At 37.3% G+C, this 72,089-nt stretch overlaps 5 protein-coding genes across 5 annotated transcripts; 4 read left to right on the top strand and 1 right to left on the bottom strand.

Moving 5' to 3' along the window:
* Positions 1–10,209: 10,209 nt before the first annotated feature.
* Positions 10,210–11,181, bottom strand: LOC140874005 (uncharacterized). Its single transcript, XM_073277289.1, has one exon. The coding sequence runs from the start codon at positions 11,179–11,181 to the stop codon at positions 10,210–10,212; it is 972 nt and encodes a 323-aa protein (XP_073133390.1).
* Positions 11,182–16,084: 4,903 nt separating this feature from the next.
* On the top strand, positions 16,085–17,056 carry LOC140874006 (uncharacterized). Its single transcript, XM_073277290.1, has 3 exons — positions 16,085–16,153; positions 16,246–16,471; positions 16,896–17,056. Exons 1-3 carry the CDS (start codon positions 16,085–16,087, stop codon positions 17,054–17,056), a joined length of 456 nt encoding a protein of 151 aa, XP_073133391.1.
* A 679-nt stretch (positions 17,057–17,735) lies between these two features.
* LOC140878625 (rhodanese-like/PpiC domain-containing protein 12, chloroplastic) lies at positions 17,736–20,994 on the top strand. The gene is made up of 8 exons (XM_073282243.1): positions 17,736–18,109; positions 18,492–18,608; positions 18,809–18,900; positions 19,270–19,370; positions 19,455–19,565; positions 19,708–19,816; positions 20,114–20,164; positions 20,693–20,994. Exons 1-8 carry the CDS (start codon positions 17,860–17,862, stop codon positions 20,771–20,773), a joined length of 912 nt encoding a protein of 303 aa, XP_073138344.1. The 5' UTR covers positions 17,736–17,859; the 3' UTR covers positions 20,774–20,994.
* Positions 20,995–21,435: 441 nt separating this feature from the next.
* Positions 21,436–24,890, top strand: LOC140878615 (calcium-dependent protein kinase 2-like). Its single transcript, XM_073282236.1, has 8 exons — positions 21,436–22,322; positions 22,706–22,849; positions 22,964–23,116; positions 23,255–23,370; positions 23,550–23,717; positions 23,787–23,914; positions 24,000–24,099; positions 24,384–24,890. The coding sequence occupies exons 1-8, from the start codon at positions 21,641–21,643 to the stop codon at positions 24,486–24,488; spliced, it is 1,596 nt and encodes a 531-aa protein (XP_073138337.1). The 5' UTR covers positions 21,436–21,640; the 3' UTR covers positions 24,489–24,890.
* A 5,136-nt stretch (positions 24,891–30,026) lies between these two features.
* LOC140874007 (uncharacterized) lies at positions 30,027–31,523 on the top strand. The gene is made up of 3 exons (XM_073277291.1): positions 30,027–30,111; positions 30,548–30,744; positions 31,026–31,523. Exons 1-3 carry the CDS (start codon positions 30,027–30,029, stop codon positions 31,521–31,523), a joined length of 780 nt encoding a protein of 259 aa, XP_073133392.1.
* Positions 31,524–72,089: the final 40,566 nt, after the last annotated feature.

Consider the following 72,089-nt stretch of genomic DNA (forward strand, 5'->3'; position numbering starts at 1 on the left):
GCGCTGCACAGGGCGGCGCACGGCGCTGCCCATGGGCAGCGATGTGATCGCTGCCCAGGACAGCGCACGGCGCTGCCCTAGGGGCAGCCGGGCTGCCCGGCCCGGGAACGTCCCGGGCGGCCCGCGGGAAAAATTATTTTTAATTTTTTAAATTAAATTTTAATATGTTAAAATTCTATTTTTGGTCCGATCGAAAATTGTTTTGATTGGTCCATGAGGCGTCGGATCGAATTGTTCGAGTCCGAAAATTTTAAAATTGATTTTTGGATAAATTTGAATTTTTGGAAAATTTTAATATTTTATCCTTTAATTGAATTTTGAAATTAATTAATTTTTGGTACAATTGATGATAAGATATGATCTTATGAATATATTGAGTAAAATATGATTTTATGTATAAAATTGGATTTTATAGATAAAATATGATTTTATTTGATAAAAAGATAAAATATGATTTTATATGTAAAATAAGATTTTATGTATGAGATATGATTTTATCTTTTTAAATTTAAATTGCCATTGCATGTTATCCAATAAATTAATTTTGAATTAAATGTTATTGGATAAGGATGATCGATTGCCATGACCTATCTTGTAGGTGTATGTTAGGAATTTACATTTGTTTTATTGTTGTTGGTTTTATTAATGGGCCTGGTTTATGGCCCAATATGAATGTCATATGTAATAAAAGTGGGCTTGGTTTATGGCCCGTTCCCACCCCTTAAAAATGTATCCCCTAATTGTCATTGTTATTTATTGTAAATACATTAGATTTAGTGGGAGATCAAGATATGAAGATGGAGGTGGGCCCAGCAGACAATAAAGACAGAAGAAATGTAAATTGGAAGCAAATGTAATAGGATTGCATTGCATACTGCATATTACCTAGGATTGGACTAAGACTCGTGATTGGCAACCACGGGTCGATTAGAAATGGAATCGATCATCCTATATAATATGTGATATTATAGTTGTATGCATGTTTTAGACATAATTGTGTGAATCCGGCAAGCATACAAAATTTTTTAAAAAAAAATGATGAGACAAATTTTTATAATTAAAAATCCCTCATTTTAAATATGATTTAAAATTGATATCAAGATAAATAAAGGAAATTTAAATTTGTTTAAATGTTCCTACCTTCCATCAACGATCAATGTATGAGATGCTACCCGCGGATACGGTCCGGCTCATATTATTGGGGGGCCCGTTCGTCGGAAAGCTGTACATTGGATCGACACATGTTGTAAGTTGGGTGGAACTCCCATGGGATCGGCTCATATTATTGGGGGATCCACATGGCGACCGTCCATCACAACTTAATATTGATGGGTCATCTTGACATGTCACAATAAACGGCGTCATATTATTGGGCCCTTATTGGACATGAGGTAAAAACATGGAGGTTGCTTTGGAAGCAATTGGGCTCTACCTTTTGAAATTATGGTTGGCTGATATTATTCGGGACCATAGATTGTCAATTGGACTCCATGTTCTCACTAAGAAAAACAGTTTTCCGTTTTCACTAGAGGGTAGTGAAATCGTTAAAATAGTGGGAGTGAGATTCATAAAATAAATATCGCCTATTTTATGTCTTAGTAAATTGCTTAAACAATCACTGATATTTGTCTGTTTCTTTTCAGTATTTCATACGATGAATTCGCGTAATCCACTTTTCTCGATCCTCGAACAAAATAAGTTGACTGGCGCAAACTATACGGAATGGTTCCGTAAGTTGAAAATTGTCTTGACTTCGGAAAAGATGCTCTACGTGTTAGAGAAATCTCCTCCGAAGGAAGCACCAGCTGACGTAAGTCCGGAGGAGTTAGCCAAGCTTGATACATGGTGGGACCATGATATCAAGACCAAATGCTATATGCAAGCCTCGATGTCTGATGAACTCCAGAGGCGATTTGAGGACACCGTGAATGCTGCTGACATTCACGTTCAACTCAAGGAACTTTTTGGGGCTCAATCGAGGGCTTAAAGGTTTGCTACTGTAAAGGAGCTAATGACGTGTCGCATGCGTGAAGGGACTTCGGTCCGGGATCATGGGGTACGAGTGATTTGGCTCATACAGAAGTTGGTAACCCTTGATTTGGTGTTGGAGCATGAACTCAACGTGGACTTACTACTTCTGTCTCTTCCTTCTTCGTTTGACGGATTTGTGGTAAATTTCAATATGAACAAGATAGAGGCCTCCCTTGAAGAGATGGTCAATATGCTTGTGACATATGAATCCACATTAAAGAAGGATAAACCGGCTTTCTTGGTGGGCTCCTCTTCTTCTGCTAAGAAGGGGCCAAGTACGAAGGGTAAGAAACGTTCTGCCCCACCCAAGAAAATTGAACCCGAGAAGAAGTACAAGACAAAGGCTTCAAACATGGAAAAATCCAAGGATGTTTGCCATTACTGTAAGAAGCCCGGTCATTGGAAGCGTAACTGCAAGGAATATCTAGAGCAGTTGCGAACTGCAAAGGGTATGTTCTATATTGAAATAAATGTTTCACTTAATACTACTTCTTGGGTATTGGATACCGGATGTGGATCTCACATTTGCAATGATTTGCAGGTGATGACAAGAAGTCGCAGGCTTAGGATAGGTGAGACCCAGCTGAGGCTCGGAAATGGTTCCAGAGTTGAAGCAAAAGCCGTGGGAGATGTTTATTTAATTTTTTAGAACGGTTTTAAGTTACTTTTAAGAGATATTTTATTTGTTCTGGATTTGATTAAAAACATTATTTCTGTTTCTATGCTTGATAGAGATGGTTATTCTTGCAATTTTGTGAATGGGATTTGCAATATTTACAAGAATGAATGTTTGATTGGAAATGGACAACTTGAAAACGATCTATACAACTTAAAACTAAAAGACGTTCCAATAAATTATGTTAATAAACCGGCAACAACAAACAAAAGGAAAATCGATAGCCAAAACCCGGCAAACCTTTGGCATGCTAGGCTAGGTCATATTTCCTCAAGGAGGATGAACAAGCTAGTGGGAGAGGGCATGTTTGATATGTCTGATATTAACTCTCTACCTACTTGTGAATCCTGCCTAAAAGGAAAAATGACTAAATCTCCTTTTAAGGGGAAACCTGAGCGTAGTCAAAATCTGTTGGATTTGATCCATACAGATGTTTGTGGTCCATTTAGAGTTGGGACTCAATATGGCCACACCTACTTCATTACCTTTACTGATGATTATTCAAGGTATGGGTATTTATATTTAATGAAATATAAGTCTGAAGCATTTGAAAAGTTCAAAGAATTCAAGGCTGAAGTAGAAAACAAGCTAGGTAAAAGTATTAAAGCACTTCGATCGGATCGAGGTGGAGAATACTTGAGTACCGAGTTTTTGGACTATCTAAAAGAGAATGGGATTCTCTCTCAGTGGACTCCTCCTATGACACCACAGCTTAATGGTGTATCGGAGCGTCGTAATCGAACTTTGTTGGACATGGTTCGATCCATGATGAGCTTCACTGAGCTTCCACCTTCGTTTTGGGGCTATGCGCTTGAAACGGCGGTATTGTTGTTGAACAACGTCCACACTAAAGCAGTGGACAAAACACCATACGAGTTATGGAATGGCAAAGCTCCTAAGTATTCGTACTTGAGGATTTGGGGATGTCCTGCTTACGTGAAGCGGACAGTGGGAGATAAGTTGGATAGTCGATCCAGCTTATGTTATTTTGTAGGGTATCCGAAGAATTCAATCGGATATTATTTCTATTATCCTGCTGAAACAAAGGTGTTTGTTTCAAGGAATGCCACCTTCTTGGAGAAGGAGTTCTTATTGGATAAGAAAGGCGAGATGATGGAACTCGAAGAAATTCGAGAAGAACCCGAAACACAAAATAACGATCCTACACCTCAGGAACCATTGCTGGACACGCCTGTACCTAGAAGATCCGAGAGGACTTCTAGACCTCCTATTCGATATGATCTTCTTCTTGAAGGGGATCAAGATGAACCCGATGTTGGATGTGATCCAAGAAACTTCAAGGAAGCAATTTCTGATGCGGATTCAAATTTATGGCTTGAAGCTATGCAGTCGGAAATAGATTCGATGCATACAAACCAAGTTTGGTCTTTAGTAGATCCTCCCGATGGAATTGTTCCAATAGGGTGTAAATGGATCTACAAGAGAAAGCTTGGGCCTGATGGTAAGGTATTGACCTACAAGGCGCGATTGGTGGCAAAAGGTTATACTCAAAGACAAGGAGTTGACTATGATGAAACCTTTTCACCAGTCGCAATGTTCAAGTCCATAAGAATCCTTATTGCCATAGCTGCATGGTATGACTATGAGATATGGCAAATGGATGTGAAGACTGCTTTTCTTAATGGAGACATTAAGGAAGAAATCTATATGAAGCAGCCTGAGGGGTTCACATCCATGGGAAGCGAGCATAAGGTATGCAAGCTTCAGAGATCAATTTATGGTCTAAAACAAGCATCAAGAAGTTGGAACCAGAAATTTGATGAAACAATAAAAGATTTTGGTTTCATCAAGAATCCGGAGGAACCATGCGTGTACAAGAAAGTAGTTAAGGATGCTGTGACATTCTTAGTACTTTATGTTGATGACATCCTACTCATTGGGAATGATGTAGGGATGTTGCAGTCAACGAAGATATGGTTATCAGGTAGATTCTCGATGAAGGATTTGGGTGAGGCATCCTATATTCTTGGGATACAGATCTATAGAGATAGATCTAAGAGAATGATAGGACTCACTCAATCAACCTACATCGACACCATATTGAAACGGTTTTCAATGGATGGGTCCAAGAGAGGACATCTACCCATGTGTCATGGAGTTTCTCTATCCAAGTCTATGTTTTCCAAGACGGATGAAGAGATAGAGAAAATGACACATGTACCATATGCGTCAGCCATAGGTAGTATCATGTATGGGATGATATCTACCAGACCGGATGTAGCATTTGCTCTGAGTGTCACGAGCAGATATCAAGCTAATCCCGGTCAAATGCATTGGAAAGCCGTGAAGGACATTCTTAAGTACTTACGAAGGACTAAGAATATGTTCATGGTATATGGAGGAAGAGAACTAAAATTGGAAGGCTATACCGACTCTAGCTTCCAAAGTGACGTGGATGACTCGAAATCAACCTCTGGATTTGTGTTCATGCTCAATGGCGGTGCTGTCTCTTGGAAGAGTTCCAAGCAGGACACCACAGCGGATTCCACCACTGAAGCTGAATACATTGCAGCATCAGCTGCTGCTAAAGAGGCTGTTTGGATGAGGAATTTCGTCCAAGAGTTGGGCGTCATTCCTGAAGTTGTTGGTCCAGTCCCGGTGTACTGTGACAACACGGGTGCCGCTGCTCAGGCAAAGGAACCAATGTCTCATCAAAGATCCAAACACGTACTGAGGAAATACCACATCATCCGGGAAATTGTGGAAAGAGGAGACATCACTGTCGAAAGAGTGGCCTCTGCAGACAATATCGCTGATCCACTTACTAAGCCCTTGCCAGGACCATTATTTGACAAACATCGCGAAGCAATGGGTCTACATAGTATGACTAGTTGGCTATAGGGCAAGTGGGAGATTGAAAGAGTGGGTGCCCAGTGAGCCAACTTGTGGCTAAGGGCTTTGATGACTCTTTGTATAAACAATCTTTTGTTTAATATAATTTACACTTTTATTAATGGCAATGACTTTGTCTTTCTTCATATTGTGATATTGTGATATACTATTGTTGCTTTGATAAAGACCTTGAATATACTATAGTGTATGTAAGATGTGGTAGAACATGGAGATGTCTATCATGAAACACATCTTATAGTCACTGTATATTCTAAACTGTTCCTAGTCGATTGAACCGTCCGATAATAAGGATAAGGATCGCTCGAGCTTGAGACTAGCATTTGCGATGCAGAGTACCACGTTTCATTGGTAGGGAACATAGAGATGTTCAAAGCATGCAAATGGATATTCATATGATGAATGATCGAACTACCCTATCCGGACTTTCCAAGTGGTTATCACTTATCGAGTGGATATAGTCCGCGGTTTTGGTTGTACACCATTAGTCCTTACTACTTGAGACATCATTGAGACTCTATATGCTAGTACTGTGCTTTGACTCGTTTACCGACTCTATTGGGGTCATCAGGTGTCGGGATTGGGTACAGTTACAACACATATAGGAGTCGATGCTTTGTTGTCAAGGATTCACCACATACTTGCGAGTGTGGATATCCTATGCGATCTGAGGAGATATTAGTGTGACGAATCTCTGGCCAGAGTACATGATGTGATTTAAGAAATGGTTTCTTAGTAGCACATGCGATGTCACTATTTGATCTTCAAGATGCATTGCATAGTTATCGAATCTCGAGCGACTCTCGATATACCAATGGTTGTTGATTCGATCGGGATATATGGATGAAGGGACCGTACTGTACGCTAACCAAAATCTACTGGTTCTTGTAGGCACTATCAGTGATACCTAGGGAATCATGGGGCGATGTTGCTAGGCGCTCATACCATGATTCGATGGGCAAGTCGGAAATTGTTGTTCCGAGTCACAAGGAATTGTGAGCCCACGGCTAGCTGTATCCCTGAACCATTGAGGGTCACACAGTGTAATGGATTTTTAATCCCCGTTGAGATAGTTAAATTTAAAGAGTTAAATTTAATGAACGAAGAAGTTGGACTTCTTATTTAAGAGTAGAGGAGTAAGATTTCCTAAAATGACATAGGGATGGCCATTTTTGGAAATCACTGAATTCGGATTCAGAAAAATTTATCTTGACTTTAAAAGGTGCAGAAATGGTTTCTGTGCACATTGGTGAAATTGGTTTATCAATCGGAGTCACGATGAATTTTATATTAATTTCTGAACATGCGGGCTTTGCTTGTCAGGCTTGAACTTATGACTAATGGACCCTAAGCTGTTAGTGGCCTACATTATAAATAAGTTATTGCAGTACAGAAATTATACACAACAGGTCACAAGGATTTTTCGAAAACCCTAGTCTATTTTTTAAAGGTGGCCGTCCCCCCTCTCTCCCTCTACTCGAGAAAAATTCAGCCTGTGATTTTGAATTACAGTCTGGTTTAACGGATCAAATTCGTTAATCTCTTCGTAGAAAACTTCTGATAGATTTTCTAGTGCAATCTATCAGAGGGATTAAATCTCTGTTCGTGGACCTGATTGAAGAACAGTTCGTCCATCAGTTCCAGGGATATACAACAAGAGCAGAGAAATCTGTTGGTGTCCAAAATCTCGATTCGAGATTAAAGATAAAAATTTTATAATTGTTATTTGATTTTTACACACACAATTTAATCGTAAGGTTGATACCCATTATGGAATCGTTCCATACAAAAATTTTTAAACTTCCGCTGCACCGGGTATCAATCATAATTGATCTGAACGCCGCATTTTCCAACAATAAATGGCGTAGTCTTTGCCTTCTTCCGGTAATACTAGCATCGGAGTAGATGCAAGTTCCTTTTTATGAGTCTCGAAGCTTTTCTCATACTCATCATTCCAGTTGAACTTAGCATTCTTTTGTGTGAGCTTGGTGAGAGGTATAGCTATCGATGAGAATCCCTCAACGAACTTTCGATAGTAGCCTGCTAACCCCAAAAAGCTTCGAATTTCGGTCACTGTCTTAGGTCTGGGCCAGTCAAAGACTGCTTCTACTTTCTTGGGATCCACAGACACTTCGGCTTCCGAGATGATATGACCCAAGAATGTTACACTTTTGAGCCAGAACTCACATTTCTTGAATTTTGCGTACAACTCTCTTTCTCTTAGAGTTTGCAGGGTGAGACGGAGATGTTCCTTGTGATCTTCCTCACTTGAAGAATACACGAGAATGTCATCGATAAAAACCACCACAAATTTATCGAGAAAGGGTTTGAACACTCTATTCATGAGATCCATAAATGCCGCTGGAGCATTGGTTAATCCGAAGGGCATTACTGTGAACTCGTAGTGTCCATACCTTGTCCTGAAGGCTGTCTTTGGAATGTCTTCAGTTTTGACCTTCAGTTGATGGTATCCTGATCGAAGGTCAAGCTTGGAGAAAACTGTGGCTCCTTTGAGTTGATCGAAGAGATCATCAATCCTTGGAAGGGGGTACTTGTTCTTGATTGTGATTTTGTTTAATTCTCTGTAGTCAATACACAATCTCAAACTCCCGTCTTTCTTCTTTACAAACAAGACTGGAGCTCCCCACGGAGAAGCACTTGGCCGGATTTGCTTCTTATTCAATAATTCCTGGAGTTGATCCTTTAACTCCTTAAGTTCAGCTGGTGCCATTCGATACGGTTCTTTAGAGATCAGTGCAGCAACCGGTACCAAATTAATTTCAAACTCTACTTCACGGTCTGGAATCATTCCTGGTAGTTCCTCAGGAAAGACGTCCGAAAAATCCTGCGCCACCGGAATATCTTCTAGTCTAGGTTCGGTTCCTTCTTTTACCTCGCTGATCATAGCTAGGTAAACTTTTTCACCACCCTTTATGTCTTTCCATGCTTGGGAAGCAGATACAAGGGTTTACGTCCCTTGTCTTTGCCTTGAAAGACAACTTCTGATAAGTGCAATTTATTGCACTTATATTTCATAGTTTTAACTTGGATTTTTGTGTTTCTTGAGCGGTATTATGTGTTTTGTGTTGTTTTTGTCGGTTGTAGGAGGCAAGGTAATTATGATATGTTTATGGAGCATAAAAAGACCAAATATGGTGTGAAAAGTGCAACAAAGGAGAAAATAGAAGCTGGAGATGTTTTTGGGCAGCCCAACAGGTGCACTTGCGCGGAAAAGAAGTGCCCCTGCACTGTTGGATATTGAATGAACGCAGAACCAGAAATCCTAGTGCACCAGCGCAAGAAATTAGTGCCCCTGCACCTGTCCAAGAAAATTAGGCGTTGAACAAAGAAAGAAAACAGAAGAATAAGTGCACCTGCACTCTTAATAGGCGCCCCTGCACTCTTATATATTCTTTCACGCTGCTCAACGAGAGAAAAATCAGAATATGAAGTGCAGCTGCGCACATTTTTGGCGTCACAACGCTACTTGTACGGGGTAATTTTGGAAAGCTAGGACTCTTAACATTGAAAAGGATAATTGATATTATCTGGAAGGAGGGGATGAATAAAGGTGGGCGGCTAGTTTGAAGGAAGAACACGAGAGGGAACAAGGGAGAAAAAGATTGAAGGTTGGAGAACAAATTACAAGACGGAGATTTCTTTCGTCCGGGAACGGAGACACATCCTCTATATAGATTTTTGTTCCTCTTCTTCTTAAATATTTTTGTTGTGATGGAATATTTTTTGATTATATCTTATTTTATTTTACATTCTGTCATGAACTAATTTTCTCATCTAGAGGAACGATGTAGTGATACCGGAAACCATGTTTAGAATATTTTATATTATTATTTGAATTCTTCGTTGAATTTATTTGTGTTCTTCTGATTCGATTGCCTTTCAACACTACTGGCCATAGGTTGATAGCTTTATGTGTTTAAATTCATCACTCGGGAGAGAAAATTATAAACAAGACATAGAAAAACACATCTTTAGTGTTTATATTGATGGGAAGCGTATAACTCTATCGAAGCCTTGAAGAATTTTATGCAAATCACATTATTTAATATTAGATTGTTAATAGGAATATTGCGATCTATATTAGATCATTAATATATGTCATCACTTGGGAAAGGGGATAGATAATAGTTGAATTCTAGGCTAATAAATTGAAAAATTTATAATATATAAATCTTAGAGATTAAACATGGTGGAAGGTTGAACGAAGTCGCACCTCTAGAATTCTATCCTTAATTTTTCACTGCTAGCTATTTATTTCTTTATTTTATTGAATTAATTTTAGTTTTATAAATCTTGAAAATCCGTAGCTTTAAATAGGATTAATTCAGGCTAGTTTCAAATATTCAGTGTAATATTAAATATTCAGTCTCTGTGGAATGATACTCTACTCTCCTTTATTAAAACTTGACCCGTGCACTTGCGAGCAAAAAAAACAACGCAACAACTTCATTTTTGCTTGACGCTTGAAGCTTCACGTTCTTCCCTCTACAATCAACCAATGCATGGTTCTTGGATAACCAATCCATACCCAAAATTGCATCGAATTCAACCATATTGAGTTGAATCAAGCTAGCTTCGAACGTATTCCTATTGATACATATATTGCAGTTTCAGTGAACCTTATGAGTCTCAATATTTTTGCTAGTAGGAGTTGCTACTCTATAAGGTTCGACGAGCATTTCAGGTTCAAGCCTTAACTTCTTAGAGAATCTCTTAGATATAAAAGAATGTGTGGCACCACAATCAAACAATACATAAGCAGGAAATTGATTGATCAGAATGGTACCTGCCACGACATCGCTTGCATCATCACCTTCTTCTTGAGTGATGGCAAACACTCGAGCATTGGGTTTGTCTTCTTTTGTCTTGCCTGAGGTATTGGCCACGTTTGGTCCGGTCCCTACTTTCTTAGTTTTGGGGCAATCAGCAATGCGGTGTCCCATCTTCCCGCAGTTAAAACATGCACCAGATGTTCTACGACATTCACCCGGGTGACGAAAATTGCAAATGGGGCATGGCTTAGTTGTTGTACCAGTCGGAGTGGAACCTTTGGATGGACAATAAGATTGATTTGGCCTCTTGAATCCTTGTCCACTTGGATTAGATGGACCTGAGAGGGGTCGCTTATTCTTATTTTCATCTTCACGCCTCTTGATATCAGTCTCGGATTTAATGGCTGCCCCCATTAGATCAACAAAACTTGTGGCCTGAAAAACTACCAAGGCTGACTGAATCCGACTGTTAAGTTCTTTCTTAAAACGGTGCATTTTCAGAGTGTCATCATCCATGACTGTCGGTACATAGGTTCCAAGGGAGTTGAACTTAGATGTGTACTCCATCACAGACATCTCTGGGGTTTGCACAAAGTTCTCAAACTCGCTCAACTTTTGCAATTTGATTTTTGCCGAAAAATACTGTTTCAAAAAAGCATCCCGGAATTGCTGCCACGTAACTGGCCCCATTGCTACCATTGCTGGAGAAATTGCCTCCCACCACTTTCTTGCTTTGTCTTCCAAGAACGGTGTCACTACATCGACCTTAACTCCTTCCGGAATTTCAAGTAATCGGAGCTGACTTTCCATGTTCTTGAGCCAGTTTTGACCTACTTCCGGATTAGAGCTCCCATCAAAGGTCGGTGCCTTATTCTTTCCAAGGGACCCATAATGATACTTAGTCCCATGTTGAGCAGGAGGTAGAGGTGGCGGCAGTTAATTCACGCCCACAATACCCTGGAGGGTGGTTGCCACTATTGTGGCTATGGCCATCAGATCAGCTGGGTCGAGGTTGACCCTTGGTGGCGGAGGTGTATTCCCATTGTTTTCATTGTAGTTGTTGTTGTTGCGATTGTAACGGGGGTTGCCTCCTCTTCTAGCTCCCCTTTCCATTTCCTACAAGAATATGAGATTCTAAGATTCTAATAGAGCTACTGATAACAAACATAAATAACAATTTGATCACATGGATAATCAAAGATGTTATTTATTGAATTTCAAAAGAAGACAACTATTTTCGATAGGAACTCAAAACAATAACAGAATTGAAAAATAATGCTAAAAGCCAAAAGTTTGCTCCAAAACTAAGACATTCTCGCTAATCCAAAACTATAACTTTTCCATTCTCCACAGTTTCCACAGGGCTCTCAATCTTTACTTCCTCCGGATCCTTCTCTGAATATTCCTCCGGACCTTCTTCCGGATCTTCCTCCAGATCTTCCTCACTTGAGTCATCTGGTTGTAGCTGGTTAACAGCATTGAGCAATATGGTATTTTGGGTGTTCAAATCTGCCACCGTATTCTGCAGTTGCTGGACTTGGACCTCTTGTTGCTGGATGCAAACTCGCATTTGTTGATGAATCAGCACCTGTTCGGCATCGAACTGTTGCTTCTGGTGCTTCTCCTGATCCGCCAGTTTAGCCATGTGGCTCACAACACCGGAGAGTTCGGATACGGTGTCACGAGATGCCTCCAGCTTCTCTTTCACTTGCTTGTGCTCCACTACAAATTCCTCAATCTTTCCTTTCGTCTTTTCATGCTCCATTTCAGATTTAATAACCTGATTGCGCGGAGCTTCTTCTCGGAAATGGATAAGGTCAATATCATCCCGAAGGTAGATGTTATCACCTCTCACTTGTTCCAGCTCGTGGAAGAATTTGTTGGCCCTTGTTTCCCCTTCCTTCTGCTCACGCCTAGTGTCTGCCACTTTAGCACAAAGCCATGTGATCTTTTGCTTCTGACTATCGATGACAAGTTGCCTCATGCGAAAGATGGCATGGGCACGAGTACGAGGAAAACTTGGCGCCATTTCCTGAAAATACAAATGGAAAGGCTTAGGATACAGAATAAATATCAAAGAACAGGAAAATTATCATTTAGTGGACAGTTTCTCATGATAAGGAATTTTTTTTTCGGAAAATTTTTTCAAAAATGGAAAATTTTAAGAATGTATTTAATCAGAAAGTATTTGACGAGGGGATCATGACGAAATCGACGGAATCAGATTCCGAGATCAATTTGCCCCATAGGTCGAATAGCATGGTCTGTGAATCCATACAATGGTTTAGAGATCGACTCCTATTCACATCCTTCTATATTTATTTGGTCCAACGTCCCTTTGAACAATATGTTCACTGAACTCCAACTGTCAACAAATATCCTTGCTACATCATAATTTGCAATTGTAACTGTCACCACCAAGGCGTCATTATGCGGAGCCACAATTCGTAGGTCCTTGGGTCCAAAACTAATAACAGGATCTTGTGGTAAATTCAGATCCTTAGATATCTCAAAGTTCTCCATCCTCCTCCCATGTGCTTTACGTGCTCGCCCAGAATCACTGTCGGTGGCACCTCTTGAAATCATATGAATCATTATTCTCGTAGGATTGTTAGCATTGCCTGTCATCCTCCTTTGTTGGTCAAATCCTTGAGGAGGACCCTGACCCTCTATCTTCATTCTCGGCTCCTTCATTCCTTGTTTTATCCAAGGAGGACCTCGCCCTTGCCTAGGGGGTGAATGAAACTCTTGATTACCTCTTGACGGAGTTCTTGCTCTCCTCATAGGTGGAGGCAACTTAGGGCCTTCATCAATCCTTTGCAAACTTCCTTGATTCCTTCTTTTCTCCTCCACCTCCATCACCTTGTCCCGGTTTTGAGCCAAGGGGACATAAGGTGAGAATTTCCCTTTACCTCAAGCTCGGTCATCTTCTCTTTCTCCCATCATTCGCTTTCTACCTCCGTTATCCGCCCCTTCCACATTACTACCTCCTTGTCTTTGCTCAGTCCTTCCTATGTGTTTGAGCATCTTCTAGATTCACGTACTTCTCTGCTTGTGCCAAAAGATCGTCGTAGCTTGATGGAGGCTTCTTAACCAGAGACTTGAAGAATTAACCTCCTTTCAACCCTTGGGTAAATGCACTTATCAGTATATAAGGAGTAGCAGTCGGCACTTCCAAAGCCGCACCATTAAATCGTTGGATAAAATCCCTCAAAGTTTCATGGTTTTGTTTCTTATCACAAACAAACTCAAGTAGGTCTTTTTGTACTTCTTGCTACTAGCAAACTGATGCATAAAAACCACACTGAAATCCTTGAAAGACCTTATGGAACCGGGCTTCAACATATTAAACCATTGCTGGGCGGACTTCACTAACGTGCTCAAGAATACTCGACATTTTATACCATCAGAGTATTGATGCAACAAGGCAGCATTCTCAAATATTCCCATATGCTCCTGCGGGTCTGTACTTCTATCATATTCTCCCATGCTTGGCTTCTTGAAACTAGTTGGAAGTTCTTCCTCCAAAATCGCAAGGAAAAATGGACTTTCTTTCTTAAGAGTTGAACCCTTTCCTCCAAGTTGTTGTCTCAACATCCTTATCTCCTTCCACATTTCCTCCCTCTCTTGATCATCCATGCCCGGAGGGGGTAAGGTTCCCCCTACCTGACTCCGCTGACCCACTTCATCCTTACCTGACACTTGCTCTTGCTCTTGCTTATGACCCAAGCCTCGCGAGGCTTCTTGATTTTTCTTCACGGCCTCTTCCACCACCTTAGTGATAAACTGACCCAACTCTTCCAAGATCATGTTCCCCACCGTATTCCTAAGGGGATGCTCCTCCATCCTCAGCCCTAGGTGAGATGAGGTAGTGTGAGCCCTTCTACTTCCTCTTCTTCCAACCATCTCTACGTCTTAACTCAATTTTCTCACAGACGGCGCCAAGTGATACTCACTAAAATTTGATGGTCCGAATCTCACTCAGGCCCGAAGCTTCAAGTCTAGAGATGAACTTGAAATCAAGCAAATAATGTTAGAAGGGGTCGGGAGGGTATCCCGGCGTAGCCCCTCCGACGCTCAAGTCAGAGACGTGAACGAATAAAAGAAAGAGAAGCTTAGGCGCCCCTAAAAAATGAAAGTAACGAGTTGCAAATGAAATGAGAAAACTTGGTATTTATATAGTAGAAGGTAGAGGACCACGTACATTCCATAGGGGACCACGTGAGTGAGACTCACACGCTTGTTCATCCGGAACTCGCCTTGAGGCGAGGCTGAAGCTAAGAGGTCTTGTTCTTGAGACGAATCTTAAGCTAAGAGCTCACCCACCTCAGGTATGCTCTACCCTATCTACTATCCTCCGCCATCGTCATCCTCAACTCCTAGGCTCATCCACACCCCACCTCATCACCTCCCTCTACTCCTCCACTCTTGGGGGTTGTATTCAAACTATACTTTTAAAGACTTTTATGGACTTTAAAAGTCTAGAGGTATTCAATCTCTACTTTTGTATACTCCATAAAAGTAGATAGGTATTCAACATAGATTTTCATAGAGTTTTAAAAAGTCAAGTGGTATTCAATTTTGATTTTTTAAAACTCTATAAAAGTCAAGTAATATTGAAAAAGTATATAGATTTTCAATAACTTCTACCAAAATCTTTATGTACAAATATTCAAGCACTAGGCACCATAAAAAAAATTCTAAAATTTTCTTCTCATCACTCCAAAGATTTTGATAGATTTTAAAAAAAAACATTTAGTGATCTATACTACTTTTCTGTTCTTACCGTCTCTATTTTTTGTTCACCCTATTCAATGAAAAGCCTTCTAACTAAAATGTGAGGATTCGATCATAAAATTTATCCCTTGTCATTTGATATGTGAAATTGTTTGTGCTTTGCTAAAGAGAAGGTTGGCTATGGTTCTATTATGTTCATCATGATATTTATTTTGGCTTATTTTAGTGTTATCCATCAACGGGTCGGTTATGAGAGAACTAATTAATTTTGAGGATTAGATTTTGTATTTAATTCGAAACAATTTGTTGATTTTGAAATTCCCATGTGATTTATATATATTTCGATTCGGGTGCTTGTAGCCGCATAGACTAGATAACAGAGACGCATGTTTGATGAAAAAATTTTATTTGATATGCATGTGAATTTTTTTCCATGAATTCATGGAGTTTTTTTTATTTAATCAATTGTTTTATGCCAGGAAGGTTATTTAAATGTCAAATCTCAATACACATGACGCAAATGAAGAGATGGAAAAAGACAAATCAGAAGAAGAACTACATGAATCCATTAAGTGTTTGTTGATGCACATTTTCGAAATATTTTCTGTGTTAAATGATTATAGGACTAGTATGTGTCACGAACGTATCCAACAACCATTAACTAGAATACCAATAACTGCAAGTGGATACGATTATATTCATAGAATATTAAAAGAAGATCCAACAAACTTTAGAGAAATATATAGGATGTACCCCAATGTTTTTTTAAAATTTGTGCAACATTCTTAGGGAGAAAACACACTTACAAGATACACGATATATCTGTGTTGAAGAAATGCTTGCAATGTTTTTACTTATTGTTGGTCAAAATACTCGATATTACATGATTCGTAAAATATTTGGTCGATCACAATACAATACTAGCGAAAATTTCCACAAGGTGTTGAAAGCATTAAAGATCATTGACGTTGATATGATGGCAAAACCTAGATCTACAGTGCCAGAACGAATAAGAGAGAGCACTAGATTTTACCCTTACTTCAAAGTAACAATATTTTCAATTATTGTTGTTTTATTATTATTTTTGTTGTTGATGTTACAAGTATTAATATATTTGATATTATTATTTTATTGCAGGATTGCATTAGAGCTATTGATGATACTCATATCCCCACGACAGTGTCTTGGCGTGATGCTAACAGTTACCGCAATCGTCATGGAATAATTTATCAAAATGTTTTAGCAGCGTGTAACTTCGATTTAGAATTCATATATGTACTCAGTGGGTGCGAGGGATCTGCACATGATTCACACGTGTTGACAGATGCTTTATCAAGAAATAATGGACTCAAAGTGCCACAAGGTATTTTTTTTTGCAATATATATTACTAAATTATTTATGTTTTTTTACTTTTCAAAAGTTTATATATGTTATTCATTGATATACAAATATGATTTGATAGGTAAATTTTTTTTAGTGGATGGCGGATATCCAAATAGACGTCAATTTTTAGCTCCTTTTCGAGGTGTACGTTATCATCTTCAAGAATTCACAGGACAAGGTCGTCACTCTGAAGATACAAAAGAGTTGTTCAATCTTCGCCACGCTTCATTGAGAAACGTTATTGAGAGAATATTTGGCATATTCAAATCGCGTTTCAAAATATTCAAGATAGCTCCTCCATTTATTAAATACAAGACTCAGACAGATCTTGTTTTGGCTTGTGTCGGGTTACATAATTTTCTTCGCAAGGAGTGTCGTTCCGAAGAGTTTCCAATTGAAGCAGATAATGAAGCTCCATCATCTTCATCAGAACAAATTCATGAAGACAACTTTGATCAATTACTTGATACTCAAGAACAACAACGAGCAAATGCTAATGCATGGAGGGATGCTATAGCCAACCAAATGTGGATCGACGTTGATCAAGTAGTCACTAATGATTAAAGTTTTTTCCATAAAAGATTACTACAATTTAAATATCATAATTTTTCCGTATTTTGATTGATCATTTATCTACAATTTTATACAATTATTTATCTAGTATATTTTGAGTCATTATTTATCTAGTATTGATTATTGATAAAAGTGTTATTATATATGCGTGAAAAAATATTACTCATTGACTATATATTTGAAATTGACATGACAAAAAAATCATGAATTTAAATAAGTGGTTGATTAATTGTTTTTGAAAAACAATAAAAAGAATTTATAAACATAAAAATTTATGATAAAAAATTTAGATGACAATGTTAGGATAAAAAAATCAAGAAGAATTAACGAATAAAGTTAAAAAATTGTACAGAAAAAATCAACAATAGTCTATAAAAGTCATTAAAAATCCATGAACTCCACAAAAGTCTATGACAAAATTCTTTAAAAAAGTCAATAAGAGTCTATAAAAGTCATTAAAAATACATAAACTCCACAAAAGTCCATAAAAGTCTTTAAAAGTTTAATTTGAATACACTTAATCGTCCTCTGCTCCAACTCCAACTCCAACTCCAACTCCAACTCCAACTACTTCTAATATAATTTATGATTTACTAATTCTATTCTGAAAGTTGTTATGAATTATGATTTACTAATTTTATTCGAAGGCATAGTTGATTTATCTTAAAATGTTGGACATCGATTTTTGAGAAAAGTCGCGTTGCCTCGAATCGCAGGTAAAAGGTTAGAACTGCAGAAAAACTCCCATCTTCAGATCTTCTCCATTTTCTGATTCAAATTTCGAAGAGCGAGCGATGTTAAGAGCTTCTTCTTGCCATCTCTCGCCAAGTGTTTTCACAACCCCGTCACCTCTCTTTGCTCTTCTGCCCACTCTCACCTATCACAAAATCTTCCCCATCTCCCGAGTGCATACATCGCAGTCTATTTTACATCGAAGAATCACTCACGTTCTACCCGTTTATAGCCGTAATTATAGTGTTTTTAGCTCCAAATTGAGTTGGGTATCTGAAATGATCGGTCAATGTAGCATTCCTAAGGCTGCAGGTTTGTTACTGATGTAGCCCAATACCATTATCTTCGTTTCAATGTTTGTGTTCAAGATCCGATTTTTCTTGTTAATTAGTGTTTGTTGGTTCCTTTTATTAGTCTGTATTGGTTAATTTGTTGGTTTTTATTGGAGATAATATTCATTTGTTTCCTTTTTCTGGTGTAATTACTTTATGTTTCTTAATGCAATCCTTATTTCTAGATATCCTCATCCTTTCAAAAAAACATATACATATGCATGTATGCAATCATAATGGGAGCAAGAGCATTCATATATGTATGCGTGCTTGTGTATATTGCTATCATAATGGTGTCTAAGATATCATCAGTTTTCTAGTTCCTCGAAGTTCATTCATCTCAGCTTATGTTTCTTTTTCAGCTTCATTCGGCACTGAAAGTAGCTCTAAAGAAGCCAGAGAATTATTGGTGCAGCACTTGCTTGTCAAAGAAGATGATCAGCACCTCTTGCTTCAACTACAGAAAAGAATTGCAGAAGGTTTGTTTCTATTTGGGGTCTCAGATAAATTAGAGTCCAAATTAGTAGATTAAGTGGCGAAATGGAGGAGCAGTGCTCAGCTGGGGTCTTTCTTTCTTAGATTCAGTTCCGGATAGAAGCGTCAAATATAGACAATGTCAAAGCTTTTTGCTCTCCCTCCATTTTGTTGTCTTGGTGACAGCGTCACTTGTTGCGTTCAGGGGAGGATTTAAGTGACTTGGCTGTGGAATATTCTATATGCCCATCTAAAGAAGAAGGTGGGATGCTTGGTTGGGTGAGAAGAGGGCAGATGGTATGCTGTTTGTGTGCATCTCAATTGCTATTTATTTCATCTAAATAAGAATATCTATTCATATTATAGTTTTTTCTGTAAAAAAAATGTTGATTTTATTTACTTCTTTCCCATGGGATTGTTTGCAAATCTATGCAATCCAAATCAAGCAATGGGTATTGGAAGGCGAGTCATCAGCCAGACTCTCTTTAATTTAGTTGACCTGTAGTTTTATTTTTCATATTGGCTAATGAAAGTATCTGGGGCAAGAAATCTCAATCGAACAGAATCATATTTATTTGATTTGTGATTTTTTTATTTGGGTGCTGTCGTGCGGAGCTTTCCTTTAATTTCATTTAAAAATTGCACCCTAACAGTTAAGTTCATCAGGTGACAGAATTTGACGAAGCCGCTTTTGCTGCTCCATTAAATAAAGTTATAAGGTGCAAGACTAAATTTGGATGGCACTTGTTGCAAGTTCTCTCAGAGAGGTAAATTCAATATATATTTTAAAACCAAGTCTAGAGAGACAATGGATATGCTTTTTGTCGTCATTTTTGTACTTTCTGTTACAGGGAGGAATCAGTACTTGAAGACATTCAACCCGTCGAGTTTTATCAGAAAATGAAAAATCCAACGTTTCTTGAAGATGCCCAATTGATTGATGTTCGAGAACCTGAAGAAGTGTAAGAAAATCTTTTCGCATCCTAACAATAAAAAGGAAGAAAACACAAGATTCAGGAAAATAACTTGTTAGACTCTGATTTATCATTTCATTTGGTGGAAATAATATGTCATCACAATTTAGATTTTATTTTCTTGATACAGGGCCCAAGCTTCATTGACAGGTTTCCAGGTTCTTCCACTTCGGCAGTTTGGAAGCTGGGGGCCTGAAATTTTGACAAAGTTTGATCCTCAGATTGATACATACGTCCTGGTATGTTCTGAACATTTGTTCCAAGTTGTGCACTGATTATTATGCTGTGAAATTTAATTTTGATATGAACCGACTGATATTTATTATTGTGTTGCTATTGAATATTAGTGACAGCAATCAGTTGCGTGTACTTTTTTATCCGAATGTATCATTTTTGACCTTTTATTTGTGCTAAAGTAACTCATCATTGGCTTTTTAATTAAATTCTATCCTGCCAATTTATTTATTTTGGCCATCAGATTCCATGTATCATTATGTGTTTTTGCTGCTTATTGTTCTATTAAAACTTTAATGCAGTGCCATCATGGTGTGCGGTCATTGCAAGTCGCCAAATGGTTGCAGACGCAGGTGATCTTTTGAATTTCTACAGGAAAAAGCATGTTGGGAAGCAAAAGTAGAATAACACTCTTAAAAAACATTACTGTTTTGGGGGCAGTGGCAAAGGCCAGAACCCTGGCTGTGGTTTAGTTCTCTTCTTACATGTCGATGTTGTATGTCACTCAATCCACCCTAGATAACTGTCGATTCGGATGGGGGTGGGGGAAGCTATGTGTTGCAGTTGGAAATTTCCCTCATCTATAGTTTGGCTCTCCCAAAGTTTGTCCCCGACCCAAGCCAGGCATGACCCTATGGCAATGTGCTTGTTACCTGGGACAGTCCACCTAAGGCCAATAAAGTTCTGCTTTGATACCAATCTGCCACTCCAGTCGCCGTTTAAAAAATTGGTTTGAATCATGGAAAAAATCCACTATACAATATATAACTCGAAGGATTAAGTTTTGTTGTTGTTTCTTGATATACTAGTACTGCATGACCATAATAGTATCCATAATTCATAATGGCTAAGTTCATCTGCACCATGACTTTCGATTTCAGGGATTCAGAAGAGTATTCAATGTGGCCGGAGGAATTCATGAATATGCTGTGAAAGCAGATCCATCGGTTCCGACCTACTAGTTTTGCATTGATTTTGGTTATATTTTTCTTTTTCTTGTTTCCCTTGTGTTGTATCATTTCCCGTGGAAGAATTTTCCAAATATTTTGTACAACATAGAGGTTTTTGGTTTAGTAAAGTGCGAAACATCTTGCTCGATGGTTTTGACTTGGGTAATGCGTGTCTCGATTCTAGTACTATCAAGGTATATGATGAACATGTTTTTTGACTTTCGTACTTGAAAAGTTCTTCTGAATGGGTTATATGACAGACCAGGGGTGAGCATTCGGTCAAAACTGAACCGAATGGACGGTTTCTAGAAATCAAATTTCTGAATTATAGTCGGGTTTAACCAGATATTTGGTCACCACTGGTAATGACTCAGTTAATTCAAAGACAGAGTTGTTGATGGAGAATATATGTCGTCGGTTCAAGTTGCATGATATGGATATATATTGCCTCAAAACATATAAACAAAAGTCCATTCTTAGTAAAAGGCAACCTATGGTGTGTCAACCAGCCAACCAAAACAGATGTCTGAAATGGCTCCCAACCATTCGTGCCTGAAATGATGTGTTTCTTCTTTCAATCGAAACTCATATTATCTTGGAAAAGAAAATTACCAAAATATCCTTCTTCATTCATTCACATCTCCCTTCAATCTCTCACAACCTGTAATCTTTGGCTCTTCCGACCCTGCATGCATGCATGCACATGCTAAGTCTCTTTCTAAAACAATCTCATTTCTCTCACGCACCCAAAAAGAGGTTCTCTTTTGCTCTTCCTTCAGGCTCCGGCCACCCGTCAGCGGCCGTAGCCACGTTTCCCTCCTCTTCTATCCTCTCTTCCTTACAAATCATTAAAAACCAAATAGTTGATTCATCAACAAAATGGGCAGCTGTTGCTCCCGGAGCGCCATCGAGGATGTGCCAACGGACGAAGCGGGGAAGGTTGAGTCCTCAGTCGCAGGGCCATCCACCGATAACCCTTCCACCACTCCTCCGAAAACGCCTCCACCAGCGTCCCCAAACCGCTCCCCCAAAAGAACCAAGCCAACCCCGATTGGCCCTGTTCTTGGTCGGCCCATGGAAGACGTACGTGCCACCTACACCATGGGGAAAGAGCTCGGCCGTGGGCAATTTGGGGTGACCCATCTCTGTACAAATAAGCATACCGGTGAACAGTTGGCTTGCAAGACAATAGCAAAGAGGAAGCTGGCGAATAAGGAAGACATTGAGGATGTGAGAAGGGAGGTACAAATCATGCACCATTTGACAGGACAACCCAACATTGTGGAGCTTAAGGGTGCATATGAGGATAAACATTCGGTGCATTTGGTTATGGAACTGTGTGCCGGAGGAGAGCTTTTCGACCGGATCATTGCTAAGGGGCACTACACGGAACGTGCTGCTGCGTCGTTGCTCAGGACCATCGTGCAGATTGTGCACACCTGCCATTCCATGGGGGTTATTCACAGGGATCTCAAGCCTGAGAATTTCTTGCTCTTGAATAAGGATGAGAATGCCCCGCTCAAGGCCACAGATTTTGGGCTTTCTGTATTCTACAAAGAGGGTAGGTAATAAATTAAATGGTTTCTGCTTCTGCATGCATGGTATTCATAACTATAGAATAGTTCAAATTTTGCACAAGAATGTTTAGACAAACAAAGGGCTATACAAGAACATAACATGTTAATGAAGCACGATTAGGGCCACACGTTTGTGATTATTCAGGCATATTCATCATTGATCTTTAAAAATAACTCTTAGAAATTGGCGAGGCACGATAATTAAGTCGACCAGAGTTCTAAAGCATAATTTATGTAATCTAGGGGATCAAGAGTTTAACTGCAGGAAGTACAATGAAGTAGAAGTATGCAAGTGTAAACGAGAGCTAAGGCTTGGATGGTGATTATGGTTATGCATTAGTTTACATATTATGTTGATAAATTCCAGGAGAACAATTCAAAGACATCGTGGGCAGCGCATATTACATTGCTCCAGAAGTTTTGAAGAGAAAATATGGGCCAGAGGCTGATATTTGGAGTGTTGGAGTCATGTTATACATACTTCTGTGTGGAGTTCCTCCTTTTTGGGCTGGTAATTTACAATATTCGTAACTTCGATTTACTTAAATAAAGCAACTTTCTACTTTCCGATTCAGCAGTCGCCAGAATAGTATTTGAAGTTCTAACGGGAGTGTGGTTGGTACAGAATCTGAAAATGGAATTTTCAATGCAATTCTTCGAGGACACGTTGATTTTACAAGCGATCCTTGGCCTTCCATTTCAAATGGTGCAAAGGATCTTGTGAGGAAGATGTTGAATTCGGACCCCAAGCAAAGGCTGACAGCATTCCAAGTGCTAAGTACGTGTGGTTAAATTGTCGAAGATACTAGTATACCATTAAGTCTTGCCCAAAATGATTAACAACTTGTAATTATAAAGTACATAATTACTACCTTATGTGGTAGAAAATCATCCTAAAATGTTCTACTCTTTTCAGATCATCCATGGATCAAAGAGGATGGAGAGGCACCTGATACGCCACTTGATAATGCTGTTTTGAATAGGTTGAAACAATTCAGAGCCATGAATCAGTTCAAGAAAGTCGCACTTCGGGTAAACTATACTTATTTCTTTACAAAACTTGTGACACAACAGCACCCTCAGGAAACTAGTTGACGAGATCAACTTCAAGATTTTCCGGTTTTGGGGGGCGGGCAACTGGTCGATCCTGTATTGGAATAATTCCATTACTTTTGGTCCGTTTCAAACTAGTTAGATTCTTGCATGAACAGGTTATTGCTGGCTGTTTATCAGAGGAAGAAATCATGGGTTTGAAACAAATGTTCAAGAGCATGGATACAGATAACAGCGGCACAATAACACTTGAAGAGCTAAAGCAAGGATTGTCGAAGCAAGGCACTAAACTATCTGAATATGAAGTCAAACAGTTGATGGAGGCTGTAAGTATTTCAGAAATTTTGTAAAGCTGACTGTAAGTTCTATGTTGTCATTACCCTTATGTTCATTAGGCCGATGCGGATGGCAATGGGACGATTGACTACGAAGAATTCATCACAGCGACAATGCATATGAATAGAATGGACAGAGAAGAACATCTTTACACAGCATTTCAGTATTTCGATAAAGATAATAGCGGGTATTTCTTGTTTATGAAACTTTGCATTTGCATGTAAAATGATTGTACAGATTTCTTAACATTAGTATAATATTCTTGTGACCAGGTACATTACTATAGAAGAACTAGAGCAAGCTCTAAGAGAATATGGAATGAACGATGAGAATGATATAAAAGAAATCATTTCTGAAGTTGATGCTGATAATGTAAGCACTTGTTTCTGATATAACTTGGTGAATCATCATCTTCATTATGATTCTTATATGAAAGCTAACGCGATTCAAGATAACTATTACACATATCGTTTAGTCTTACACATTAGCAAGAGGCGTGCTCAGCGGTAAGACAAACTGGCTGTTGCCCCTCCACCCAAAAAGGGGACAAAACATCAAATTTTTGCGTGATGACAACTTAAATAGCCATGTCTCAAATTCTTGGTTCCTCCCCTCGATGCGCCGTATTTAAGCTTATTTTAAACATTTAAATGCAGGATGGGAATATTGACTATGGAGAGTTTGTGGCAATGATGAAGAAAGGTAATCCAGAAGCAGCAGCAAACCCCAAAAAGAGAAGAGACGGTGTCTTCGTATCATAGTACTACATCATTCCAACTCTATGGAGATGATGGAGAATCTCATTATATATTATCCAGTTTTTCTTACTTGCTCATTAAAGAGAATATGATTTGCTTACAACTCTCAGTACAAATCACCGGTACCGAAGCAATTATGTTTAAAACAAACAGAGGGAAAAAGTTTGATGATCTCCGAATGAAGTCGTAATTGATCAGGTGACCAGAGAATTGTATCAGTAGTCCCCATCAGTAAGTATCACATTCAAGTTATGGCTGTTTTTATATGTACTAGGGGCCTTGAAAGATGCATTGCAAATTGTGGTGTTATGAAATGTGACAGGAAATCATTTTCTTTCCTTTCAAGAATATTATTTGTTTGTCCTAGCTATGATATTTATTCTGCCAGATTGATGAATAAACATAAACAAGATACCTCGTGATAAATGAATTTCATATATGTCAATCTTCGGATGTATGTAGAATTATATATGCAGGCATACAAGGTATACAATTGGGTTGTAAACGAGCCGAACCGAGCCAAACTATAGTAAAATTTTAGTGTTCGAGTTCGAGCTCGAGTTCGAATTGAGATATTTGAATTTCGGCTTGAAGCTCGAAAGTTTTTTATTTTCGGCTCGAGTTCGATTCGATTGAGAGTTAGAGTTCGAGTTCGAGTTCGATTCAAATATATTATATAATATTTATATAATATTATCAATACATAATATAATATTATTTATAATATATATAAAATATTATATATGTATATTATATAAAAGTTCGCGAGCTTTCGAACAAAAGATTTTAGGCTCGAGTTCGGCTCGTATAATAGTTCGAGTTTGGCTCGAGTTTGGCTAGAGTTCGAAAAATTTGAATCCGAATCGAATATTTTTTCGAGCCGGATCAAAAAGTTCGCGAGCCGCATCGGCTCGTTTACAACATAGTATACAATCTCTGTCCATTTCTAGAAGGAAGGAGAAAAATCTCCATTGGAGATCCTTTTCATGAAACAATTAACATAGCCATGAGATAAATTCCAGAGAAAATTGCATTTTTCGTCCTGTATATATATTTTGTGATTTTAGTTTTCTATATTTTCAAGTTAAATTTTCGTCTCATGTTTTTTATTTTTTATTTTGCAATTCTAATCTTTTTTATTTGGAGTGTTGATATGATACTGCATATGTTAGCTTCATTTCTTTCCACACTCTCATTTCTTGTATTTTATTCCACCAAGTCGAAGCATACCCTCGAAGTCGTGTTACAATTAACTTGACTTTCTATTTATCAATAATTTATCAATCAAAACTTCATATATATAGTATGTTTTTCAACCCCTAGCACAAAACTATTTAAATATACTAAAATTAAGGGGAAAATACAATAATAATGTCTTTTGTTTTTTCCCAACGTAAGGCGCAACCTTTTTTTAAAAAAAACAAAATAATAATAATAATCTTTCAATTCCCAAGCCTTTGATTCCAAGTCCCGAGTCTTTGGTAATTTATTAGCATACTACCATTTCAACTCCTCAGCTTATGACTCCAACTCCCTAGCCTATGGTGATCTATCCTGCATTACTATTTTGCCTAACATAGAGGGTTATAAAAAAATTTTGTAACACCATAACAATTTTGGAGGATCTAGCTAAAATTTAGTTCATAGATTTAATTTAAAAAAGTACATAAAACTAATATAGAAATACATATATATGATAGAATAATATCAATATGAAATAAAGACATGCATCTTTAATTTATAAATTTAATATGATTTTTGGCTATTTTACATCAATTTTCGTAGGCACTTGCTCAATTTTAAGGAGAACAAGTGCACACTACAGGTGACTCACCTCCATCTTTATCATAATTAGTATCTCACTCATGCAGTGTTATTTTATATAATTAATTATTAGAATTATTAAGTATAAACGTCTGAATAAATATTTAAAATTGCTGATATACTGTAATGTATATATTTAAATTCTATATAAATTATTTTTAAAGTATTTATGTCATTTGAGATAACATTTAAATGCGGATAATAATCTTTTATCGTTAAATTGACTTTTTACGATTGCATTCGACATCTTGGTTAAATGAAACTGTTAGAAATTAAAAAAGCAAAAAAATATATTTAGAAATTCTTATAAAATTTTAAATAATGAATAAATATTCTTCAGAAGCTAAAAATTTTGATCCTTCATCTAAATGAATAAATAAAAAATTTATTATTTTTAGAACATGTTTAAAAATACTTATATTAAAGCTTTAATTAAGGATATAGAATTGTTGGATCGATTGGTGTGTGTAGAGAGAGGGGTAAATACACTATTTCAAAATTTTCTTCTTCAAATTATTATTTCAGTTGAGATATCAACTGAACCACTTGCTCTTTCTTGACTGTCAATGTCAATCAACCAAAAAAATATATGTGCAAAATGAGGTTGACTGACAGATATAACACAATAATGAAGGCTCGACTGAAATAAAGATAACACCAAAAATGTTTCTGGATGTTCGGAGATTAATGACTCATACGTCACCCCTTCTTCATTTTGGGAAGGATTCACTAGAAGATTTGAGTATTATAAGTGATTTGCAATACCTCGATTCAGTAAGGAATTAACATTGTCTCGACTGAAATTCCTAGCACTCAACTTAAATACAATACATATTTCTCGACTATTTTTACAAATATGAATTTTACACTTTAAAACTTAGCACAAATTGATCCTAATTTGATCAGATAAGAAATTGAATGAGTGTGCCATATCAGTTGTTATAAACTTGTGATCTTGAAAGTGCGACTAAAAGCTTGAATGCAACGACAGTATAGAATGCATAGAAAGTTAGAGAGTTTCTTCAACTGATCTTCAAACTTATTTATAAGCATTAATTGTGACGGCCATAAATGCATTCAAAAATATCTGTTCCTCACAACAAATATTTTTGCCTTGTGTTGTGATTCTTGTAGACAACTTCTGATAGAAAGTATATTTTGTGCACTGTAACTGTCGCGACATCTACAGTGTACGGATGTTTATATCCCCAAAATATCTTACAGACAAATATGAAGTCTTCTAAGTGTGTTGGAAATGTTTAAGGATCGAGGCTGACATTCTTGAATATCCCTGATATGTGTCACTCGTTCTTAACTTCAGTTCTGATTAGATCATTTGAGCATCATCAACTAGTCGAGAATGTCTTCCAGTTAAGATTCAGTCAAGGTGCCTAGTTCAGTCGTAGACTTCAGTCGTCAATAACTCTTCTTTATTTCAATAAGATAAAATTATCTAGCTGTTTTATTTCACTTAATTTCAACGATTTCTACTTCTATCGAATTTATGTTCATAAATTCTACTTGTTTGATGACTAATAACACTTACTTATTTATATTTTCCTTTCTCAAGTAACAAATAGAGTATAGCAATTAAGTTTTGAGCCCAATATCCCTATTAAAAATCTAGGCTTAATGATATTTTGAAAGCGATGTTCTTACTTAAGCTCTGTTGACGTTATACGCCTCCCGAACCATATAAACATTAAACAATGTTGTCTATGATCCTATTAAAAATTTCCTCTCCGGAACGATAAATAAATTTAACATTCAATCTATGATCAGTAAATTAAAAGACAATCAAACCTAGAAAACACAAGTAAACATGAGGAATTCAATCATATAAATAAAAAAAATCATAGAAATCGTCTCAACTAAGCTACGTCATTCCTCCAGAAATAAAAACTTAGTTCATAATGCAAAACAAACAAAAACAAGACATGTTTATGAATCTAGACATCAAACTTCAACACTAGAAGAGAATCGGGTCGGGATCCGTCCCGTAAACCCCCTACCCAACTCCAATCCGAAAAAGAATTGGGAAAATTTTTTTCTCCCGATCTCGTACTCGAAACATTTCGGGACCCGACTATTCGGGATCCTGAAGGTAGGGAGAGAAAATCACAAAAAAAAATTTCATATTCAAGATTTCGTTCAAAAAATAAAAAAATCTGATAATTTTTTATTAAATATACTATTTAAAAACTTATATTTATAAATAAAAATAAATATTCAACTTAAAACATATAATATTAAAATATTTCGGATAATGTTTCAAAGTTTTGTTAAGAGAAAAAAATGTATCGGATAATTATTAATAAAATGTTCGGATACAATTGCTAAATAAATTTTGTTAAATATATTGTCATATTAATCTCTTGAGTTTTGTTCTACATATTTGTTCTAATTAGATAATTATAAATATGAATTAATTACATTATTAATTTAATTTTTTTAAAAATACATAAAAATAAAATGACATTTCGTGATTTTACAATTTGATCGTCCCAACAATAAAAATTATGCGAATTAAGTCCATAATTAAGTGTTATATGAGTTGAAACCTAATAATATTTAGATTATTATATTAATAAGTTTAATAATAAAATATATTATTATATTATTTCGGGACGGGTAAAAAATCCCGTTAGGAATCCCATCGGGATAAGATTTTATTCCCGATCCCACTCCCGATATTAATCGGGATGAGAAAATCCCGAAATTTCGGGTCGTAAAAATTTCGGGTTGGGAGTTTTTCGGCACGGGAATGAGATGGGATTCGGGAAGGGTTGGGATTTCAGGAATTTTTGCCACCCCTATCTGTCCCTAGATTCTGCTTTCTTCGTCTTCGCAATCGTTCTTTCTTCTGTGCCGTTTTCTCTCTCTCTCTCTCTCTCTCTCTCTCTCAAAGAATCTTGTGCCTTTCTTCTCTTCTGTGCGTGTGTTGTGTAACATTTTGTTGTAGGTTAGATCCTTTCTTTTATAAGTCTAGAAGCCCGATGAATAAATCCCAACAAGTCCGGTCTTTTGAATTGCAAAACTCTTCTTTTCTTCATATTTCCGCCCAGAATCAGTGCCTAGGCTCTTAAATTAGACCCTAGGCTCTTCTTTTTTGAAGGGTTTCAGCTCCTAGGCACCAAAAAACGGGGCCTAGGCACCCTTCAAGTCCAGGTATCGGCACCTAGGTGCCAATGCTTCATGACTCCTTTTTCTGGCGCTTAAGCGCCTCTTTTAGTGCTTAGGCTCTTCATTAATGCTCCCAAAATCATGTCTTAATTCTTCTTCAATCTCCTTTGTATCCTTAACACCTCTATTTTCATGCAATTCATATATCTTGTCCACTTCCTGCATTCCACATAAACAACAGCGAAATATGCATAATACCACTCAATTCATAACAAAAGTCGAGCCAAATAATATAAAAATTAAGTTCATCTATGGAACTTATCATATTTTCCTTAGACATAAAGTATCATCTAGGAGATTAAAGGTAGACAGATCCAAAGTGGTGGCAATTGAAAAACTTTCACCACCAAGGAACATCAAGGGCATAAGGAGCTTCTTAGGCATGCGGGGTTTTATCATATATTTATCAAGTATTTCTCTATGATTACTAAACCCCTGTGTAGTTTACTTGAAAAAGAATCCACACTCATTTTTTATGATTATTGTTTGCAGGCTTTTGAAAAGATCAAGAAGGAATTGGTGACAACACCTATCATGGTAGCTCTGGACTGGAAGGAGCAATTCGAGGTGATGTGTGATGCCAGCGACTATGCATTTGGAGCTATTTTGGCGAACGAAGGCAAAGTATTTAGGGAAATATACTATGCGAGTCATACTATGGATGCAGCACAACAAAACTACATCACCACTGAAAAGTAAATGCATCCAGTAGTTTTTGCGTTCAACAAATTTAGGCCCTATTTGATTAGCACAAAGGTAGTTGTCTATACATACCATGCAACTATTCGATAAATGTTTTCCAAAAAGCTTGCAAAGCCGCGTTAGATACGATGGATCTTGTTATTACAAGAGTGTGATTTTAAGGTCAAGGACAAGAAGAAGAGTGAAAATCAAGTGGCTAATAACTTGTCTAGACTCGAATTGGAGAATAAAAAAGAAGAAAAAAGCAATCAAATAAGTTTTTTTTCCAAATGAACAACTCTTCAAGGTAAATTCTAATCTCCCATGATATGCTAACATTGCTAATTTTATGTCTTGTGGTGTTTTGTCTCCAGAATTGAACCATCATCATCAGAAGAAGTTCTTTCATGACATAAAGTTTTTTCTGTGGGATGACCCATACGTATTCAAAAGATGCGCTGACCAAGTAATCATAAGATATGTGGAGGGTCAAGAAACACATGAAATTATGGAGAAATGTCATTCTACACCATATGGAGGGCATTTTGGAGCCATCGGAACAGCTGCTATGGTATTACAGTCTGGTTTTTATGGGTCAAATTTGTTAAAAGATAGTTTTGCCTTGGTAAAATCATGTGATAAATGTCAAAGGGTTGACAATATTTCTTGATGTCATGTGCTGCCATTGAAAAATATTTTGGGGGTAGAGCTATTTGATGTATGGGGGATTGATTTTATGCGATCATTCCTACCATCTTTTGGTCAATCATATATCTTGTTAGCGGTCGATGTGTCAAAGTGGGTGGAAGCAATTTCCACCAGTACTAACTACTAATGATGCTCATGTTGTAGCAAAATTTCTGCAAAAAAAATATCTTCACGAGGTTTGGGACGCCAAGAGCCATTTTAAGTGATGAAGGTACGCATTTCTACAATAAAATCTTAGATTCACTTTTGTCTAAATACAATGTGAATCATAAGGTGGAATTGGTCTATCACCCACAATTCAATGGACAAGCTGAAGTATCTAACCGAGAGATCAAACAAATCTTAGAGAAGACAGTGAACACTAATCGAAAAGATTGGGCGATCAAGCTTGACGATGCATTGTGGGCGTACCGGACTGCATCAAAAAAACCTATTGGAATGTCTCCTTTTAGGTTGGTTTATGAGAAACCATGTCATCTGGCACTTGAATTTAAGCATCGCGCCTTATGGGCTATCAAGAAGCTAAATTTTGATATGAAGGTAGCTGGGAAACAAATATTTCTCCAATTAAATGAGTTGGAAGAGTTTTGCAACAATGCTTATGAGAATGTCAAGATCTACAAAGAACAGATGAAGAAGTGACATGACAAACTGATCTTGCAAAGGGATTTTGAACCAGGACATCAAGTTTTTCTATTCAATTCTCATTTAAAATTGTAAGCTTAAGTCACGTTGGTCAGGGTCATTTACAGCGGAGACAATGTACCCACATGGAGCAATCGAGATAAAATAAAATGATGTGCGGACATTCAAGTTGAATGGACAACGAGTAAAGCACTACTATGGAAATGAAGTGAGGAATGTAGATAACATTCCGCTAAGCGAAACTGAGAAGTAGTGCCAGTCAAGCTGACGAATTTTAACTTAAGCACTTCTTGGGAGGAAACCTAACGCAGTATCCTTTAATTTATTTATTTTCTTTTGTTTCATTTTATTTATATTGTTTTTTTTGTCATTTATTTCTATTTAGTTGAGCATGTCGAGATCAGACAGTGAGTATAATTATTGTAAGGCCCTGAAAATATTAAGTTATTAATTACGGAATTTGAGATTTAAATTTCGAATTTGGGAAAAATATTATTTGAGAATTTATGAAAAATAGAGATTTAATTTCTGAGCCAAAAATATTTAATTTGAGAATTTACGGATATTGAGATTTAAATTCCGAAATTCTTAAATTAAACGAGTAGAATATTTGAATTGATTATTTATGGGATTTAAGATTTAAATGTGTAGTTGGGAATGAAAAAGGATTTAAGTAGAAGTTGAATAGTGATTGAGGACCAAATTACAAATAATCAAGAACTTGGGGACTAAATTGCAATATTGCCAATTGAGTGGGAGACACATGTCGTGTCTTGGATTAAATGTATTGTATTGTCATCCCTTTCATTTCCACGATCAGAATCATCAGCTCAAAGAATCCCATGGCCGATTTCTTCACTTCCAAAATTGTTAGAAATTGATCTGTCCGGTAGAATTTCCGATTGATCGTATATTTGCGATCATGGCTTCGAGTGCTATACTTTGACGTAAGTTTGGCTAAATTCTACCATGTTTTAATTTTGATATGTTATTAGAATTAAGATTTGATTGTATAAACGTGTTCTAGTATATACGACGATAACATATCTAGATTGGATCGCGAAAAGATCGTCGTTCGGGCATGTTTATTAATTTTTGAATATTTTCTGAATTTTTGAAATTTGGGGGACTGGTATTTCGAGATTTGTCTGCTGAAATGAGATTGAATTGAGTTGAATTAGCTAAGAACGATGATGAATATGCTTTTGGAATTATCGAATTCAAGCCGTTACGCCGTTTGTTTACGTTGATGAATTTCTAAAAAATGTGAGCTGCTATTTTTGAGTTTCTGATGATGTATTGAGATGGAAATTGGGTTTAGATCATTGTTATAATGATTGTTTATTATTTTAGAATTATCGATTTTGAATCGCTACACCGTCGGTTGAATTCTGGTGCTTTTATCAAGTCTTGAAGTTGTTAAGCATTTGTGAGATTTATATGAGATTGAATGCTAATACTTGAGTTGTAAACAATTCATTTCATACTTGAGTTGGAAAATATCGAAGTCGAGTTGATGAGTCCGAATTACTTGAAGTTGGATCCAAGTTGGGAGCAAATAGACCTTGGATTAGCAAGAGAAATATGAGCAGATTTTGATTGAAGTGCAGAATTTGGACAGCTTGTGTTTGATCAAGAGTTTCTAGATTTTCAGAGATTTGAATCAAGACGAAGGTATGATTCGACATTAGCCTCGATAGGTAGAATAACTCGAGAACGTGGTGGTTTTCGAGTTTATTAAATCACATACATGCATGTTTATTTATTCTTGTTTGATCTTATATGACTTACTTGATCTACTTGATTTAGTTGAACTTGTTTCTTATTAAATGAGTTTGTTTGATTAAACATTCTTTTTTATTTAAGATTGAGAAGTGTAGATTATTATGAACGATTTGATTGTGGTGAAATTGCTCATAGAGTCGAGATGTTATCCTTTTGAGCCACAATTCTTTCGAAACCCCGAAAGCAGAATCGAAAAGAAAATATTGGACGTGGTGAACTTATATATGCGAGGCTAGGAATCATATTTGAGTTCCAATTGCCAGAATTCCTAATATAGTGTTCACAGTTCAGAGAATAAGAGCTTGTTACTACCTCGAACGGGAGCGTAGGTGGGAGGCTTGATTTGGACATATTCTTTTCCCGGGATCCCAAAGAGATTATTTATGAAACATCGATTCTGCGAGATTGAAATACTTTACCCTTTAACCTATACCTATTTCGTTATGATATTGATTTAGTTTCTTTGAATGAAATTCGACAGGTAAGGGTATATGGATTTGTGATTGGTGTTAGTTGAATACTGATTTGATATGTTTATATGTTTATACATATGTCTTTCATACTGAGATGTATTTCTCACCGGAATTATCCGGCTATTGCTTTGCCTTTGTATGTGTACATTGCAATATGTTGGGCATGAACGAGTCAGACGAGACTTGAATAGCTAAAGATTGAAGAAGTTAGAAGTGGACACTCGGGTTAAGAATTAGAGATGTCTATTTGTTGTCTTATCTTTGTATTGTTAATGTTAGAATGATTTAAGAATATCAAATCATATTTGGAACATGTTGTTTTACATTTCTAGAAATTATGTATGAAGTTGTGATGTTTAGCAATGCATGTTCTAGCTTTATCTCTTGTATTTGGATCATCCTAGATTTGATTGGGATGGTTTGATGTTGTAAAGAAGCTTAAAATGGGAAAGGACAACAAATTTATCAGATTCAGCACTTTGGGCAGCACAAGGCTCGCTCGAGCGAGGCCCATTGGAGCCCGGCCAGAACAACGCTCGCTCAAGCGCGCCTGGAGCCCGCTCGAGCGAGGCACATATTCTAAAAAAATAAAAAATTATTCTTTTCGCAACGTGATTTTGCGTCGCCAAATGTCTTAGTTTATTTTTTGTTTTTATTACTCAGATTAATGTTCAGATTGAATATTTCTTATTAATTAGACTTAAATTGTTAGATTGAATTATTGTGAATATGAGATTAGCACCCGAGGTCCCCACAACAGGTGGTATCAGAGCGGAAATTTCTTGGACTAAGATAGAAGTTGAGTAGGATAGATTGAGTTGCATACATTTATAGTATTGCATGATTAATGCTTTACTTACGTTGATATAATGTATGTGAGCATGATTTACTGATTGAAGGAAGTACATGCTTTTATGCTTACGTGCTTACCTGATTATGTGAATTCACATGAATATTTGAATTCCTTGTAAGTATGTTTTTTTTTTAATAGCATGAGAACTTGTAAGCATGTGGTATATGAAAAAGCATGAGATTATAAATATGTTTTATTGATTGGAATAGTATAATCTCTGCGTTGCTTATAGATTTGTTTTAAAGTACGTCAGGTTCTTCGGGTGAAGTAAGCACCCCCAGACTGAATAGACCAGTACTCCTGATGTGAATCTTATGTATAAAAGGCAACACGATTACAACGAATCGCACCTCAATTCGATAACAAAAGAATTCAAAGATTTTGTCCCGACTTTGAAACAAGTAACAGATTTGGATCTCCACCTATAGTTGAACCTGTAACTAGCAACAGAGAATCACGATAGAAAACAATCAATAATTCAATTAGACCTTCAAAGAAACCTGTCTTTGACAACCCAATTTAAAATCGACTGACAAAAGCCACAAAGCTACGAACTTTGATAAGTTTGATTTTGGGTAAAGCAAAAGCTTTGATAAAATTCTAGAGAGAATTTTAGACTAATAAAAATCAATAATACGAACTATGTTATTCAATAATGAATGTATATATTGTATTTATAATACAACTACAAAATAATAAAAGATAACGCAAAATAATGCAAAAAATATCATCTAAAAGTTTCGTAGTAGGCTTAGAATACTAAAAAATAGCACAAAATATAAAAAAATAATCAAAAAAACAAAAACACACAGTACATGCCATACTGTGTGTAAATCCCATACTGGCGCCTAGGCGCTTGAAACTGGAGCCTAGGCTCTGAAGCTGTCTGAATTGTGCATTATTCTTGAAAAATTCATAACTCGAAATCTAGCCGTCAGATCAAGATAAATTTTAACCGTGGCTTCATAACATCCTAAAAGACATTTTGGACGGTGGAGATTGAATTTTAATGTCGCTAAAGTCTCCAATAAATTTCAGTCCTCCAACTCGAGCTCCATGCATTTTAACTTGGCTCTCATGCTCTCCAACTTGATTACCATGGATTCCAAATCCTTTAATTCTCGATGGAAAATTAAGAGACACTTCTTGAAAGAATATGAATCTTCGAGCGCTTTCTAGATTCATATCAGACTCCCCTTCTTCAAAAAGATTTGTCCTCAAATCTTGCCTCTTACCTTGTGTGTGCTTAACCTCACATGGATCAAACATGTTGACTCTTTCAACATCGAATATCCTTTGCCTTCTCATCAATACATCTTCTACAACCTGCAAAGAAGAATTAACAAAGCTCGGGATTGAACCGGCTATATCATCACAATGAGATAAAATCTCTTTGTACAAAATTACTTTAGGGATTTTATTCAATTGTAAAAAAATTTCAACCTCACAATTTTGGACCATAATATTTTCTTTTTTTATTGGTCTATTTCCTCTCTTTTCTTTCCTCACTTTTTTTTAACTCAAAAACCATCTCACTCTTTTGAGCACTCTTTCTTTCGGCCTCTAAATTTTCTTTTTCTTTTTCTTTTTCTTTTTCTTTTTTTATGGCTATCTCACTTTTTTCATCACTCTTTTTTTCAGCCATATCACTCAAATTTTTAATTTTCAATTGATCCTCAAAAATTATTTTGGACTCAATTGAATAGCAACATTACAAGACTCATCCAACAAATTACTATTCCCACTATGAACATCCATAGGACTCTCATCTGCTACAAAGATATTAGATGACTCTTCAACACCTACAAACTTAGCTACCACTTCACATTCTCCAACAATAACACCACTATCAACCACATCATTCACAATAGAAGATTTCTCATCAAGCCATTCACCTTCCACCGCACAAATTTCAACAATCACTTCATCAATTAATGAAGTTTCATCCTCAACTTTCTCAACTACTTTTACTTCACATTTAGATTCAACCTCTACACGAGAATTCGACACTTTCATCATAGCCTCCTTAAAACATTGGCTCATATCATGCTTATCTTTTCTACGACACCATAAACATGCAATATCAAAGGTACTAGAATTTGAAAGTTTAGATGTACCTTGATGTTCACGTTTGGGAGATTCACAGTGATTAGAAGCAAAACGTTTCCGCATAGCTCTCTTCATCTAATCCCATGTAGAAATAGGATTCATTCCATGTCTTTTCCTGTTCACCACAACTTTATCCCACCAAGTGCAAGCATAGTCGGTAAACTCTTGTAAAACAAGTTTAAACTTCCTAACTTTAGAAAAATCACAGACCTTCAAATATATTATCTACTCTTTTCTCCCAATTCAAGTACGATTTCGAATCCGAATATCCATCAAATAACGGAATTTTATTTTTCTTAAACATATCCAAATAATAATTAAAATCTTTTTCTCCACGACAACCATCATCATCTCTATACACATCAATTTTTCTCTCTTTCCTACTCCCATAATCAAACCTCCTTTCACTCTCCCTATACCCATTGAATTTTCTTTCAAACATTGTACCTGCAAGAAAAAGGTTAGTAATAAAATATCCTCACCCAAATTCTCACTAGTCACTCCAAAGAAAATCACTCAATCACTCTTTTTTTTCACTCAAATATATGGAATAGCTTATGCTTTGTGATTTTAAATATCAAACTCAAAAGTTCAAAACTTGTAAACACTTGCCAATCAACTCACGTAGATTGCACAAAAACAAGAAATTGACTTTATGAAGATTGAAATAGACTTGGCACCCAAGACTCACAAGACACAAGAAATTTTGACCACAAGTTATTTTGCTTCCTTTTTTATTTTATTTGACAATTTTGGTCTATAATTTTTTTTTTGACCGATTTCAAATCACTTTTTTTTTAAATTTCAAATTTTCTATTTTTTTTTTGAATTTATAACTTGTAGCACAAGACACGAGACTTGGATAACAAGTTTGAAAGAATGATACAGAAATTTGAGATGAGATAGATGAAGAACGAACAACAAGGAAAGATGAACGAAGAACGAAGAAAGAATATAGATTAAAGAAGGATACGACTTACTTGAATCAAAACCTTAAGCTTTGATACCAAATGATGTGAATCTTATGTATGAAAGGCAACACGATTACAACGAATCGCACCTCAATTCGATAACAAAAGAATTCAAAGATTTTTGTCCCGACTTTGAAACAAGTAACAGATTTGGATCTTCACCTCTAGTTGAACCTGTAACTGGCAACAGAGAATCACGATAGAAAACAATCAATAATTCAATTAGACCTTCAAAGGAACCTGTCTTTGACAACCCAATTGAAAATCGACTGACAAACGCCACAAAGCTATGAGCTTTGATAAGTTTGATTTTGGGTAAAGCAAAAGCTTTGATAAAATTCTAGAGAGAATTTTAGACTGATAAAAATCAATAATAGGAACTATGTTATTCAATAATGAATGTATATGTTGTATTTATAATACAACTACAAAATAATAAAAGATAACGCAAAATAATGCAAGATATCATCTAAAAGTTTCGTAGTAGGCTTAGAATACTAAAAAATAGCACAAAATATAAAAAAATAATCAAAAATCCGAAAACACACAGTACATGCCATATTGTGTGTAAATCCCGTACTGGCGCCTAGGCGCTTGAAACTGGAGCCTAGGCTCTGAAGTTGTCTGAATTGTGCATTATTCTTGAAAAATTCATAACTCAAAATCTAGCCGTCAGATCAAGCTGAAATTTTAACCGTGGCTTCATAACATCCTAAAAGACATTTTGGACGGTGCAGATTGAATTTTAATGTCGCTAAAGTCTCCAATAAATTTCAGTCCTCCATTTCGAGCTCCATGCATTCTAACTTGGCTCTCATGCTCTCCAACTTGATTACCATGGATTCCAAATCCTTCAATTCTCGATGAAAAATTAAGAGACACTTCTTGAAAGAATATGAATCTTCGAGCGCCTTCTAGATTCATATCAACTCCTCAGGTGAAGTAAGTACTCAGACTGAACAAGACAGTATTGTAAGCCTTTAGAATCGATGGATGCTACCCTCACACTGATGGAAGTACTATTCGAGCAATTTTAGACGTATGATCCGCCAATTTTGAAAGGTACAGAAGATGTTATTGCTTGCGAAAGTTGGTTAGAAGAGCTTGATCACTTGTTCGAGTCTTTGGACTACTCTGATGAACGTAGAATCAGGCTGATCATGTACCAACTGCAAGATTTAGCAAGAAGCTGGTGGGTTGTGACAAAACGAAGTCTGGAGAACTGAGGTTCAGTAATTACTTGGCAGGTATTCAAGATTTAATTTTGTCAGCGTTATCTTCCGATATCCTTTAAAGAAGATATAGCAACATAATTTGTTAATCTGCAGCAGGTGAATTTGACTGTTGAGAGCTATGTTGCTAAATTCTTCAACTTGCTTCGATTTGTTCCTCACGTGGTTGATGATTAGGAGATGCAAACTAATCTATTTATCAATGGCCTTAATATGGAAATTTATGCTTGGATAAATGCGGAGCGATCGAATAATATGGCAGAAGCAACTGACAAGGCTAAAAGAGCTGAAGCTGGTTTTATGAGACAGAAGGAAAATTTAATCATGCCTCAGTATTTGGGACAAAAGCAACCTCAGCCGCAATTGTCATCACAGAGCAGATATGAGGCAAGAGGTAGTGACAACAGTAGTAAAGAGCGGTTAAAGCTTTGGAGACAACAGATCAAGAGGTATGGTAGCAGTTCCTCTAGCTCTAGCGGACCGAGAAAATTTGGTTTGGATCATAAGGCACAGTATGTCGGTGAATACTGCACTCATTGTGGAGGAAAACATGCTAGCGTTGAATGCCAAGGAACTTTAGGAAAGTGTCATCGTTGCTATCAAGTGGGACATTTTTCTTGAGTGTGTCCTAATCAAGGGGGATCGAGAGGAAATCAGAATGAAGATCCATCTCCTAGGCAACAATCATCTAAATTAACTGGGCTCAAACTGCACCAGAGGACGAGACTGCATGTAATTATAAGATTTGATTAATCTGCCTGTATAATTATGAATCTGGGTGCATTGCATACAGATATAGCTGAGTAATTGATTATGTTACATTAGTTGTATGTTGAGCCTTTATTTGCTGTAATTGGTATGTTCTAACCTTGGTAAAAGGCTATGAAAGAAGATGTCAGCAAATTGAATCAGAAAAGCTAAATTACAATTTGGAAGAAATAAGATTGAATTGAAGTTGATTTGTGGTACTTGAATTACAGTATGAATTCCAAAAATTCAGATTCTGTTTTATTTTGTGTATTGAATAAGATTATGGATCAATCAATATTATTCGGGAAGAGCTTAGAGATCTGATAAGATAAGTAAGAAAATCAGTTACAGTCTAGCCTTCTCTTCGATTTTACTGAAGCTATTATATCATAGAATCATGACTCTTGAATATTTTGATATCGACTATGAGGTTTGTTATCCGACCTCAATCGATCTTGATTGACTCTTATTTTTTTGTTAGAGTCTGATTTGATTCACTCACTTAAAGTTGAGATGCAAGTGAGTAGTTTTCACTTAGCAGATTTTGTCATTCAGAATATTTGCTCTTTGGATGACCTTGACTTGAGTGAGTTTATTTGATTATGAATTTCAAGATTCGTTGATCATTTGGTGTATACCTTCAGTATATTTTGATGTTTTGGGTCGTAACTGCTAGAAATTTTGATTCAGAGTACCAGCAAGAGTTTTGATTGATTGTATTATTTTGCCAGAACTTGAGAAACCAAAAGAAGAAACTAGATGAATGTTTGATCGACTGATTAAATATTTTGTTTTGTACTTGAGTTTCTAGACAGATACTCAAATAATCAGGATTGTTGCAATCCAAACTACGTTAGATTAGTTTGGAAAGATGAAAGCAACATTGAGATTAGATCAAGCGATTAGAATTCGGTTAAGAATGCTAGATTGAGATATGAGACATGATAGCATAACAGAGTTAATGGATTTAGAGATGAATAATCGTTTGATTGTGCCAGATAATCTAGACATGAGATATAAAATTCTGAAAAAGGCAAACTACAACAGATTATATATCCATTCAGTTGTTTGGAAATTTTGTATGAATTACTTGCAAATCAGTATTGGTGAAAGAAAATGGAAGATGATATGACAGAATTGAATTTCCGATACCTATATTTCCAGTAATAGAAGCAGAAAATAAGAGACCGAGTGATCTATGAAACAATTTAGCAACTCTAGAGTCGAAACAAGAATAGTTTTTTGACAGATTTTAGTTCGAAATTATTCAAATCGTCACGAGTTTGTGATTTGTATAGAAGTAGATTTCGTCAGATTCAAGAATATGTTGTATTAGATATAATATAGATATGAGTTGATAGCTGTTACGAAGTTGGTGATATGATGAAATTAAATGAATTGTTGAAATCTATTGTCAAAATAGAGACTTTAGATTGATTTCATAGTTTGTGGCATCGATTTTCAGAGGTTCTGAGTGTTTGGTTACATGTGATTGCATTATACTGTCCTTCGCTCTATGGATTGTCAGATATGACTATCCAGATTTTCGAGGATATGCTCAGAACTATAGTACTAGATTCGGTACTAGCTGACAAATTTTTGCCGATTGCTTATTATGATTCTTGTAACAGTTATTTGATAGATATAGAGATTGAGTTTTTGATTATGAGATGAGAAAAAAAGCAGAATTTCTTTGTGTTGAGACATTATTTCAGAAGTATCAGCAATCAGATCAGATGTGGTTTGAGAAAAGACAGAGAATATGAAAATTGATCTGTACAAAATAAGAATAGAGCAGATTAGATAGAGTTAGAAATTGAATCACAGATACAGAGTTTGACGCTTGAATAGAGTGTTCAGTGTGAAATGTTCTTTCCAGAGCAATATCTGATTCAGAAAGATATTTTAGAAGTGATTTGATGATTGAACCTTGTGAGTATTCTAGATGGAGTTAGCACTCTAACTTATCGACGTATACTCTATATAGATTTATCGGATAGATGAGATTTGATATTTGTGTATAAGCGGAAGAACATCAGCTAGACTCTTGCCTGTGAACTTCAATTAGATGAAGCAGAAAGTGATAAGGCTTTGAGTTAATAAGAATAACCGATATATATTTTAATCAAAAAGAAGAAGAAGATAAGATATTAGAAAAGATATCTAAAGCTCTCAGAATTGAAGTAAGAATTACTTCAGTCAGCTTTACAGTCTACAAGATTCAGTAGTAGGATTGAATTCGATTTCGAGGACGAAATCATTCCTTAGAGGGGAGGAATTGTAAGGCCCTGAAAATATTAAGTTATTAATTACGAAATTTGAGATTTAAATTCCAAATTTGCGAAAAATATTATTTGGGAATTTATGGAAAATAAAGATTTAATTTCTGAGCCAAAAATATTTAATTTAAGAATTTACGGATATTGAGATTTAAATTCCAAAATTTTTAAATTAAAAAATAGAATATTTGAATTGATTATTTATGGGATTTAATATTTAAATGGGTAGTTGGGAATGAAAAAGGATTTAAGAAGAAGTTGAATATTGATTGAGGACCAAATTGCAAATAGTCAAGAACTTGGGGACTAAAGTGAAATTTTGCCAATTGAGTGGGAGACACATGGCGTGTCTTGGAATACATGTATTGTAGTGTCATCCCTTTCATTTCCATGATCAGAATCATCAGCTCAAAGAATCCCATGGCCGATTTCTTCACTTCCAAAATTGTTAGAAATTGATCCGACCGGTAGAATTTCCGATTGATTGTATATTTACGATCACGGCTTCGAGTGCTACACTTTGACGTAAGTTTGGCTAAATTCTACCATGTTCTAATTTTGAGATGTTGTTAGAATTAAGATTTGATTGTATAAACATGTTTTAGTATATACGACGATAACATAACTAGGTTGGATCGCGAAAAGATCGTTGTTCGGGCATTTTATTAATTTTTTAATATTTTCTGAATTTATGAAATTTGGTGGACTGGTATTTCGAGATTTGGCTGCTGAAATGAGATTGAATTGAGTTGAATTAGCTAAGAATGATGATGAATATGCTTTTGGAATTACCGAATTCAAGCCGTTACGCCGTTTGTTTACGTTGATGAATTTTTGAAAAATGTGAGCTGCTATTTTTGAGTTTCTGATGATGTATTGAGATGGAAATTGGGTTTAGATCATTGTTATAATGATTGTTTATACTTTTAAAATTATCGATTTTGAATCGCTACGTCGTCGGTTGAATTCCGGTGCTTTTATCAAGTCTTGAAGTTGTTAAGAATTTTTGAGATTTAGATGAGATTGAATGCTAATACTTGAGTTGTAAACACTTTATTTCATACTTGAGTTGGAAAATATCGAAGTAGAGTTGACGAGTCCGATTTACTTGAAGTTGGATCCAATTTGGGAGCAACTAGACCTTGGATTAGCAAGAGAAATATGAGCAGATTTTGATTGAAGTGCATAATTTGGACAGCTTGTGTTTGATCAAGAGTTGCTAGAGTTTCAGAGATTTAAATCAAGACAAAGGTATGATTCGACATTAGCCTCGACAGGTAGAATAACTCGAGAACGTGGTGGTTTTTGAGTTTACTAAATCACATACATGCATGTTTAGTTATTCTTGTTTGATCTTATATGACTTACTTGATCTACTTGATTTAGTTGAACTTGTTGCTTATTAAATGAGTTTGTTTGATTAAACATTCTTTCTTATTTAAGATTTGAGAAGTGTAGATTATTATGAACGATTTGATTGTGGTGAAATTGCTGATAGAGTCGAGATGCAATCTTTTTGAGCCACAATTCTTTCGAAACCCCGAGAGCAGAATCAAAAAGAAAATATTTGATGTGGTGAACTTATATATGAAAGGCTAGGAATCAGATTTGAGTTCCAATTGCCAGAACTCCTAATATAGTGTTCACAGTCCAAGAAAAAAGAGCTTGTTACCACCTCAAACGGGAGCGTAGGTGGGAGGCTTGATTTGGCCATATTCTTTTCCCAGGATCCCAAAGATATTATTTATGAAACATCAATTCTGCGAGATTGAAATCCTTTACCCTTTAACCTATACCTGTGTCGTTATGATATTGATTTAGTTGCTTTGAATGAAATCCGACAGGTAAGGGTATATGGATTTGTGATTGGTGTTAGTTTAATACTGATTTGATATGTTTATATGTTTATACGTATGTCTTTCATACTGAGATGTATTTCTCACCGAAATTATCCAGCTATTGCTTTGTCTTTGTATGTGTACATTGCAATAGGTTGGGTAGGAACGAGTCAGACGAGACTTGAATAGCTAAAGATTGAAGAAGTTAGAAGTTGAAACTCGGGTTAAGAATTAGAGATGTCTATTTGCTGTCTTATCTTTGTATTGTTAATGCTAGAATGATTTAAGAATAGCAAATCAGATTTGGAACATGTTGTTTTACACTTCTAGAAATCATGTATGAAGTTGTTGTTGGAACACTTTTTCAGATCAGTCAGATCTGATACCCGAAGCAGCGGAAGTTTAAAATTTTTTCTTTTCTGATATGAAACGATTCCATATCATGGGTATCAAATCCTTACGATTAAAATATTCAAGTAAAATAATAATAACAATTAATATTTTACCTCTTCAAGCTAAGGCTTGATTAATGGACTCCAACAGATTAAATCTGCTCTTCTTGTAAATCCCAGGAACTGATAACTTGCTCGATCAACTCCTGAATTAGGTCCACGAATAGAAAACAGAAACACTCTGATTGATTGCACTAGAAATCAATCAGATGTTTATCGAAGAGATTTACAGATTCGATCTGTCAATAAAAAATGTAATTTTTCAGAAAAATCACAGACCGAATTTTCTCAAAAGGGAGAAGAAATTCGAAAATTCCAACTTAGAATAATATGAGATTTTTGAAAATTGCAAGATAAGCAATGCTGTGTTTTTCAAAAATCCCTATGTGTTATATATATTATTTTTGTACTGGATTAAATTATATGTCTAATGTAAAATTCATCATGACTCCGATTGATAAACTGATTTCACCAATGTGCTCAGAAACCATTTCTGCACCTTTTAAAGTCAAGATAAATTTTCTGAATCCGAATTCAGTGATTTCAAAAAATGCCCATCCCTATGTCATTTTAGGAAATTCCACTCCTTTTACTTAAGAAGTCCAACAACTCTTTCGCTAAATTAAACTCTTTAAATTTAACTATCTTAACGGGAATTAGTAATCCATTACTTGTGTAACCCTCAATGGTTCAGGGATACAGCTAGCCATGGGCTCACAACTCCTTGTGACTCGGAACAAAAATTTCCGACTTACCCATCGAATCATGGTAAGAGCGCCTAGCAACATCGCCCCATAATTCCCTAGGTATCACTGATAGTGCCTGCAAGAACCAGTAGGTTTTGGTTAGCGTACAGTACGGTCCCTTCATCCATATATCCCGATCGAATCAACAACCATCGAGAGTCGTTCGAGATTAGATAACTACGCAATACATCTTGATGATCAAATAGTGGCATCGCATGTGCTACTAGGAAACCAAGTAACCTAAAGCACATCATGTACTCTGGCCAAAGATTTGTCACACTAATATCTCCTCAGATCGCATAGGATATCCACACTCGCAAGCGTGTGGTGAATCCTTGACAACAAAGCATTGACTCCTATATGTGTCGTAACTGTACCCAATCTTGACATCTAATGACCCTCATAGAGTCGGTAAACGAGTCAAAGTACAGTACTAACATATAGAGTCTTCATGATGTTTCAAGTAGTAAGGACTAATGGTGTACAACCAAAACCGCGAACTTATCAACTCAATTAATGATAACCACTTGGAAAGTCCGAATAGGGTAGTTCGATCATCCATCATATGAATATCCATTTGCATGCTTCGAACATCTCTATGTTCTATACCAATGAAACGTGTTACTAGGCATCGCAAATGCTAGTCTCAATCTCGAGCGATCCGTATCCTTATTTGCGGATGACTCAATTGACTAGGAACTGTTTAGAATGTACAGTGATTATAAGATGTGTTTCATGATAGTCATTCAATTCTACTATCACATCTTACATGCACTCTAGTATATTCAAGGTTTTTATCTAAACATCGTATAGTACGTCACAACATAATAATATGATAAAAGATAAAGTAAATGCCAATATAAAAGTGTAAATTATATTAAACAAATATTGTTTACACATAGAGTCACAAAAACCCTTAGCCACAAGTTGGCTAACCGAACACCCACTCTTTCAATCTCCCACTTGCCCTAAAGCCAACTAGTCATACTACGTAGTCCCATTGCTTCGCGATGTTTGTCAAATAATGGTCCTGGCAAGGGCTTAGTAAGTAGATCAATGATATTGTCTGCAGAGGCCACTCTCTCGACAGTGATGTCTCCTCTTTCCACGATCTCCCGGATGATGTGGTATTTTCTCAGTATGTGTTTGGATCTTTGATGAGACCTTGGTTCCTTTACCTGAGCAATGGAACCAGTGTTGTCACAGTACACCGGGACTGGACCAATAGCTTCAGGAATGACTCCAAACTCTTGGACGAAATTCCTCATCCAAACGGCCTCTTTAGCAGCAGCTGATGCTGCAATGTATTCTGCCTCAGTGGTGGAATCCGTTGTGGTTTCCTGCTTGGAACTCTTCCAAGAGACATCACCGCCATTGAGCATGAATACAAATCCAGAGGTTGAATTCGAGTCATTCACGTCGCTTTGGAAGTTAGAGTGGGTATAACCTTCCAATTTCAATTCTCTTCCCCCATAAACCATGAATACATTCTTAGTCCTTCTTAAGTACTTAAGAATATCCTTCACAGCTTTCCAATGCATTTGACCGGGATTGGCTTGGTATCTGCTCGTGACACTCAGAGCATAGGCCACATCCGGTCTGGTAGATATCATCCCATACATGATCTCCCTATGGCTGACGCATATAGTATGTGTGTCATTTTCTCTATCTCTTCGTCAGTCTTGAGAGACATAGACTTGGATAGAGAAACTCCATGGCACATAGGTAGATGTCCTCTCTTGGACTCATCCATAGAAAACCTTTTCAATATGGTGTCGATGTAGGTTGCTTGAGTGAGTCCTATCATTCTCTTAGATCTATCTCTATAGATCTGTATTCCTAGAATATAGGACGCCTCACCCAAGTCCTTCATCAAGAATCTACCTGATAACCATTTCTTTGTTGACTGCAACATCCCTACATCATTGCCAATGAGTAGGATGTCATCAACGTAAAGTACTAAGAATGTCACAGCATCCTTAACTACTTTATTGTATACGCACGGTTTCTCCGGGTTCTTGATGAAACCAAAGTCCTTTATTGTTTCATCAAATTTTTGGTTTCAACTTATTGATGCCTGTTTGAGACCATAAATTGATCTCTGAAGCTTGCATACCTTATGCTCGCTTCCCATGGATGTGAATCCCTCGGGCTGCATCATATAGATTTTTTCCTTAATGTTTCCATTAAGGAATGCAATCATCACATCCATTTGCCATATCTCATAGTCATACCAAGCTGCTATGGCAATAAGGATTCTTATGGACTTGAACATTGCGACTGGTGAAAAAGTTTCATCAAAGTCAACACCTTGTCTTTGAGTATAATATTTTGCTACCAATCGTGCCTTGTAGGTCAGTACCTTACCATCAGGCCCAAGTTTTCTCTTGTAGATCCATTTACACCCTATTGGAACAATTTCATTGGGAGGATCTACTAAAGACCAAACTTGGTTTGTATGCATCGAGTCTATTTCCGACAGCATATCTTCAAGTCATAAGTTCGAATCAGCATCAGAAATTGCTTCCTTGAAGTTTCTTGGATCACATCCAATGTTGGGTTCACTTTGATCCCCTTCAAGAAGCAGACCATGTCGAATAGGAGGTCAAGAAGTCCTCTCGGATCTTCTAGGAAGAGGCGTGTCAAGTATTGGTTCCAGAGGTGCGGGATCGTTATTTTGTATCTTAGTTTCTTCTCGTATTTCTTCGAGTTCCATCATCTTGCCTTTCTTATCAAGTAAGAACTCCTTCTCCATGAAGGTGGCATTCCTCGAAACAAACACTTTTGTTTCAGTAGGATGATAGAAATAATATCCGATTGAATTTTTCGGATAACCTACAAAATAACATAAGGTGGATCGACTATCCAACTTATCTCCCACTGCCTGCTTCACGTAAGCAGGACATCCCCAAATTCTTAAGTACGAATACTTAGGAGCTTTGTCATTACATAATTCATATGGTGTTTTGTTCACTGCTTTAGTGTGGACATTGTTTAACAATAATACTGCCGTTTCAAGTGCATAGCCCCAAAACGAAGGTGGGAGCTCAGTGAAGCTCATCATAGATCGAACCATGTCCAACAAAGTTCGATTGCGACGCTCCGAAACGCCATTTAGCTGAGGTGTCATAGGAGGAGTCCACTGAGAGAGAATCTCATTCTCTTTTAGATAGCCCAAAAACTCGGTACTTAAGTATTCTCCACCTCGATCTGATCGAAGTTTTTTAATACTCCTACCTAGTTTTTTTTCTATTTCAGCCTTGAATTCTTTGAACTTTTCAAATGATTCAGACTTATATTTCATCAAATATAAATACCCGTACCTAGAATAATCATCAGTAAAGGTAATGAAGTAGGTGTGATCATATTTAGTACCAATAATAAATGGGCCGCAAACATCTGTATGGATAAAATCCAACAGATTTTGACTACGCTCAGGTTTTCTTTTGAAAGGAGTTTTAGTCATTTTTTCTTTTAGGCAGGACTCACAAGTTGGTAGAGAGTTAATATCAGACATATCAAACATGTCCTCTCCCACTAGCTTGTTCATCCTCCTTGAGGAAATATGACCTAGCCTAGCATGCCAAAGGTTTGCCGGGTTTTGACTATCATTTTTCCTTTTATTTGTTGTTGCCGGTTTATCAACATAATTAATTGGTACGTCTTTTAATTTTAAGTTATATAGTTCGTTTTCAAGTTGTCCATTTCCAATCAAACATTCATTCTTGTAAATATTGCAAATCCCATTCACAAAATTGCAAGAAAAACCATCTCTATCAAGCATAGAAACAGAAATAATGTTTTTAATCAAATCTGGCACAAATAAAACATCTCTCAAAAATAACTTAAAATTGTTCTGCAAAACTAAATAAACGTCTCCCACAGCTTTGGCTTCAACTCTAGAACCATTTCCGAGCCTCAACTAGGTCTCACCTATCCTAAGCTTACGACTTCTTGTCATCACCTGCAAATCATTGCGAATGTGAGATCCACATTCGGTATCCAATACCCAAGAAGTAGTATTAAGTGAAACATTTATTTCAATATAGAACATACCCTTTGCAGTTCGCAACTGCTTGAGATATTCTTTGCAGTTACGTTTCCAATGAACGGGCTTGCAGTGATGGAAACATCTTCATATTTGATCACGATTGAAGCCTTTGTCTTGTTCTTCTTCTTCGGTCCAGTTTTCTTGGGTGGGGCAGAACGTTTCTTATCCTTTGCACTTGGTCCCTTCTTAGAGTAAGAAGAGGAGCCTACCAAGAGTTCCAGTTTATCCTTATTTAATGTGGCCTCATATGTGACAAGCATATTGACCATCTCTTCAAGGGTGGCCTCTATCTTGTTCATATTGAAGTTTATCACAAAACCGTCAAACGACGAAGGAAGAGATAGAAGTAATAAGTCCGCATTCAATTCGTGCTCCAATGTCAGATCGAGTGTTACCAACTTTTCAATGATCCCAATCATGTGTACCCCATGCTCACGGACCGAAGTCCCATCTCGCATGCGGCATGTCATGAGCTCTTTGACAGTTGCATACCTCTCGGATCTGGGCTGAGCTCCAAAAAGTTCCTTGAGGGCCTTGTGAATGTCAGCAGCATTAACTGCATCCTAAAATCGCCTCTGAAGTTCATCAGACATCGAAGCCTGCATGTAGCTTTTCGCCTTGATATCATGGTCCCACCATTTATCAAGTTTAGCCAACTCTTCCGGACTCACATCAGCCGGGGCTTCCTTTGGATGAGACTTTTCTAACACGTAGAAAGCCTTTTCCGAACTTAGAACAATCTTTAACTTACGGAACCATTCCGTATAGTTTGCGTCAGTCAATTTGTTTTGTTCGAGAATAGAGTATAGTGGATTTCGCGAATTCATCATAATGAAATACTGAAAAGAAACAGACAATAATCAGTGATTGCTTAATTAATTTAATAAGACATAAAATAAGGCGATATTAATTTTATGAATCACACTCCCACTATTTTAACGATTTCACTACCCTTTAGTGAAAACGAGAAACTGGTTTCTTTAGTGGGAACATGGAGTCCAATTGACAAATCATAGTCCCGAATAATATCAGCCAACCATAATTTTCAAAAGGTAAAGCCCAATTGCTTCCAAAGCAACCCGCATGTTTTTACCTCATGTCCAATAAGAGCCCAATAATATGACGTCGTTTATTGTGACATGTCAAGATGACCCATTAATATTAAGTTGTGATGGACAGTCGCCATGTGGATCTCCAATTATATGAGCCAATCCCATGGGAGTTCCACCCAACTTACAATGTGTGTCGATCCAATGTACAGCTTTCTGACGAACGGGTCCCCCCCAATAATATGAGCCGGACCATGCCCGCGGGTAGCATCTCATACATTGATCGTTGATGGAAGGTAGGAACATTTAAACAATATTTAAATTCCCTTTTGTTAATCTTGAAATCAATTTAAAATCATATTTAAAATGAGGGATTTTAATTTTGAAAAATTGTCTCATCATTTCATAATTTGTATGCTTGCGGGATTCATGCAATTTAGTCTAAACATGTATACAACAATAATATCAAATATTATATAAAGGATGATCGATGCCTAGATCTTATCGACCCGTGGTTGCCAATCACGAGTCTAAGTCCAATCCTAGGTGATATGCAAGTATGCAATGCAATCCTATTACATTGAGCTTCCAATTTACATTTCTTCGGTCTTATTGTCTGCTGGGCCCACCATTGTCTTCAAATCTTTATCTCCCACTAAGTCTAATAAATTTATAATAAATTTCGATGACAAGTAGGGGATACATATTTAAGGGTGAGAACGGGCCATAAACCAGGCCCACTTTTATTACAAATGATAAATCAATTTGGGCTATAAACCAAGCCCATTAATAAAACCCAATAACAATAATAAAAACCAAATGTAAACAACCTAACATACACCTACAAAATTGGTCATGGAAATCGATCATCCTCTTATCCAATAATTAATTCAATAATTAAATCATTGGATAACATGCAATGGCAACATAATTAAAAAGATAAAAGCAAATTTTATCTAACATAATCATAAGATCATATCTTATCATCAATTGTAACAAAATAATTAATTTTGTAAAATCTAATTTAACGGATAAAACTTATAAATTTTTCAAAAATTCAAATTTATCCAAAAATGAATTTTAAAAATTTCGGACTCAAACAATTTGACCCGATACCTCGTGGTCTAATCAAAACAATATTCGATCGGACCAAAAACTTTAATTTCAAAAATTTAAAATTCGATCATCGCTGCCCGTGCCCGTGTTTTCCTTAAAATTTAATTTAAATTTTTTTTTTGTTTTCCAAAAACCGAGGCAAAAATTTTGTACAATCGATAAATTTTAATCATTTGATCTGAGAACAACCTGGCTCTGATACCACTGTTGCAACACATTTTCAGATCAGTCAGATCTGATACCTGGAGCAGCGGAAGTTTAAAAATTTTTCTTTTCTGATATGGAACGATTCCATATCATGGGTATCAAATCCTTACGATTAAAATATACAAGTAAAATAATAATAACAATTAATATTTTACCTCTTCAAGCTAAGGCTTGATTAATGGACTCCAACAGATTAAATCTGCTCTTCTTGTAAATCTCAGAAACTGATGACTTGCTCGATCAACTCCTGAATTAGGTCCACGAATAGAAAACAGAAACCCTTTGATTGATTGTACTAGAAATTAATCAGATGTTTATCGAAGATATTTACAGATTTGATCTGTCAATTCGTAATGTAATTTTTCAGAAAAATCATAGACCGAATTCTCTCAAAAGGGAGAAGGAATTCGAAAATTCCAACCTAGAATAATATGAGATTTTCGAAAATTGCAAGATAAGCAATGTTGTGTTTTTCAAAAATCCCTATGTGTTATATATATAATTTCTGTACAGGATTAAATTATATGTCTAATAGAACACTAACTCCTTAGGGCCCATTAGTAATAAATTAAGCCCAACAAGCAAAGCCTGTTATTACAGAAATTGATATAAAATTCATCATGACTCCGATTGATAAACTGATTTCACCAATGTGCTCAAAAACCATTTCTGCACCTTTTAAAGTCAAGATAATTTTTCTGAATCCGAATTCAGTGATTTCCAAAAATGCCCATCCCTATGTCATTTTAGGAAATTCCACTCCCTTTACTTAAGAAGTCCAACTTCTCTTTCGCTAAATTTAACTCTTTAAATTTAACTATCTCAACGGGGATTAGTAATCCATTACTTGTGTAACCCTCAATGGTTCAGGGATACAGCTAGCCGTGGGCCCACAACTCCTTGTGACTCGGAACAACAATTTTCGACTTACCCATCGAATCATGGTAAGAGCGCCTAGCAACATCGCCCCATGATTCCCTAGGTATCACTGATAGTGCCTGCAAGAACCAGTAGGTTTTGTTTAGCGTACAGTACGGTCCCTTCATCCATATATCTCGATCGAATCAACAACCATTGGTACATCGAGAGTCGTTCGAGATTCGATAACTATGCAATACATCTTGAAGATCAAATAGTGACATCGCATGTGCTACTATGAAACCATGTAACCTAAAGCACATCATTTAATCTGGCCAGAGATTTGTCAAACTAATATGTCCTCAGATCGCATAGGATATCCACACTCGCAAGCGTGTGGTGAATCTTTGACAACAAAGCATTGACTCCTATATGTGTCATAACTGTACCCAATCTCGACACCTAATGATCCTCATAGAGTCGGTAAATGAGTCAAAGTACAGTACTAACATATAGAGTCTCCATGATGTTTCAAGTAGTAAGGACTAATGGTGTACAACCAAAACCGCGGATTTATCCACTCAATTAATGATAACCACTTGGAAAGTCCGAATAGGGTAGTTCGATCATCCATCATATGAATATCCATTTGCATGCTTCGAACATCTCTATGTTCTATACCAATGAAACGTGGTACTAGGAATCTCAAAGGCTAGTCTCAATCTCGAGCGATCCTTATCCTTATTTGCGGACGGCTCAATTGACTAGAAACTGTTTAGAATATACAGTGATTATAAGATGTGTTTAATGATAGTCATTCAATTTTACTATCACATCTTACATGCACTCTAGTATATTCAAGGTCTTTATCTAAACATCGTATAGTACGTCACAACATAATAATATGATAAAAGATAAAGTAAATGCCAATATAAAAGTGTAAATTATATTAAACAAAGATTGTTTACACATAGAGTCACAAAAATCCTTAGCCACAAGTTGGCTAACCGGGCACCCACTCTTTCAATCTCCCACTTGCCCTAAAGCCAACTAGTCAAACTACGTAGTCCCATTGCTTCGCGATGTTTGTCAAATAATGGTCCTGGAAAGGGCTTAGTAAGTGGATCAGCGATATTGTCTGCAAAGGCCACTCTCTCGACAGTGATGTCTCCTCTTTCCACGATCTCCCGGATGATGTGGTATTTTCTCAGTATGTGTTTGGATCTTTGATGAGACCTTGGTTCCTTTGCCTGAGCAACGGCACCAGTGTTGTCACAGTACACCGGGACTGGACCAATAGCTTCAGGAATGACCCCCAACTCTTGGACGAAATTCCTCATCCAAACGGCCTCTTTAGCAGCAGCTGATGCTGCAATGTATTCTGCCTCAGTGGTGGAATCCACTGTGGTGTCCTGCTTGGAACTCTTCTAAGAGACAGCACCGCCATTGAGCATGAATACAAATCCAGAGGTTGATTTCGAGTCATCCATGTCGCTTTGGAAGCTAGAGTCGGTATAACCTTCCAATTTCAATTCTCTTCCCCTATAAACCATGAATACATTCTTAGTCCTTCTTAAGTACTTAAGAATATCCTTCACAGCTTTCCAATGCATTTGACCGAGATTGGCTTGGTATCTGCTCGTGACACTCAGAGCATAGGCCACATCCGGTCTGGTAGATATCATCCCATACATGATACTCACTATGGCTGACGCATATGGTATGTGTGTCATTTTCTCTATCTTTTCGTCAGTCTTGGGAGACATAGACTTGGATAGAGAAACTCCATGGCACATAGGTAGATGTCCTCTCTTGGACTCATCCATAGAAAACCTTTTCAATACGGTGTCGATGTAGATTGTTTGAGCGAGTCCTATCATTCTCTTAGATCTATCTCTATAGATCTGTATTCCTAGAATATAGGACGCCTCACCCAAGTCCTTCATCGAGAATCTACCTGATAACAATATATTTGTTGACTACAACATTCCTACATCATTCCCAATGAGTAGGATGTCATCAACGTAAAGTACTAAGAATGTCACAGCATCCTTAACTACTTTCTTGTATACGCACGGTTCCTCCGGGTTCTTGATGAAACCAAAGTCCTTTATTGTTTCATCAAATTTTTGGTTTCAACTTATTAATGCCTGTTTGAGACCATAAATTGATCTCTGAAGCTTGCATACCTTATGCTCGCTTCCCATGGATGTGAATCCCTCGGGCTGCATCATATAGATTTTTTCCTTAATGTTTCCATTAAGGAATGCAGTCTTCACATTCATTTTCCATATCTCATTGTCATACCAAGCAGCTATGGCAATAAGGATTCTTATGGACTTGAACATTGCGACTGGTGAAAAAGTTTCATCAAAGTCAACACCTTGTCTTTGAGTATAACATTTTGCTACCAATCGTGCCTTGTAGGACAGTACCTTACCATTAGGCCCAAGTTTTCTCTTGTAGATCCATTTACACCCTATTGGAACAATTCAATCGGGAGAATTTACTAAAGACCAAACTTGGTTTGTATGCATCGAGTCTATTTCCGACTGCATAGCTTCAAGTCATAAGTTCAAATCAGCATCAGAAATTGCTTCCTTGAAGTTTTTTGGATCACATCCAATGTTGGGTTCACTTTGATCCCCTTCAAGAAGCAGACCATGTCGAATAGGAGGTCTAGAAGTCCTCTCGGATCTTCTAGGAAGAGGCGTGTCAAGTATTGGTTCCAGAGGTGCGGGATCGTTATTTTGTATCTCGGGTTCTTCTCGTATTTCTTCGAGTTCCATCATCTTGCCTTTCTTATCAAGTAAGAACTCCTTCTCCATGAAGGTGGCATTCCTCGAAACAAACACTTTTGTTTCAGTAGGATGATAGAAATAATATCCGATTGAATTCTTCGGATACCCTACAAAATAACATAAGGTGGATCGACTATCCAACTTATCTCCCACTGCCTGCTTCACGTAAGCAGGACATCCCCAAATTCTTAAGTACGAATACTTAGGAGCTTTGTCATTCCATAATTTATATGGAGTTTTGTTCACTGCTTTAGTGTGGATATTGTTTAACAACAATACCGCCATTTCAAGTGCATAGCCCCAAAACGAAGGTGGGAGCTCAGTGAAGCTCATCATAAATCGAACCATGTCCAACAAAGTTCGATTGCGACGCTCTGAAATGCCATTTAGCTGAGGTGTCATAGGAGGAATCCACTGAGAGAGAATCTCATTCTCTTTTAGATAGCCCAAAAACCCGGTACTTAAGTATTCTCCACCTCGATCTGATCGAAGTGCTTTAATACTCCTACCTAGTTTGTTTTCTACTTCAGCCTTGAATTCTTTGAACTTTTCAAATGATTCAGACTTATATTTCATCAAATATAAATACCCGTACCTAGAATAATAATCAGTAAAGATAATGAAGTAGGTGTGACCATATTTAGTACCAATACTAAATGGGCCGCAAACATCTGTATGGATCAAATCCAACAGATTTTGACTACGCTCAGGTTTTCCTTTGAAAGGAGTTTTAGTCATTTTTCCTTTTAGGCAGGACTCACAAGTTGGTAGAGAGTTAATATCAGACATATCAAACATGTCCTCTCCCACTAGCTTGTTCATCCTCCTTGAGGAAATATGACCTAGCCTAGCATGCCAAAGGTTTGCCGGGTTTTGACTATCATTTTTTCTTTTATTTGTTGTTGCCGGTTTATCAACATAATTAATTGGTACGTCTTTTAATTTTAAGTTATATAGATCGTTTTTAAGTTGTCCATTTCCAATCAAATATTCATTCTTGTAAATATTGCAAATCCCATTCACAAAATTGCAAGAAAATTCATCTCTATCAAGCATAGAAACAGAAATAATGTTTTTAACCAAATCTGGCACAAATAAAATATCTCTAAAAAATAACTTAAAATTGTTCTGCAAAACTAAATAAACGTCTCCCACAGCTTTGTCTTCAACTCTAGAACCATTTCCGAGCCTCAACTGGGTCTCACCCATCCTAAGCTTACGACTTCTTGTCATCACCTACAAATCATTGAAAATGTGAGATCCACATCCGGTATCCAATACCCAAGAAGTAGTATTAAGTGAAACATTTATTTCAATATAGAACATACCCTTTGCAGTTCGCAACTACTCGAGATATTTTTTGCAGTTACGTTTCCAATGACCGGGTTTCTTGCAGTGATGGCAAACATCTTCTTGGGTGGGGCAGAACGTTTCTTACCCTTTGCGCTTGGTCCCTTCTTAGAGTTAGAAGATGAGCCTACCAAGAGTACCGGTTTATCCTTCTTTAATGTGGCCTCATATGTGACAAGCATATTGACCATCTCTTCAAGGGTGGCCTCTATCTTGTTCATATTGAAGTTTATCACAAAACTGTCAAACGATGAAGGAAGAGATAGAAGTAATAAGTCCGCATTCAGTTCGTGCTCCAATGTCAGATCGAGTGTTACCAACTTTTCAATGAGCTCAATCATGTGTACCCCATGCTCACGGACCGAAGTCCCATCTCGCATGCGGCATGTCATGAGCTCTTTGGCAGTCGCATACCTCTCGGATCTCGACTGAGCTCCAAAAAGTTCCTTCAGGGCCTTGTGAATGTCAGCAGCATTCACTGCTTCCTCAAATCGCCTCTAAAGTTCATCAGACATCAAAGCCTGCATGTAGCTTTTCGCCTTGATATCATGGTCCCACCATTTATCAAGTTTAGCCAACTCTTCCGGACTCACATCAGCCGGGGCTTCCTTCGGATGAGACTTTTCTAACACGTAGAAAGCCTTTTCCAAACTTAGAACAATCTTTAACTTACGAAACCATTCCGTATAGTTTGCGCCAGTCAATTTGTTTTGTTCGAGAATAGAGTATAGTGGATTTCGCGAATTCATCATAATGAAATACTGAAAAGAAACACACAATAATCAGTGATTGATTAATTAATTTACTAAGGCATAAAATAAGGCGATATTAATTTTATGAATCACACTCCCACTATTTTAACGATTTCATTACCCTCTAGTGAAAACGAAAAACTGGTTTCCTTAGTGGGAACATTGAGTCCAATTGACAAATCATAGTCTCGAATAATATCAGCCAACCATAATTTTCAAAAGGTAGAGCCCAATTGCTTCCAAATCAACCCCCATGTTTTTACCTCATGTCCAATAAGGGCCCAATAATATGATGTCGTTTATTGTGACATGTCAAGATGACCCATCAATATTAAGTTGTGATGGACGGTCGCCATGTGGATCCCCAATAATATGAGCCAATCCCATGGGAGTTCCACCTAACTTACAAAGTGTGTCGATCCAATGTACAGCTTTTCGACGAACGCCCCCCCCCCCAATAATATGAGCCAGACCATGCCCGCAATATTTAAATTCCCTTTTGTTAATCTTGATATCAATTTTAAATCATATTTAAAATGAGGGATTTTAATTTTGAAAAATTGTCTCATCATTTCATAATTTGTATGCTTGTGGGATTCATGCAATTTAGTCTAAACATGCATACAAAAATAATATCAAATATTATATAAAGGATGATCGATGCCTAGATCTTATCGACCCGTGGTTGCCAATCACGAGTCTAAGTCCAATCCTAGGTGATATGCAAGTATGCAATGCAATCCTATTACATTGAGCTTCCAATTTACATTTCTTCGGTCTTTATTGTCTGCTGGGTCCACCATTGTCTTCAAATCTTTATCTCTCACTAAGTATAATAAATTTACAATAAATTTCGATGACAAGTAGGTGATACATATTTAAGGATGGGAACGGGCCATAAACCAGACCCACTTTTATTACAAATGATAAATCAATTTGGGCTATAAACCAAGCCCATTAATAAAACCCAATAACAATAATAAAAACCAAATGTAAATAACCTAACATACACCTACAAAATTGGTTATGACAATCGATCATCCTCTTATCCAATAATTAATTCAATAATTAAATCATTGGATAACATGCAATGGCAACATAATTAAAAAGATAAAATCAAATTTTATCTAATATAATCATAAGATCATATCTTATCATCAATTGTAACAAAATAATTAATTTTGTAAAATCTAATTTAACGGATAAAACTTATAAATTTTCCAAAAATTCAAATTTATCCAAAAATCAATTTTAAAAATTTCGGACTCAAACAATTTCACCCGATGCCTCGTGGTCTAATCAAAACAATATTCGATCGAACCAAAAACTAAAATTTCAAAAATTTAAAATTCGATCATCGCTGCCTGTGCCCGTGTTTTCCTTAAAATTTAATTTAAAAAATTTTGTTTTGTTTTCCAAAAACCGAGGCCAAAATTTTGTACAATCGATAAATTTTAATCGTTTGATCTGAGAACAACCTGGCTATGATACCACTGTTGGAACACGTTTTTAGATCAGTCAGATCTGATACCCGGAGCAGCGGAAGTTTAAAAATTTTTCTTTTCTGATATGGAACGATTCCATATCATGGGTATCAAATCCTTAAGATTAAAATATACAAGTAAAATAATAATAAAAATTAATATTTTACCTCTTCAAGCTAAGGCTTGATTAATGGACTCCAACAGATTAAATCTGCTCTTCTTGTAAATCTCAGAAACTGATGACTTGCTCGATCAATTCCTGAATTAGGTCCACGAATAGAAAACAGAAACTCTCTGATTGATTGCACTAGAAATCAATCAGATGTTTATCAAAGAGATTTACAGATTTGATATGTCAATTCAGAATGTAATTTTTCAAAAAAATCACAGACTGAATTCTCTCAAAAGGGAGAAGGAATTCGAAAATTCCAACTTAGAATAATATGAGATTTTCGAAAATTGCAAGATAAGCAATGTTGTGTTTTTCGAAAATCCTTATGTGTTATATATATAATTTCTGTAATAGATTAAATTATATGTCTAATAGAACACTAACTCCTTGGGCCCATTAGTCATAAATTAAGCCCAACAAGCCAAGCTTGTTATTATAGAAATTTATATAAAATTCATCATGACTCCGATTAATAAACTGATTTCACCAATGTACTCAGAAACCATTTCTGCACCTTTTAAAGTCAAGATAATTTTTTTGAATCCGAATTCAGTGATTTCCAAAAATGCCCATCCCTATGTCATTTTAGGAAATTCAACTCCATTTACTTAAGAAGTCCAACTTCTCTTTCGCTAAATTTAACTCTTTAAATTTAACTATCTCAAAGGGGATTAGTAATCCATTACTTGTGTAACCCTCAATGGTTCAGGGATACAGCTAGCCGTGAGCTCACAACTCCTTGTGACTCGGAACAACAATTTCCGACTTACCCATTGAATCATGGTAAGAGCGCCTAGCAACATCGCCCCATGATTCCCTAGGTATCACTGATAGTGCCTGCAAGAACCAGTAGGTTTTGGTTAGCGTACAGTTCGGTCCCTTCATCCATATATCCCGATCGAATCAACAACCATTGGTACATCGAGAGTCGTTCAAGATTCGATAACTATGAAATACATCTTGAAGATCAAATAGTGACATCGCATGTGTTACTAGGAAACCAAGTAACCTAAAGCACATCATGTACTCTGGCCAGAGATTTGTCACACTAATATCTCCTCATATCGCATAGGATATCACACTCGCAAGCGTATGGTGAATCCTTGACAACAAAGCATTGACTCCTATATGTGTCATAACTGTATGCAATCTTGACACCTAATGACCCTCATAGAGTCAGTAAACGAGTCAAAGTACATTACTAACATATAGAGTCTCCATGATGTTTCAAGTAGTAAGGACTAATGGTGTACAACCAAAACCGCGGACTTATCCACTCAATTAATGATAACCACTTGGAAAGTCCGAATAGGGTAGTTCGATCATCCATCATATGAATATCCATTTGCATTCTTCGAACATCTCTATGTTCTATACCAATGAAACGTGGTACTAGGCATCGCAAAGGCTAGTCTCAATCTCGAGAGATCCTTATCCTTATTTGCGGACGGCTCAATTGACTAGGAACTGTTTAGAATATACAGTGATTATAAGATGTGTTTCATGATAGTCATTCAATTCTACTATCACATCTTACATGCACTCTAGTATATTCAAGGTCTTTATCTAAACATCGTATAGTATGTCACAACATAATAATATGATAAAAGATAAAGTAAATGTCAATATAAAAGTGTAAATTATATTAAACAAAGATTGTTTACGCATAGAGTCACAAAAACCCTTAGCCACAAGTTGGCTAACCGGGCACCCATTCTTTCAGTTGTGATGTTTAGAAATGCATGTTCTAGCTTTATATCTTGTATTTGGATCATCCTAGATTTGATTGGAATGGTTTGATGCTGTAAAGAATCTTAAAATGGGAAAGGACAACAAATTTATCAGATTCAGCGCTTCGGGCAGCACAGGGCTCGCTCGAGCGCAGTTTGCAGCCACTAGAGCGAGGCCCATTTGAGCCGGCCAGAACAGCGCTCGCTTGAGCACGCCTGGAGCCCGCTCGAGCGAGACCCTAGGTCTAAAAAAATATATTCTTTTCGCGACGTGATTTTGCGTCGCCAAATGTATGGTTTCGCATCGCCAAATGTCTTTGATTATTTTTTATTTTTATTACTCAGATTAATATTCAAATTAAATATTTCTTATTAATTAGACTTAAATTGTTAGATTGAATTATTGTGAATATGAGATTAGCACCCGAGGTCCCCACAATTATGATTTATGTAGTTGAAATAAAAATGAATAAAAACTCAATAAGGAGGCGGGCACATACTTAATTGAGGCAAAAATATGAAGCTCTAGCACGTAGGCCCCAAATTCAGCACCTAAGCGCTTTTTTGAACACCAAAAGCCAAAGCTTCAGCACCTAGGCGCTGAAAAAAGGCGCCACAACGATAGTTGGAAACTCAAGTGCCGAAGCATCAACACCTAGGTGCTGAAAACAAGCGCCTCAGCGCCACATAAAGATCACAATGCCGAAGCATCAGCATCTAGTCACTGTAATTAAGCGTTGCAGCACTCCCTCAGCCCTGGAAAGTCAAAGCTTTAGCGCCTAGGTGCTACCCCTGCTTATTAAAAAGGGGCGAGATTTCAGAATTCAAACATCAATAATGAGCGCCGCGGCTCCTCTCCTAAGCTTCTTCATAAAAATCTTCTTCTCCCCTCACTTGAGTTCACAAAAGAAAATTCAACTCCATCAACACTGCAAGTCTTTATATCCATTCCACCATCAATCTATATTTTGAAGGAAGTTCTCTCCAAGAAGAGAAAACTAGGATTGTAACCGGAAGATTTTATTTTGTAGTAAGATTTGGATTGAACATGGTTTTCTTGGTTTAATGATTTCAGTGTTGGATTACTTCGGTATGATTTCAGTGTTTGTTTTAGTTGATTAATGCTCAACTACTGTGACTCTTGAAGTATTTGTGTAATCAGATTTTGGTTATACGTACTTGCAAAGTGATTATTTCTAGGAAATTTTCTAGAGCAGGTGTGTAAGTATGGGATCTTGTTGATTTGTTTCATGGATGACGAGTTGCATCAAGGCATAGTTGTCCATATGTCAACTGTTGTGGACTGTGATGGTTTGTGATTAGGTGTTTGAGGATGCACGACCTTACTCTAGTTTTTACTCTGGAAGCTTTTTGTGCTTCAAAGGGCTTATATGTAAGGCTACCTTAATCTGGATAATTTACACAATCACGGAAGGGTATAGCTAACAGGAACATTTCAGTGATATATGAGTTCTCTTGTTGAGATTCAGTTTGTGTTGGGTTAATGCCAAGAGAATCTAGTGCTTTTATCTTCTGACATCGTCAGATTACAGATTGAGTTTTTCTGATTGAGTTGTCTAGGAAAGGGTATTCCTTAACAAGCGATAGTTTGGAAACAATGTGCAATATGGTTTGTATTTGGATTGGATTAGACTGAATTCTAAGTTCAGTAGACGTGGAAAGTAATTTCTAGTAGGAACCAGGAACGTGTATCGGTTCGATTGTTTGTTTCCTATATTTAGAGAATATATTGTTATCTTGAGTTTAGATCAGTGATCGGTTGGGGTCTGAGAGAAGCTACTTGCTAGATTGAGTGTAGTCGTACTCAATAGAGAGGCTTGCAAGTTTGAGTTGAATCTCAATTCAAAAACATTGATGTTGTGGTTACATTCTCAGGTATGATCTAGACCTGATTTTGAGGACGAAATCTCTTAAGGTGGGGATAATGTCGTAACCCGATTTCCATTTTAAGTAATTAAAATGTCAAGGAATGTTTAAATGGGTAAAATATGATTCATGCATTTTATTATGATTAATCCAAGTAGAAAATCGACTCCAGGATGTCCAAAAATTATCGGTAGGACATAAGTGGTTCGAGTAGTTCGGAACTACCGAACTAGTATCAAAGCTAGATCGGTGGATCCGAAGTGATCGAAAGATCCGAGTGAGTTCGAAAGCTGAGGGTAGTTTGGAACTTCCGAACGTGGGATCAGAGCTTTCGAAAGTTAGGCCATGTGCACTATCAATGTGTCAAGTGTGTGAAAACACGTGGGAAAGCATGCAGATCGGAGTCTCCAAAGAGGATCGGATATTCCGAAGCCAAGATCGGAACTTTCGATCAGAGCAGTTCGGAACATGACATACATTCAGGGATCCGAGCTTCCGATCCATAGATTGGAGCTTGTGATTGACGCCTATATAAAGGCCATCCCGATCGATGCCTATATATAGGACATATGAGGGACATTCTTCCTTGATCATGTCCATCTTCCCTCTCTTGTATTTGATGCATTCTTGGGCGTTTTATTCGACAGTTCGAGGATCAGGCACTAGCGGGGCGATAGCGAGGTGCTATGTGACTTGTAGAAAAACTGTGCTTGGGTCAGGGCCTTCGACATCAGTGGGATGAAGACGAACACATGTATAGTCCAAGATCCCTAGTAGTATTAGGGAGTATCTATTAGTAGCTAAGACTTTTAGATCAGTGTAAGTGTTATGGTATTGTCTTGGTTTGTAGTGATGTGCTATAGATGCTTGTTCAGATAGGTTAGTTTTGAGGTACAGATGTACTATACGAGATATCCAAGTTGAGTATGCATGTCTATGTGTTTCATGTTTATTTGACATATTTTATGTGTGCATATTATGTCATGATTATGTTGCATGAACTATATCATGTTGAACCTATACTTTTGTAGCTTGTAGTGGGGTCGCTCAGCCCCTTATTTTCTTAGTGGATGGTTGGACTCTTTAGTATGGGATCAGGTCACCTATATCAACAGATTATTTCTAGTATGTGAGCCACCTCCTGATGTGACAGCCTAGTGTGCTATAGACCACGATGCTTTCCAGACCGAGCAGTGTTTGACCGTGATAGGTTTTCGGTATCCCGTACGTTTGCATTCACGCACTCTTAACATGTGTATACTCATATTTCCATATTTAGCGATGTTATCTCTCTTCCTCGGTTTTGTTTTGGACACCTCATTCGACGGGACAGTTGCAGGTTGTCCAGAATTTAGACCTGTGCGTAGAGGTGACCAAGACTTGGATACAGGGGTTACAACATCTTAGTGTAGGTAGGATTTTTTTGTACTGTTCCATTTGGGTTGTATAATCATTTCTTTTGGTTCAGTTATTATCAATTGTATTTTGTCGAGTTAGTAATTAATTAAGTTTCCGAATTTATCTCTGAATGCATTTAAGTTGCATGCATAAGTCTCTGTTTAGTATGGTGATAACTGATCAGGAACGGGTCGCTACAGTAAGTTTAGACACATACGTCGTAGACACAATACCATTAGACAATTACTCTCAATTGGATTTATATCTGTTGATTATGAAAATTCAAAGGATAATATTTTGGATCTGTTAACCAAAGTATTAAAGAGAGTTAGTTGTTAAATAATCAAAGGAAATGAGAATGAAGCCTATATAATAAATTGGTGTGAATAAAAATCCAATTTACGCTGACTAGAGATCCCCAAGAACCTGGTTCAATGGGACAACCTAATCACACTGATTGGTGGATCGCTATGGGGTTTATCCCTAGTCTATTCAAATTTTAAAATTGTGAATGTTGAGGATATTTGACATTTAATGATTCTGATGAGAAGCAATATAGAATCACCCACGTAAGAGTGAAGTGGGGCCACTTCAAAGGTTTTTCAAGGCTCAGTTCTATATCTTCTTACGTACTAGGCATGTGTTTATGGCCAAAATGAACAAAATCATGATAACACAATTGTATCAAGGAGAGTCTTGTGTAAACTATATCATAATTTACACAAATTACTTAATAGTTCAAGGGTATCACATCTACTGTCAACTAGTTAATTAGGGTGCTTTCACAATTAAAAATTCAAAGGGTAATTAATGTCTACCTAACCTATGCAAGATTCAATTGTTGAAATATATCATGAATATTTTTCGAACAGCTTTAAATTTTCATTCAAATGGGAGATTTTTGGGTTATATGTATATATATTTTAGATATTATATATTGGGTTGTGTGTGTAATAGGCTTTCCTATTTTGAGTGAATGAAAATTAGATAATTTACTGTTAAATGGATGGTATAAGAATAGAATGATAGTTTTGTCAGCTCACATAGGAAAAAGAAGTTGACATAGGTGAGTTTCTATCGTATTACACTTTATGAAGGCGTAAGATCAAAGCTCTCTCGAGCGCCTGCGCTGAGGGTTCAAATCAAGGGCTCGATTTGGACTGAAAAATACTTGAATTGTTTGCAAGTGCACGAGCGCGACCCAGGTGTATCGTATGTCGGACCGATCAAAGCAAAAATAGCCCACCAAGGATAACCCGAATTTTGCTCTTTTTCTCTTTTTTTTTCCGAAATTATCTTCCAGATGGGTGTAGATCCTTTGGGATGAAACCTTTTAGTTTCCTGATTGTTGGTACTTCAAATGGATGAATGTTGGTGCTCCAGTTGACCAAATTTTGGCCTTTCATATGCCATTTTTTGACTGTATGCATGGATCCCGTGCACCTATAAATGTAGGTGTTTTGAGTCCTCAAAACACACAACAACTCCTCCATTCCTACTTCTTATTTTGTTTTCTTCTGCTTCCTCGATTCCCGTGATAAAATTCAGGTACCTCTTCAGTTCGCCGATGTAGTATCTCATTCTAGGTTGCTACAAGTTTAGCCATTGTATCCTGAAAAACAAACCATCATGATCCTTGAAGCACATTCCGGAGGGAACAAAGTTGTTTTAATGACATTGTACCTTTGTACAGGCCTAGGTTTGGTTTCTAATTTACCTACGGTCTTAGTACTATATTATTTCGCATCTATGCCATTGGTTTTGTTTTTTTGGTACTTCAAGCAAGTATTTTTTTTCTTCTAACAAGAGGAGTGAGGAATTTCAAAAGTTGTGTGTACTTGTGATTAATAGAGGCATAAACAATAATTATATAAAATAATTGATATAATGCAATCTATAAAAATTATTAATAGAACGTGAGTTTGAGACCAAAGAATTTAGGACATATTGTATTTTCACAAATCAAGATATGAAGCCTAATAACTAATTAATAATATATATGTAAATAATTATCTATATTGACATGTGATCATAAAGATATTTTTGAAATAAGCAAACTAATATACATGTATATAATTTCGATATGATGTTCACTCACTATTGTCACCCATCGTGCACACCATTGAGGTGACACTCACCTATTGGATATACATAGATTTCCTCAAGGTATTTTTATACATACCCCATAAATGACGGAAGTATTGGGAATTCGGGAAGCACTTGGCTGGCTGAAAGATTTGCATGTTCACAAATGTTTTGGTGAAATCGGATGCACAAGTGGTTGTTGGGGCTCTAAGACAGTGTTTGGTAGAGCTTAAAAGAAACACTTCTCAACTTTTTATTAACAAAATTTTCATTTGTTAGGAAAAAACTGAGAAGTATTTTTTAGAGACTCTCCCAAACAGTACCTAAATAACTAAAGATCGGATTCATCAAGCTTTGGATTGATTATTGAGAATTGTAAAATTTTAGCTTTGGATTTATCAAATCGTAGTTTTGTGTTTGTAAGGAGATCAATGACTTCGTAGGATGGGCCAAGGCCCAGATTGAACCAAATAAAACTAGTTTTGACAAAATTGAATATAAATTCATCTCATTGCTTTCCCTCCAAAACCCGTTCATTCTCTCGAAACATTTTCTGGAAAACTTGAAGTTGTTCACCAATGGAGTTTTAATCATCAAGCTACTCTCTTATCTCACACATTTTTCTGCGGATTGTATCTCTTTTCCCCAGAAAATTCAGACGAAAATTGAGAAATCTTGAGCCATTAAACAGGTAATTATGTTTTCAATTCACAATCTGTTCCCGCTTTTTCTGCGAATTCCCACATTTTACCGATCATCTTCATCAATGGGGCTTCATTGATGTTATCTCTTCTATATTTTCCGTGATTCTTGCATGCTTTTTTATTTTTTTTTCTACCCAAGAAAATTCAAATCCAATTTAAGAAATCTTGCAGGAATTTATTTACCTCTGAATCTTGCTGCGTTTCGAGAAAATTCAAGGGTGGTAGTAAGCAATCTTCAAACTATTCTATATCTTTTTTGCAGACATTTCAGATTCTAGATGAAATAAGCCACTGCTCTCCCTCTTCTTCCGAAGCCGCATTTTCAAAATTTTAAGTTTTCATGTATCTCACCTTGCATCAAATAGTTTCTGGCCCCGATAAAGGACAATATGCTCGAGTTGTTCTTTCTGGGCTAATTGCATTCACACCCCCTGTGAAAAGTCTAAAAGGCATAAAACACCATGTGTAAAATTAATAGCATGTTAGACCCTATGTTTTAAAAAAATTAGCATATAAACCCATATGAGAGGGTATAAATGTGCCAGAGTTTGTATAACATAGGAGTGAAATGTGCTACATTTTAAAAAACTGAGGGATGCATTAGCCTATTAATATTTCCTAGGGGGTTTTAGGTCTTTTAGACTTTTCACAGGGGGTGTGAATGCAATTATCCCTGTTCTTTCTCCTGGGTATCGCTTCGAGCCAAAAGACCACGAGCTCATCAACGACTATTTGAAGAAGTAAATCAATTTGAGCTGATGCCATACAGCAGTATACCAGCAATCAATGTTTACATGTATACTCCACGAAGCTTGAGTGGTTGTAGTAGCCCGTGCCCTAATTGAGTAATTAAAGGATTAATGCTAATTAATTGAATTGGGTATTGGACGGATCGGAAGCTCCGAATGCACGATCGGAAGCTTCGAACAGGATCGGAAGCTCCGATGAGCGATCGGAGGCACCGATCGATATTACGTCAGGCATGACGTGTGGTTGGATCGGAAGCTCCGATCAGGACCGGAGGCTCCGATCACCCCTATCCGGAGTCATCAAGTGATATTTTGACATGTGGCAGATCAGGATCTTCGGAAGCTCCGATGGCAGGATCGGACGTTCCGATCAAGGATCGGAAGTTCCGATCGTTGTCTATAAATAGAAGGCCAAGACTTTACTTTCATTTGCCAATTCCGAGTTCTCCTTTCCTTTCTAGTCCTTTTGGAGCTGTTCTAGTCTTCTTAGGCTTGGTCCGGAGGTCGGAGAGGCGTTCGGTAGTCGTAGCGGAGTTGTGCCCAAGTTCTGGAGGCATCGACATCAAAGGGCTAACGACGGACGAAGGTATAGCTTTTGCTCCCTATAAATATTTAGGAGTATGCAATAGCTTAGTTAAGGCTTTTAGAGCACTTTGATGATAGTGGTATCATTTGGCAGTGTAGAGCAGACTATAGGCGTGGACCTAGAGTTGGTAGAGCTTTCACTGTTTTGAGGTAAAAAAGTACTGTTCGAGATATCCTGACTGAGTATGCATGAATTATGTGACTGCATGATTTATATGCCATGATATTATGCTGCATTCATTTGCATCTTGCTGTATCTCTTTCGAGATGTCTGTTAGTAGGGTTGTACCCTATCCTGTTAGTGGATGGACTTCCATCGATTTGGGTCCGGCCTATCCACGATTATCTCGGTATGGGAGCCACCTCCTGAAGCGACGGCACAGCGTGCTACATACCAGGGCCCGGTCTGTCTCTGTTATCTGATCCTTGACCTCGAGTCTATAGGGAGTTCACTTTGCATGCATGTATACTCATACTCTCGTACTGAGCGTTGTATGCTCACGTCTCGTACTTTGTATTTTTCTGGACACCCTATTCCATGGGGCAGGTTTGCGATTGGACGAGGAGGGTGGATCCAGGAGGGGCTAGTCAGTGGTTGGCCAGCTGGAGCTTCGTCTAGGTTTTATTACTGTTGTTTGGGTTTATACAGCTATTCGATTTGGTTGTATATTATTGGATAATTACAGATTCCTTTACTTGGGATTGTATAATGTTATTGGTTTCCGCAGTTTTATTCTGATATCTGTTTTAATTAAGTTAATTGCATGCCTAAGTTCTGTTTAGTAGGTGATCCGGGTAAGGGTCACTACATTTATGGTATCAGAGCATGCAAAAGATTTCTTGGGATTTAGTCTCATATTGAGGTATTTTTGTAGATGTCAAATCGTGAAGACCAGAGTTCTCATGGCAGTATTGGTGGGCGTTGGGGTGATGCCGACCGGGAGCCTCGTCGAGAACGACGTCATCGTCATCATGACGACGAGCGTTTCACTGTGCGTCGATTCTTAGCTATGGGTCCTAAGCCCTTAGTTGGAGGTGAGTCTCCGGAGGATGCGGAGAACTGGTTAGACCACATGGAGACGACTTTTCAGACTTTCCAATGCACCGATGAGCAGAAGGTGGAGACCCTTGGCTATCTTCTGGATGGGTGTGCGCGCAGGTGGTGGAGGTTTACTTCTACACCTTTTGTTGCGGCGAGAGGAGTGGCCACCTGGGCCGAGTTTCGCACGGCTTTCCAAAAGCGGTATTTTCCTCCTCCACTCCGACAGTCGAAGGCAGGCGAGCTACTGAGTCTGCGACAGGGAACCATGTCTATCGATGAGTATCAGCAGAGGTTCTTTGATCTGCTATCCTATTGCCCCGAGATTTGCTGATAGCTCAGAGATGAAGTATAATCTGTTCCTTCAGGGCCTTAACCCTGAGATCCATGATCGTGTGGCGGTTGGCGACGACATGTCCTACGAGGGTTTGGTGAGCCGTTGTCACCAGGCGGAGGACAGCATTCGACGGAACAGGTCTTTCTCTCAGTCGAGACCTGCTAGTTCTTTGGGTCCCCGTGCCCAAACTTTCAAGAAGTCTGGATCTTCTTCTTCCTCTGGTTCTGGAGGTATTGTCCGTTATGGTAAGAAGGACAAGTGTGATCACTGTGGGAAGAACCATCCATCCGACAAGTGCCGTAGAGCTTCTGGAGCTTGTTTCCGTTGTGGAGAGACTGGTCATATCCGGAGAGATTGTCCAATGTCTGGGGGAGGTGGTTCTGGTTCTGGTTCAGGATCGGGTTCTCAGGCTACCGTACAGCAGAGGTCGCAGGGACAGTCTGCTGGGAGTTCTCATTTGAGGCCACGAGCTTCTGGCCAGGTGTTTGCCCTGAGACATGATCAGGCTGTGGAGGAGAATGAGAAAGTCATCGCAGGTACATTTATGCTTTATGGTATACCTGCTCTTGTACTTATTGTGTAGTGACCCTTACCTAGATCACCTACTAAACAGAACTTAGGCATGCAATTAACTTAATAAAACAGATATTAGAATAAAACTGCGGAAACCAATAACATTATACAATCCCAAGTAAAGGAATCTGTAATTTATCCAATAATATACAACCAAATCGAATAGCTGTATAAACCCAAACAACAGTAATAAAACCTAAACGAAGCTCCAGCTGTCCAACCACTGATTAGCCCCTCCTGGATCCACCCTCCTCGTCCAATCGCAAACCTGCCCCATGGAATAGAGTGTCCAGAAAATACAGAGTACGAGACGTGAGCATAAAACGCTCAGTGCGAGAGTATGAGTATACATGCATGCAAAGTGAACTCCCTATAGACTCGAGGTCAAGGATCAGATAACAGAGACAGACCGGGCCCTGGTATGTAGCACGCTGTGCCGTCGCTTCAGGAGGTGGCTCCCATACCGAGATAACCGTGGAAACGCCGGACCCAAATCGATGGAAGTTCATCCACTAACAGGATAGGGTACAACCCTACTAACAGACATCTCGAAGGAGATACAGCAAGATGCAAATGAATGCAGCATAATATCATGGCATATAAATCATGCAGTCATATAATACATGCATACTCAGTCAGGATATCTCGAACAGTACTTTCGTACCTCAAATACCAGGTAGGCACTACCAGCTCTAAGTCCAAGCCTAAAGTCCGCCTACACAGCGAAATGATACTACTATCATTATAGTGCTCTAAAAGCCTTAACTAAGCTATTGCATACTCCTAAATATTTATAGGAAGCAAAAGCTATACCTTCGTCCGTCGTTAGCCCTTTGATGTCGATGCCTCCAGAACTTGGTCACAACTCCGCTACGACTACCGAACGCCTCTCCGACCTCCGGACCAAGCCTAAGAAGACTAGAACAGCTCCAAAAGGACTAGAAAGGAAAGGAGAACTCGGAATTGGCAAAGAGAAATGAAGTCTCGGCCTTCTATTTATAGACAACGATCGGAACTTCCGATCCTTGATCGGAACGTCCGAACTTCGATCGGAACGTCCGATCCTGCCATCGGAGCTTCCGAAGATCCTGATCTGCCACGTGTCAAAATATCACTTGTTGACTTCGGATAGGGGTGATCGGATCCTCCGGTCCTGATCGGAGCTTCCGATCCAGCCACACGTCATGGATGACGTAATATCATCGGTGCCTCCGATCCTCATCGGAGCTTCCGATCCTGATCTGAGCTTCCGATCGTCCCTTCGGAGCTTCCGATCCGTCCGATGCCTAATTGAATTAATTAGCATTAATCCTTTAATTACTCAATTAGGGTTCGGGCTACTACATTCTCCCCCACTTAAGATATTTCGTCCTCGAAATCAGATCTTAAGTACCGAATGCAAATACAGGAATCAGAAACATTCTTTATTCAAATCAAACGTTTACAGAGTTTGCAACTGAATACAACTTAAAGAATGAAATCAAAACAACTCAGGATGGTCTTTACGCATCCTGTCCTCAAGCTCCCAAGTAGCTTCCTCAGTGCCTCGGCGCTGCCACTGAACTAAAACCAAAGGAATGACTTTGTTCCGTAAAACCTTATCCTTATAATCCAGGATACGAAGAGGTTTCTCAACATAAGTCAAATCCTTGTCTACCTGAACCTCAGACCGCTGCAGAATATGAGATTCATCCGCCACATACCGTCGCAAGAGAGATACGTGGAACACGTCGTGAATGCTGGATAGATGCGGTGGCAAAGCTAGTCGATAAGCCAAATCGCCAATGCTCTCTAAGATCTCAAACGGACCGATAAATCTGGGAGACAACTTGCCCTTAAGGCCAAATCTGAGAATCTTGCGGAAAGGTGACACTCTCAGAAACACTTTCTCTCCGACCTCGAACTGCAAAGGCCTACACTTGATATTAGCATAACTGGCCTGACGATCCTGTGCAGTCTTAATCCGTTTCTTGATCTGATCAACAATGTCTATCGCCTGCTGGATAAACTCCGGTCCTTCAGCCTGTCTCTCCCCCACTTCTTCCCAGAAGAGTGGAGTACGACAACGTCGCCCATACAATGCCTCAAAAGGTGTCATCCCAATACTAGTGTGATAGCTGTTGTGTAAGCGAACTCGATCAACGGCAA

Source organism: Henckelia pumila, chromosome 1 (genome assembly GCF_033568475.1).
Source record: "Henckelia pumila isolate YLH828 chromosome 1, ASM3356847v2, whole genome shotgun sequence".
In the NCBI taxonomy this organism is placed as follows: domain Eukaryota; kingdom Viridiplantae; phylum Streptophyta; class Magnoliopsida; order Lamiales; family Gesneriaceae; genus Henckelia; species Henckelia pumila.

Excerpts from the sequence above, each read along its gene's own strand:
- LOC140874006 (XM_073277290.1), top strand. The coding sequence starts at position 16,085 with ATGGCAAAACCTAGATCTACAGTGCCAGAACGAATAAGAGAGAGCACT. Across the intron at positions 16,154-16,245 it reads GATTTTACCCTTACTTCAAA|GATTGCATTAGAGCTATTGA; the intron begins GTAACAATATTT and ends ATTTTATTGCAG. Across the intron at positions 16,472-16,895 it reads TGGACTCAAAGTGCCACAAG|ATAATGAAGCTCCATCATCT; the intron begins GTATTTTTTTTT and ends CAATTGAAGCAG.
- LOC140874005 (XM_073277289.1), bottom strand. The coding sequence starts at position 11,181 with ATGGAAAGTCAGCTCCGATTACTTGAAATTCCGGAAGGAGTTAAGGTC.
- LOC140878615 (XM_073282236.1), top strand. The coding sequence starts at position 21,641 with ATGGGCAGCTGTTGCTCCCGGAGCGCCATCGAGGATGTGCCAACGGAC. Across the intron at positions 23,371-23,549 it reads TCAAGAAAGTCGCACTTCGG|GTTATTGCTGGCTGTTTATC; the intron begins GTAAACTATACT and ends TTGCATGAACAG. Across the intron at positions 23,915-23,999 it reads TTCGATAAAGATAATAGCGG|GTACATTACTATAGAAGAAC; the intron begins GTATTTCTTGTT and ends TCTTGTGACCAG.
- LOC140874007 (XM_073277291.1), top strand. The coding sequence starts at position 30,027 with ATGGTAGCTCTGGACTGGAAGGAGCAATTCGAGGTGATGTGTGATGCC. Across the intron at positions 30,112-30,547 it reads AGCTATTTTGGCGAACGAAG|AATTGAACCATCATCATCAG; the intron begins GCAAAGTATTTA and ends TTTTGTCTCCAG. Across the intron at positions 30,745-31,025 it reads CCATCGGAACAGCTGCTATG|CAAAATTTCTGCAAAAAAAA; the intron begins GTATTACAGTCT and ends CTCATGTTGTAG.
- LOC140878625 (XM_073282243.1), top strand. The coding sequence starts at position 17,860 with ATGTTAAGAGCTTCTTCTTGCCATCTCTCGCCAAGTGTTTTCACAACC. Across the intron at positions 19,371-19,454 it reads TTGCAAGTTCTCTCAGAGAG|GGAGGAATCAGTACTTGAAG; the intron begins GTAAATTCAATA and ends TTTCTGTTACAG. Across the intron at positions 19,817-20,113 it reads AGATTGATACATACGTCCTG|TGCCATCATGGTGTGCGGTC; the intron begins GTATGTTCTGAA and ends ACTTTAATGCAG.